We start from the raw sequence: 68,108 nt of genomic DNA, 5'->3' as shown, positions 1-68,108 counted from the left end.
TTGAGCCAGGGAAAAGGGAGTGACTTCTACCCAGGATGTAACTGGGGACTGGTCCCCCGAGTTACAGCGTGGGAGCTTGGAGAAGATTGGCTCTAGGACATGGGGCCACACCTGCCCAGACTCACTAGCAGCCCAGTAAAGCTGGCAGGATATGGGAGTCCTGGCAGGTGTAGCCGATTGTGGGAGGAGTTGGAAAAGGGGCCGAAAAGGAGGACTGGCATGAGGATTTAAAGGCAGACGCAGCAGCCATTGGAGGGAGAGCCACGTGGTTTTGGCAGAGTGAGGACCTCTGCAGCCATGTGAGGAGTACCACTTGGCTTTGCCAGAGTGGGGACACTACCCTCTTCGCAGCTCTAGTGGAGAGGAGTACCATGAAGTTTTGGCCAACGTGCAAACCCCTGCAGCTTTGGGGTGCTCCCTTTGGCCACGTGGCCTGGGAAGCAAGAGACTTTGCCTGGAAAAATGGGTACAAAAAACTCTTGCCAGTGGACCATGAGAAGGTGCCACATGGCTTTAGAGTAACTAGAGATTCTGCCTGGATGGCGACACAGCTGACAGTGCCAGGGGCCTGAAAGACAGACGTGTGTTGCTTTTCCTGAGATACGGTACCCCGAGTTAGGGCAGGGGGGAAGGAAGCACTGTGGGCGTCTGTGGTTATCCTAAAGGACTTTGACATATTAATGGGGACATTGGGTCACTACTTTAAGTCTGTATAGCTTTAAATAAAGCTACAGCTTTAAACCTTTCCTTTCCTTTTCACAAATCTCTGGCATTGAGGTGTCTTTCCTCTGGCGGTGGACAGACGAGCCCAGTGGGTATTAGTATACCGTCCTTGGTCGGGGGCCCTGTTGTTCTGTAGCAGTTTTTGGCATCCCCGGGTGGGCCAAATATCCACCCCCCACCTCTCTTCTGTAACACAAGCACAGCTGGGGTCTGGGTTCATATGTGGATTGAACAAGGTCCCACAGTGGTGGCAGCTGAGACAGGGAAGTGAGTAAGACCTGCCGGGAGCAGGGACAAGAAAGAAGGGCTACCAGCTGGTATCCACACCCTCCCCCGGAGCTCTTCAACTAGTGTGCAAGGTCCCAGTGGGCTCACTGTACGCATACGCCCCGTTGCATCCACACACTCGCCCATAACCAGTGGCCATGGGCCCACTAAGGACAGTAACAGTGTGGGGAGGGTGGGGAAGAGCAGCTGCCACAGCAAGTCAGACTGGCCCCTCATCCTCTAAATGTCCTCATAGAACATCAAAAACAAGAGCAACCAGAAGAAACAGAGTTTAGAAGAACTGATACAAATAAGCACAGGAAAAGTTCAGTGTCATTTCTCATGATGCAAACGCAAATCAAAAGCAGCAGGGACACCACTGGAAGGTTCCAGACTGGTTCAGGGACAGACCACTGACACCAGCTGAGTGGAACTGAAGGGCGTCATGGGCAGTGAGCACTTGCACATTCCTGAAACGCCACAATCAGAGATGGAGGAAGAAGAGGCAAAGGGCTGAGGGGCTAGGCGGATGGCAAGGGAAAGGGGGCCTGCAGAGGAAAGAAGGAAGCCTGGGCTGATGTTGGACCTCTGTCTTGAGGTCACATGGGTACACATTTGTGGTCAAATCACAGAGACCTGCACTTGCACATGCTCAAGCACGTGAAACCTCAGGAAACTGATCTTTCCACGGGTGGCCTGTGTCCATCCCCTGGAAACAGAAGGCAAGCAGAAGGCAAGATGCTGCCATTCGGCAAACTGGGTTCAGGGCCTTGGATTTCCCTGTATATCTTTTGTACCTTCTGTGCATCTATAGGCATGTCAAAATAAAAAGTTTTTAAAAGGAGCTGCCTCTGGAGATGGTAGATCCATGTGGGCAACAAGGGAGGCAGCTGTCAGTCACTTTCTACGATAAGCCTTTTTTTAAACCATGTGCAGGTATATTTTTATTTTTTAAATCTGGCATTGCAGTAGAGACAGCATGACTAGAAACAGGAGTGGAAGACCAACCGACCCCCGACAGTGGCCCAGGCAAAATAGCCCCAGAGGCTGCCATACAGACAGGAGGGCGTCACACCAAAGGCAGCGCAGCAGGGCTGGAACAGGACACCTCCTCAGCAGCCAGCACACGAGGAAGACCTCCACCAGGAGGATGCGGGCTGAGGAAACACACGTGTGGTAGGAATGAGAAAAGACAAAGACCTTCCAAAACTACAGCCTTGTCACAAGAGAGGAGACAGAACATGGACTAGGAGAAAAGATTTTTAAAGTCTCCTCTGACAAAGCACTGTCATCCAAAACACACAAAGGCCAGTTAAAATCCAACAATAAGGAATGATCTGCCCTGACTGGTGTGGCTCAGTTGGTTGCACATTGTCCCACAAACCTAAATGTCACCAGTTCAATTCCCAGTCAGAGTACATACCTGGGTTGCAGGCCAGGTCTCTAGTTGGGAGTGTGCAAAAAGCAACCAATCGATGTTTCTCCCACATATCAATGTTCCTCTCCCTCTCTCTCTCCCTTCCCTTCTCTAAAAAAAGTAATAAAATCTTTAAAAGAGAGGAAGGAAGAAAGGAAACAACCTGATGAGATAATGGGCCAAGCCCTGGCTGGTGTGGCTCAGCGGACTGAAAGCTGGCCTGAAAATCAAAAGGTCACTGGAGTCAGGGTATTCCTGGATTGCCAGGCAGGTCCCCAGTAGGGGGCGTGTGAGAGGCAACGACGCATTGATGTTTCCCTCTCTTCCTTCCCCTCTCTAAAAATAAATATTTTTAAAATGTTTTTAAATGAGCCAAAGACCTTAACAGACACCTCAGCAAAGAAGATGTACATGAACACAAATGAGCCATGAAAAGATGCTCCACATCACATGTCCTCTGGGAAATGCAAATCAAAGTGACAAGCTACCACTACACACGAGAATGGCCTACACCAGGGGACACCGACAATGTCAAATATGGGTGACAATGAGGGGGCAACAGGAGCTGGTGGGAATGCACAATGGTGCAGCCACTTTGGAAGACAGCTAGCACTTTCTTACAAAACCAAACATACTCTCACAAGCAACTGAGATCTTTGGTATTACTCAAAGGAGATGAGTTAAACTCAAAGGAGTTGAACACTTACGTCCGTAAGTAAACCTGCACGTGCATGTTTACAGCAGCTTTATTCACTATTGCCAAAACTTCAGTAGGTGAATGGATAAATAAACTGTGCTATGACCATATGACAAAATATTATCCAGCACTAAAAGCCAGCTATCAAGCCATGAAAAGACATGGAGGAACTAAAATGTATATTGCCAAGTGGAAGGAACCAACTGGAGGTGGTCACCTACTATACAATCCAATCATCTGACATTCTGGAAAAGGCAAAAACTAAGGAGGCAGTCAAAAGATCAGTGGTTGCCAGGGGTTGTGGGGAGGAGAAGGGAGGGATGAACTGGCAGAGCACAGACCATTTTCAGGGCAGTGAAGCTACTCTGTAGGACACTGCAATGGTGGCTATGTGTCATTATCTGTTTGTCCAAACCCACAGAGTGTACACCACCAAGAGTGAACCCAGTGTAAACTATGGACTTTAGATGATGATGTTGATACAGGGTGCAGCCAAGGGGGGGCCCAGAAAAGATTTAGAATGGTGTCCAGAACTCAAAGTGTACAGGAATATTGGAGGAAATATTAAGATGTCCTCCCCCCCCCAAGGTGTCAGTTGGGGGAAGGGACAAATGGAGCAGGGCCATTGAGAGCTGTTTTGCATAGCAACAGTTTTGCAGCTAACCTCTGGAATGGTCATTTAACATATCTATAGCCTTTAACTGGTTTCATAGATATGTTAAATAGCTGTGGCCAAGTTTTGGGCCAGGGAGAAGTGAGTGGCGGCTACCCAGGCTGAAATTGGGGGCTGCTTCTCTGAGAGAGTGCCTGCTTGAGAGCCATGTGGCTTTAGCAGAGTGAGGACCCCCTCTTGGCCAGGTGAGGGGGAGAGCCACGCTATTTAGGAAGATGTAGACCCCTGTGGCCATTAGGAGGGAGAGCCATGCAGTTTCAGCAGAGTGCAGACCCCCTCTTGGCCAGGTGAAAGGGAAGCCCACGCAGCTTTGCCAGAATGGGGATCCCTGCGGCTAGGTGAAGAAAAGCAGGAGAGACTTTGACTGGAACTTGGTACAAAGAACTCTTGCCAGTGAAAGGTGCCACATGACTTTGGATTAGTTGGAGATCCTGCCTGGACAGACAGACGACACAGCTCACGTGCCAGCAACGTGAAAAACGGACGTGTGCTCTTTTCCTGATTTACGGTACCCGGAGTTGGGACAGTGGGAGAAGGGAGCGCTGTGTGTGTGTGTGTGTAGGTGTATACCCTTAAAGACTTTAAAATTTTAAGGAAGGCATTAGGCCTGAATAGCATTAAATAAACATTTTGTTTCCTTTTCACAAATCTCTGGCATTGAGAGATGTCTTTCCAATTGGCTGCGGACAGAAGAGCCCAATAGATATTAGTGTATCGTCCTTGGGAAGGGCCTCTGTTTTCTGAAGCAGTTTTTGGCATCCCTGGGTGGGCCAAGTATTGCCCCCCCACCGACCCCTGTTCGGTAGCAATGTGTGGAGGTTCATCGGTTGTAACTAATGCACCACTGGTGGCAGATTTTGTTAGTGGGGAAGGCTATGGGTATGTATGGTACACCTCTGTACCTTTCCCTCCATTTTGCTGAAACTGCTCTAAAATTGTCAAAGTGAATAAAGAAAAGCCTCATTAAAATCGAGTTAGGAAGTCCTGAAGGTGGAGTGCTCACACACTCTGCTCACTGCCCTTTGCAAACTCCAGCAGCAAGAAGCTTACCTCTAAGAGAAAGATTTTCTCTGTCCAGCAACAACCCAGCAAACGGGAAGCTACCTACTACCAACCCTGAACTCCCATTCTCCTCCAATGAATCTCTGCTCAAAACAACCACTCCTGCCCTGGCTGGTGTAAGCTCTGTGGATTGAGTGCCAGCCTGTCAGCCAAGAAGTCACAGGTTCAATTCCAAGTCAGGGAATGTGCCTGGGTTGCAAGCCAGCTCCCCTGTTTGGGGCATGCAGAAGGCAACTGACTAATGTTTCTCTCCCTCTATTTCTCCCTCACTTTACCTTTCTCTAAAAAATAAAATAAAATCTTTAACATCCACAGTTGCAATTCCTCTGATATTCCCAGATAAACTCATTTGCTGGTAAAATGACTAGCTATTTTGTTTGTAAGGCTGACATAACTCTACTTTAAGAAAAAAAAAAAAGCTGCACCCAAGAGAAGGTGCTGCATCCAGGACAGGGTACTCTGAGAAATGACTTAAGGAGAGGAAATCAGAAGCATGAGAGTTGAAACGAAAAATTCCAGAGGGAGGATGCAGAGAAAACAGCACCCAGGGAGCTAACAGGGAGAAAGCAGGAAGGCACGCTGGCCTCCAGGGTGGCGATCAGACCCAGCACTGCCTTATTCCCAAAGAGCAAACCCCAGAGAAATCAGACATAGGTAAACTGCAGCAATGAGGTGGAGAAGGAACACGTGAATTAACTCCATGAACTAACCAGAAGAGTTATGTAGGAGACCGTTCTGCATGGCATGGGCCCAGCTCCCACTCAGAGATGCACAGGACCCACGCCCATGAATAGGTTCTCCCGTGGGGAATCAGGCCTGCAATGTGCCTAGGCGGCTTAGAGTCTTACTTTTTACTAAAAACTCCCTCACCCAGATTTGCGGCAAATATTTACTGCAAAGTAACTTCCTAAAATCCATGCTAAACCTGCCAAGATGAGTGTAACTGGTTCAACCACTTTTGCCCTTTTCATTTGCAAATATCCCTCTTCTGTGATGTGATTAATGGCATTGGCTCCTTTGTTTTTTTGTAAAAGGTAACCACCTAAAGCAGCCTGTGCATAGTAAATGTGCAGAGAAGCCCGATAAAGGCCACCGCAAGGGACATGGCTTTTGCTCCCCTTGAGAAAAGCCATGCTGTCCCTTTTCCTCCCCGGACTCAGCAGTCCGTGTGAATGTCTCATTTCATCCATAAGGACATGAACACTGCGGGCCGGTGTCTGCTTCGGAGCTAGGCTACGAAAGAAGTCGTAGGCAGGTCAGAAGGAGTGCAGACTCTGCCCCCAGTGCCTCACACAACAGAAGAGAACTGGGAGATGAATCTGGACATCACCCAGCAACCACCCAGGCCTGGGAGCAGTCATCCAAGGGGCCAAGTTGAGTCTTCACCCCTTTCCTCTCCTCACTGCTGAGAAGCAAAGCCACGACCTCTGCAGTGTCTCTGATGGAATAAAGGGTTATCCTACCTCTCCCTACACCGAACTTTTGTGTTGGAATCTCAGAAAGGAAACTAGGTAAGGGGCAACATACCAGTGGTCCCCAATTTCCTTAACACACCGAACAGCAAGTGGCATGATACTCCATTCTCAGGAATGAGCTGAGAGAAAAACCAATTTTTCTCCAGGTCAAATCAGGGCACAATCAATGCCTGGAAAGAGATGCCAAGTGCATGTTCTAGTACAGGACCTGCTGGCACAGCAACAAGGCAATGACATTCCAGAGGGAAAGTACGAAGAGAGGAAAAACTAAGAAACTACTTTACACTGTAGGGTGACTTAAGAATAAAAATTCATAACGAGAACACAAAGGCAAAAAGATGTAAAGGCAGACTGCAGACTTAGCAAGGAAATTCAGCTATCAAAACACCACCATTACAACACTGATAAATTAAAGGCAGTAAAGACCAAAACAGATGCTACTGAAAATTACTGACAGAGGGCTCAAGGTAATCAAAGAATGCAGGCTCTAAGATAAAGAAATTAACGCAATTAGAGGACTGTAATAAGATATGTGTGACAAAGGCCATGACATCTCTTTGTTTCTTTGGCTTTTTTTTTACTTAACTTTTATTGTTATTTTTTTCCATTACTATTTAGTCCCCTTTACACCTACCTCCCCCCTACCTTAGCATCTCTGAAACATAGCAGGGATTGCCAGATGGCAGACAATTTGGGCTTGGGCCACATGTATGTAATCACGGGCTGTGCTCGGACTGGATGCCACAGCAGCCCCAGGCAGTATGCAAACTAGGGGCAAGGCAGTGTCCATTAAAATAGGAAAACTGGCGGTGACTGCCTGAAGACCATACCTTAGTGTTTCACTGCCACAGCACCCACCAAGCGTCCGGGAACACCACAGGAAAGAAGACCGAACATATCATCACATGAAGCGCCCCTATGAGCTTTCATTGCTCCAAAAACAAAAAGGAACGGGGCTTCTCAATAGAAATACCAGAGAAGAGAGATAGGCCATGGCTTCACAATTCTCAGTGAAACTTTCTGCCTTAAGTTTTATTCCAACCAAGCTATCAGGTAATACCACTTGCAGACCTATAGTTGAATCCAAGTCACCTGAACCATCCCTCTCTGAACAAGCCACTAAAGAGCAAGCTCCTCTTCCTCTTTGAGAGTTCAAGGAGAAAGATATGGACGACTCCACAAGGGAGAAAGCGTGAGAGTTCTCAGGGCGTGGCCCAGAGGACAGACCCCCGCCTGACTTCCGACCCACGGCCCGGAGTTGCACTAGAGGCGGGCCCCAAGACCATCGTGTAGATCACGATAATGTCAACACAGACTGATGTACAACGCCAAACATGGATATCACTGGATATAGGAATATTTGGGAGGGAAATGCGGGGGAAACTCCAGAAACCGGGAAGTCGTGGCCCAAGCTGGTCACGTAGAAGCCGCTCCCTGCAGTCATTACTCCCCTCTCCGTGCAGTGAAAACAGGGCAACCAGGGCAAGACTGATTGGGAGCCAAGGCCAGGTGCAGCGACACCCAGCGGCTGCCCCTTCCACACCCCTGTCACCGCCGCCGCCACCACTGAAGAGCTTCTTCACTGGCCCGTATCGGAGTTCCTTCCCGCCCACCTATGGAAGCCCTGCACTAGTGCTGCAAGGTATCCCCATCCTCGGGTGCCCTCCCCCGGAAAGCCCTTTCTCTGGGTACCTCCTCCTTCCAGGACCCCACTCCTCCCTTGGTGCCCCGCTCCGACTGATTCCGCCCCCTTCCCCATAGGTGCCCCCTCTCCTGACTCCCTTTCTCCGATTGTCCGCTCTCACCCGTAGAGAATGACGTCATACAGCGTTCGTCCCTGGACGCTGAGGAAGTGGGCGTAGCCCGCACGCGCCGGGGATAAGGCCGCTGGGTCCTCAGAACCCGGAAACGGCAGGTCATTGGTCAGCAGCCCGAGAAGGAAGGGCGCCGAGTCCGGCCCGCGCACGCGTAACAGGGCGCGCTCGCCCAACGGAAAGCATGTCCAGGCCGCGCCGCTAGCAGGGTCGCTTACGTGACTGCCCGAGCTGTGGACCAGGCGGTGCATTGAGACTGTGCGCAGGTGCCGGGCAGGGCTGCTGCACCCCAGCGCTGCGCCTCGGAACAGCGCTGCAGCCGCCATCTTGGGCACAAGTGAAGCGACGGGCAAGAGCGGCCTGGGGAGTGGCGGACGCGCGCCATAGCGGCCCCTGGCGGCGGGAGTAACATGCTCTAGGACGTGGAAGACCCGGTGCCTCTGGCTCGGTCATTCCCCGCGCCCTGCCGGTTCCCTGGGCTGGCTAGGGTGCTAAGTTTTGGGCTCACCTGCCCTGGCCTGCCAGTGGGTTTTCACGGCAGAGTTTCTGCTTGCGTATGTGGTCTTAATCCTTGTCAAGTGCACAGTTCAGGGGCTTTATGGGTACTTTACTGTTGTGCAGCCATCCCCACCGTCCAGCACTTTTATCAACTTCCCAAATCGTATCTATCAACCTGGAACCCCATCCTTTCCTCGGCCCCTGGCACACACACCCTCACTCCACTCTGTGTCTGTGAACCTGACTCTTCTGGGGACTCATGTGAGAGGAATAAGGCAGTGTTATCCTTTTGTGATTTCTGGTGCCCTGCCAACGATGCCCTCCAGGCTCATCCATGGTGTGTCAGTATTTCCTTCCTTTTTTAGGCTGAATAACATCCCTTTACATTTTGTTTATCTGCTCACTCGTTGATGGACACTTGGGTTGCTTCCACCCCTTGGCTTTTGTGAATGTACTGTTATAGACACAGTGCGCAGATATCTCTTCAATGCCTGCTTTTGGCATTGTGTAAGGAAACCCACTCCTGTGTGTACTTTATTCATACTCTTTTCACTTGTTACACTTCTTTTATTTTATTTTATTTATTTTATTTATTATACCATTACAGTTGTTCTATTCCCCCTTCATTCCCCTCCACCCGGCACATCCCCTCCCCTACCATTCCCCACCCCCTTAGTTTATGACCACGTGTCTCAAGTTCTTTAGATTCTATATTTCCCCTACTATTCTTGCCCTCCCCCCTATCTATTTTCTACCTACTGTCTATGCTATTTTCTGTACCTTCTCCCCTCTTCTCCTCCTCCCACTCCCCTGTTGCTAACCCTCCTTGTGTTCTTCATTTCTATGGTTCCACTCCTGATCTAGCTGTCCTCTAGGTTTGCTTTTGTTTTAGGTGTGGTTGTTAAAACTGTGTGTTTGCTGTACTTTCACTGTTAATATTTTTCATCTTCTTCTTACATAAGTCCCTTTAACATTTCATATAATAAGGGCTTGGTGATGATGAACTCCTTGAACTTGACCTTATCTGAGAAGCACTTTATCTGCCCTTCCATTCTAAATGAAAACTTTGCTGGATAAAGCAATCTTGGCTGTAGGTCTTTGGATTTCATGACTTGGAATACTTCTTTCCAGCCCCTTCTTGCCTGTAAGGTCTCTTTGGAGAAATCCACTGACAGTCTGATGGGAAGTCCTTTGTAGGTGACTGTCCCCTTATCTCTTGCTGCTTCTAGGATTCTCTCCTTCATTTGAATCTTGGCTAATGTAATTATGATGTGCCTTGGTGTGTTCCTTCTTGAGTCCAACTTGTTTGGCACTCTCTGAGCTTCCTGGATTTCCTGGAAGTCTATTTCCTTTGTCAGACTGGGGAAGTTCTCCTTTATTGTTTGTTCAAGTAAGTTTTCCACTCGTGGCTGTTTCTTTCCCCTTTCTGGAACCCTATAATCCGGATGTTGCAACGTTTAAACATGTCCTGGAGGTTCCTAAGCCTCTCCTCATTTTTTTGAATTCTCATTTCTTCATTCTTTTCTGGTTGGATGTTTCGTTCTTCCTTCTGGTCCATTCCATTGATCTGAGTCCCAGTTTCCTTTCCATCACTCTTGGTTTCCTGTGCATTTCCCTTCATTTCAATTAGTTTGGCCTTCATATGTTCCTCTAATTTGTGACTATAATCAACCAGTTCTGTGAGCATCCTGATCACCAGTGTTTTGAACTGTGCATCTGAGAGCCTGGCTATTTCTTGGTCGCTTAGAATTATCGGCTCAGGCTTTGAGTTCTTCTTCAGCCATATTTTGGACCGTTCGTGCCTGTTATGTATCAGGAGCGGAGCCCTAGGTGTTCACCAGGGCCGGGCCACTCAGTTGCTGGGTTGTGATGCTGTACGTGGGGACGGTGTCAAAGAGGAGCAATGGTGGTCTTGTCTGCTGCCTCCCGCCGCTGCCGCCCCAGCTGCCACCATCACCGGGGCCTGCTGGTTTCATCCACTGCTCGCAAAAGTGCTAACGCGGTCAGCCCTCCGCCACTGGTTTCCCCCGCTGGGGCCTGTACGGTCCGTCTCACTGTGCGAGAATTTGCTACCGCAGTCGATCTGCCCTGCACCCTGACTGGGTCTGCGCTGCCTGCGTGCCTGGGTCGGGGGATCTTTCCTGCCTGACCCCGCTCCACTGCTGGCTCCGCCCCTCTTAGTGGTCCCAGTTGAACGGTTCGTTGTTGTCGGACTTCCATATAGTTCAGTGTTCTGTTCTTTGGCTGTGTCTTTGTTTACTAAACCTTTGTTGTATTCAAACTTGGTTGTGGGAGAAGGCACAGTGTTTCCACCTATGCCTCCATCTTGGCGGAAGTCCCACTTATTATACTTCTGATCACCCAGTGAGGGGGGTACACACATCAAGCAATTCTGTGACACAAGCCAGATATCCTACAATTTAAGTCAATTGTGACCCCATTTAGCCAGAGATAGCATAGATTCCACAGGTGAAGGACCTGTGCTTCTGACTGGACGTTCACACAACTCTGTCTTCGGGTTCCATAAATTTGCTAGAGTGGCTCACAGAGTGCAGAAAAACATTTAATGACTAGGTTACCAACTTATTATAAAGAATATAACTCAAGGGCTGGCGTAGCTCAGTGGATTGAGCGCAGGCCTGCGAACCAGACGATCGTGGTTCGATTCCCAGTCAGGGCACATGCCTGGGTTGCAGCCAGTTCCCAGCAGGGGACTCACGAGAGGCAACCGTACATTGATATTTCTCTCCCTCTCTCCTTCTCTTCCCTTCTAAAGATAAATAAATAAAATCTTTTAAAAAAAAGAATATAACTCAGGAACAGCCAGATGGAAGAGATACACAGGGCCAGGCATGGGAAAAGAACAAGGAGCTTCCAGGCTCTCCGAGCCTACCACTCTCCCTGCACTTCCACCCAGAAGCTCTCCAACCCCCCCTTTTGGGTGTTAGTGTTAGTGGCGGCTTCATCACACAAGCACAATTGATTAAATCATTGGCCATCAGTGACAGATTCCACCTCCAGCCCTTCTCTCCTCTGAGGTTGGGAGGTGGGACTGAAAGTTCCAACCCTCTTATGACTGGTTGGTTTTCCAGCCCCCAAAGTCACTCCATTAATATAACAAAAGACACCTTTATGATTCTCATTACAAGAAATTCCAAGGATTTTAGAAGCTCTGTACCTGGGACAGTACAAAACCATATACGTATTTTTATAAATCACAGTATCACAGGTATATACCCAAAGTGGAATTGCTGGGTCATACGGTAATTCCATGTTTCATATTTCCAGAAATCACCATAGTGTTTTCCTAAGTGTCTCAGTCAGGTCAGGCTGCACAACAATCACCATGGTCCAGGCAGCTTAAACAACAGATATTCATTCTCTCACAGTCCTGGAGGGAGGCTGGATGTCCAAGACCAGGATGCTGTCAGGGCAGGTTTCTGATGAGGCCTCTCTTCATAGTGTGCAGACAGCCCTCTCTCACTCCTGATGGTACTTCTTCTCATAAGGACACCAGTCCTATGGGGTCAGGGCCCCACCCATACCACCCCATTCAACCTAATCACTTCCTAAAAGCCCATCTCCAAATATAGTCACACTGGGGGGCTCGGGGATTCCACAAATGGTTGTGGGGGACACAATTCAGTCTCCGACACAGTGTTTGAACCTCTCATCCCCAGTTGCTTTCTCCCCTCTCAGGGAAGCTCTGCTGAGCCTGTGTGTTGTCCCTTAACCCACTGTCTCCCCAGGAAATTGTAACAAGGAAGCTGCAAATGGAAACCAGCCACAAATGCCTGCAACCCCTCCTGTGCTGTATCCATCTGCTTCCTACCCTCCCCCGCCATCTGGCTTGCCTGGGCTCCGTCACTCACTGTCACTTCCATCCAAGTCCAATGGTCAGAGCCCTTCAAGTGGCTCTGTATTCTCCTATAGTGTGAGGTGAGGGGCAGCCTTGGGACCCCCTCCGCCTCCATTCAACCTCACCACCTCATCCGGCTGCCTTGTTTCGTGATGTCCACAAGCCAATGGCACCAAGTAGTGCCTGCCGTGCAGGAGCTTCCTCCCAAATTCCAGACCCCATGGCCCTTTTTCGCACTTCCCTGGCATGTTTGATGTTCAAACCGTGTGTGTAGAAACCTGACCTCCACATCTCCCTAGACCCCCATCACTCCAGCACCCAGCAGCCCACCCTTGCGTCCATGAGGTCCCCACTTCCCTCTCTCCCCTATAGAGCTCATAGCCCCACACTCCCCTCCAGGCTCATCAGAGTCTCCTCTGTCCCCTCTCTGGCCTCCCACTCCTGTCTCCTCCCCCCGAAGGTCCCCCAAGAGCACACACCTTGCCCTCATCTCAAAATTAGGCCCAGATGCCAACTCCCAACAAAGCTGCTCTAACCGTGTATGGATGCATTTCTCTAACTTTCTATTTGAAATATTTAACCTACAGAAATTATGAAAGAATAGTAAAATAAACTGTACCACCTTTTACCCAGTGTGTTAGTGTTGGTCGCTAGATATTAATAAAGAGAGCAAAGGGAACCAGACATTTTTACACGTAATGAACTAGGGAGCTGAATTGGACAATAAGCCTGCTTCAGTAGGAAGCTACAGTTTCACACATTCCCCAGGGGACCACTGCATCCTCTGCCCTCAGGACCTAATCCCCCAAACAGGCAGGAAGGATTATTACAGGCCATCAGCCAGAATTACCAAGGGAAGGATAAAACAGTGGGAGAAATTCCTCTGCTGGGCGCATACCTAGTAGAAGTCAAGAGGGCACAGGGGGAGGTCCCCTCTCGGCTCCCCCGAGAAAGAAATGCCAGTCAGCCACAAAGTCAGGCAGTATAGACCTTTATTGGGGTTTGTGCACCCGGGCGAGGTTCTCCTGGAAGAGTTCACTCTGCAGAGTGGGGCTGAAGAAGTCATGCCCAAGCAGGGAATGTGGTGGGGGTTTATTTTGGTTGGCTCTCTTTGTGGGAGCTGGGGATTGGTCCCCTTTGAACAAAGCTGTGATATATCATTGGTGCTTCTCCTCAGGCTCAGGTTGCTATGCAGATATCCATTTTGGCAAAGCCCGCCGTTTTGGCTCCCCAATTTGACGTCAGCCGTCAGCCGTCTTTTCCGGGTTGTAGTTCAGCCACCAGTTTGCCCTACCCCACCCATCCTGACACCCTCCAGTCTGAGGCATGCACGGGAGGAACTAAAATGAAGACCACAAGAAGCAGAGGATAGCCTCGAAAAAGAATCGAATTGATGCCCTGGCTGGTGTGGCTCAGTGGATTCAGTGACGCCCTGCAAACCAAAGTGTTGCTGGTTCTATTCCCAGTCAGGGCACATGCTGGGGTTTCAGGCCAGGACCTCGTAGTGGGTGCATGAGAGGCAACCACACATTGTTATTTCTCTCCCTTCCTTTCTCTCTGCCTTCCCCTCTCTCTAAAAATAGATAAGTAAGATCTTTAAAAAAAAAATCAAATTGGATGAGTGATGCAGAACCCAGAAGATCTAGGAAATGAACTGGTTGGGGAAAGGACCCATCAGAAGTCCAGGAAGGATAGGAAGTTGACAGGTTATTTTGAAAGAGTGCCTGGTTCTTCCCAGCCTGAGATAATATGATTCAAGCTTAACAAAGCGTGTGCTTGCACGCACTCTCTATTTCTCTCTCTTGCTTGGTAACATGCACTCTCCCCATTCATTCTGTGTTCTCTCTCCGTAGCAGCCGTGTGGTCTAGCAGCTGCACAGAGTCCGAGTGCAGGCTGCAGACGTAAGCCTGGGTATGGCAGTGCCGTGGAGTGCAGCCGGGAACACAGATTGTGCTAACTAGACTAAGCTTTGGCATGGCACAGAACTTGGACACTGGCCTTTGTTCTGGACTTGATGTAGAAAGGCTGGACATTTTCCTCAGTGAGATGGAGCTGAACCCAGGAGAGTCTTTTGTGTTTACTTTGACCCTGATAAAATCGTCCCACCAAACCTCAACCTCCCATGTGTGGGTCCCCAGAAATGCTTTTATCTTGCAACTTCGTGAAAGGGCTATTTCCACCGGCAACAGATTTGTTAATTGTAAATATTTTGCCCTGTCTGTCTGTCTGTCTCCTTGCTGGTCCTCTGCTCATGTGGATCCCCCAAACCCCGAAAGTCCTGATTTCCCAGTTGAACCAACTGCATGGTGAGGGGCAGGAGCAGCCATCCAAAGTCCCTTGTTCCCCAAGGCCCACAGTTCTCCACCCAGCCAGCTTCCTGGCTGTGACCAGACAGGCCTGGTATGCGACCCCCCTGGCTGCGGGCCCTTGTGGAGGAGGTCTTCCTCTGCAGGCCGGGCATTCCAAAGGTGACCTAGCACCTCTGCCAGTCCCTGAGGACAACATGGTGGAGGGCACATTCCTTCAACCTCATGTCAGCCTGTACCCCAGCCAGCAGAGAAACCAGCTTCGCACTGGCCCTGCCACAGGAATGGACAGCAGGCAACCTGGAGCCACCTGGAACCTTCCTGGCTCCCAATCCAGCCAAGCCCAGCCTGCTTCACCTCCTAGGCTGTTTAAATGCAAATCAACTCAGAGGATGTCAAATGAACCTTCCTTTTCCTCCCCACATTACACTGTGGATGTGCCCTGAGACAACATAGGCCCAGAGACACATGGTTGCCTCAGTGGGTGGAACAGACAGAACCTCCAACCATCCAGGAGTCTGCCAGCCAGCACTGCTCCAGGACCCCCTCCTCCAGGAAGCCTTCCTGGGTGTCTGCAACAGCCTGGACAGCCTGGCACTAGGGACCCTGACGTGTAAGCACCACCCAACTGCTGCCCCTTCTCAGTCCTCACTGCTGCTCTTCATGCCACAGCTCTAGGGGAAGTTGGGGCCTGGCCTTGGAAGGTTCCCAGGGAATAGCTGGACACAAATTGCACTCTCCTCCCTGTGAGACCACAGACTGGAGTTGTCAGGAGGAGTGGGGAGCTGAGAGCTGGAAAATGGTGGGTGTAGGGGTCAGACCCTGCTTCCCAGATACTTCTGGGCCAGGGGTGGTTTCCTGTTATTCTCTCCTCATGGCCTCCTTCCTTCCCAAAGGCAGGATAAGGAAGCTGTCCTGTTCTGGGGGTGTCAGAGCACCCCCTCCCTGCAGCCCTCTGTGATCTCCCTGAGCCACCAGGGATCTGGCTCTGGCCATGGAAACGGATGAGAATGAGACAAGAACATGACTTGTGATCCTGCCCCAGCCACTCCCTGGGCTAGCCCTGCCCCAGGTTGGACCTTGGTGGGCCCCATGCAGCCTGGGACCCCACCAAGCACTGGGGCTTATCCCACTGGCCTGCTCCTCCTGTGCCAGGTCATAGGACAAGGATGGGCTGGGAGGACAGTTCTGTGTCCAGGTTCAGCCTTCATCCGGGTGGCCATCCCAGGTTAGCAGGAAAACTAAAAGGGCTTTTCTAAGTAGCCAAGAGCACAAAGCATCATGCTGAATAGCTGGCTGGGCCCCAATTTCAGAGTTGACAGACTGCGCATATTAGACACTGTGTCCAAGTGGGAGATGGCCACCTGTGTTAAAGTCAGCTCAGGCACAAGGTGGTTGTGTCACAGCATCAACCATCTCTTTTTTTTTTTACATTTATTTCATTAATATTTATCATTTTCAGTGCACAGCTTATGTTAAATTGCATCTTAATGCCCATCTCCCTACCAAATATAGTTAAACATGTCATTTCTACTTTGTCAGAGTATATAACTTAAATTCTATTCTCCTAATCCTCTCATTCTCGTTATAATTCTACAGTTAAGTATTTTTATTTTATTTTTTCTCCAATTTTTTTATTTAATTATTTTTCAAGTACAGTTTTCTGTCTATTACTCCCATCCCATCCCACCCCCCATGCTCCCCACTCCCTCCCATTTCCACCCTTCTCAGTTGTTGTCCATGTATCCTTTATATAGGTTCCTCTAAATCCCTCCCTTATTTCCCCTGAAATTCCCTCCCCTCTTCCCTCTGGTCACTGTCAGCCTGTTCTCTATTTCAGTGTCTTTGGTTGTATTTTGCTTGCTTGTTTGTTTTGTTGTTTAGCTTTCTGTTAAAGGTGAGATCATATGGTATTTGTCCTTCAGCACCTGGCTTATTTCACTCAGCATAATGCTTTCCAGTTCCATCCATGATGTTGCAAAAGGTAGGAGCTCCTTCTTTCTTTCTGCAGCATAAAATTCCATTGTGTATATGTACCATAGTTTTTTGATCCATTCATTTACTGACGGGCACCTAGGTTGCTTCCAACTCTTGGCTATTGTAAATTGTGCTGCTATGAACATTGGGGTGCATAGGTTCTTTGGGATTGGTGTTTTAGGGTTCTTAGGATACAATCCCAGCAGTGGAATTGCTGGGTCAAAAGGCAAGTCCAATTTTAGTTTTCTGAGAAAATTCCATACTGTTTTCCATAATGGTTGTACCAGTCTGCAATCCCACCAACAGTGGACCAGAGTCCCCTTTTCCCCACACCCTCTCCAACATTTGTTGTTTATTGCTTTGTTTATGATAGCCATTCTCACCGGTGTAAAGTGGTATCTCATTGTAGTTTTAATTTGCATCTCTCTGATAGCTAGTGATATTGAGCATCTTTTCATGTGTCTCTGGATCCTCTGTATGTCCTCCTTGCAGAAGTGTCTGTTCAAGTCCTTTCCCCATTTTTTAATTGGGTTAGTTGTCTTCTTAGAGTGAAGTCGTGTGAGTTCTTTGTATATTTTGGAGATTAAACCTTTGTCTGAGGTATCATTGGCAAATATGTTTTCCCATACAGTTGGTTGTCTTTTTATTTTAATGCTGTTTTCTTTAGCTGCGCAGAAGCTTTTTATTTTGATGAGATCCCATTTGTTTATTCTTTCCTTTATAGTCCTTGCTCTAGGGGACATATCAGTAAAAATGTTGCTGCGTGAAATATCTGAGATTTTCCTGCCAATGTTCTCCTCTAGGACTTTAATGGTGTCATGGCTTATATTTAAGTCTTTTATCCACCTTGAATTTATTTTGGTGTATGATGTAAGTTGGTGCTCGAGTTTCATTTTTTTGCATGTAGCTGTCCAGTTCTCCCAACACCATTTGTTGAAGAGGCTATCTTTACCCCATTTTATGATACTGCCCCCTTTGTCGAATATTAATTGACTGTAGAGATTTGGGTTTATTTCTGGGCTCTCTATTCTGTTCCATTGGTCTATGTGCCTGTTTTTATGCCAGTACCAGGCTGTTTTGATTACAGTGGCCTTGTAATACAGTTTGATATCAGGTATTGTGATCCCTCCTACTTTGTTCTTCTTTCTTAACATTGCAGCTGCTATTCGGGGTCTTTTATGGTTCCATATAAATTTTTGAAGTGTTTGTTCTATGTCTGTGAAATATGCCATTGGTACTTTAATAGGTATTGCATTGAATCTGTAAATTGCTTTGGGTAGTATGGACATTTTGATGATGTTAATTCTTCCAATCCATGAACACGGTATACGTCTCCATTTGTTTGTGTCTTCCTTGATTTCTGTCTTCAGTGTTGTGTAATTTTCTGCATACAGGTCTTTAACCTCCTTGGTTAGATTTATTCCCAGATATTTTATTTTTCTTTTTGCTATATCGAATGGGATTTTTTTCTTGATTTCTGCTTCTGCTGATTCATTGTTAGTATACAGAAATGCCTTTGATTTCTGGATATTGACTTTGTATCCCGCTGTTTTGCCAAATTCATTTATTAGTTCCAGCAGTTTTTTGGTAGAGTCTATAGGATTTTCCATGTACACTATCATGTCATCTGCAAACAGTGACAGTTTTGTTTCCTCCTTTCCGATTTGGATGCCTTTTATTTCCTTTTCTTGTCTGATTGCTGTGGCTAGAACTTCCAATACTATATTAAATAGAAGTGGTGAAAGTGGACAACCTTGTCTTGTTCCTGATCTTAGTGGAAAAGCTTTCAGTTTTTGCCCATTCAGTATGATGTTGGCTGTAGGTCTTTCATATATGGCCTTTATTATATTGAGGAATGCTCCCTCTATTCCCACTTTGCTGAGTACCTTTATCATAAATGGGTGTTGTACCTTATCAAAAGCTTTTTCCGCGTCTATTGATATGACCATGTGGTTTTTGTCCTTGCTTTTGTTTATGTGGTGTATTACATTTACTGATTTGCGGATATTGAACCATCCTTGCATCCCTGGGATGAATCCCACTTGGTCATGGTGTATGATCTTTTTGATGTATTGTTGGATGCGATTTGCCAATATTTTGTTGAGGATTTTAGCATCTATGTTCATCAGTGATATTGGCCTGTAATTTTCTTTCTTTGTTGTGTCTCTCTCTGGTTTTGGAATTAGGATAATGCTCGCTTCATAAAAAGAGTTTGGGAGTTTCCCATCATTTTGGATTTTTTGGAATAGTCTGTGAAGAATAGGGGTTAGCTCTTCCTTAAACGCTTTGTAGAATTCTCCTGTGAAACCATCTGGTCCGGGGCTTTTGTGTGATGGGAGTTTTTTGATTACTGCTTCAATTTCATTTGCTGTTATTGGTCTGTTCAGGCTTTCTACTTCTTCTTCATTGAGTTTTGGAAGATTATATTTTTCTAGAAATTTGTCCATTTCACCTAGGTTTTCAAATTTCTTGGCATACAGTTCTTCATAGTAATTCCTTACAATCCCTTCTATTTCTGTGGTATCAGTTGTAATCTCTCCTCTTTCATTTCTGATTGTGTTTATTTGTGTCCTCTCTCTTCTTTTCTTAATGAGCCTACTTAAAGGCTTGTCTATTTTGTTTATCTTTTCAAAAAACCAACTCTTGGATTCATTGATCCTTATAATTGTGCTTTTGGTCTCTATGTCATTTAATTCTGCTCTGATCTTGGTTATTTCCTTCCTTGTACTTGCTCTGGGCTGTCTTTGTTGTTGTTCTTCGAGTTCTTGCAGGCGTCGGGTTAGGTTGTTTGTTTGAAATGTTTCTATTTTCTTTAGGTAAGCCTGTATTGCTATGAACTTCCCTCTCAGGACTGCCTTGGCCGTGTCCCATAAGTTTTGGGTTGTTGTGAGTTCATTTTCATTTGTTTCCAGAAACTTTTTGATTTCTTCCCTAATTTCAATCTTGACCCATTCGTTGTTTAATAGCATACCATTCAGTCTCCATGATTTTGGGTGTTTTGGGTTTTTTCCTTTGGGGTTGGTTTCTAATTTCAGTCCCTTGTGGTCAGAGAAAATGCTTGGTATGATTTCAATTTTCTTGAATTTGTTGAGGCTCATTTTGTGTCCTATCATGTGGTCTATCTTTGAAAATGTTCCATGTGCATTTGAAAAGAATGTGTATTTAGCTTCTTTGGGATGAAGCGCTCTATATATATCAGTCAAGTCCATTTCATCTAGGGTGTTGTTTAGTGCAGCTATATCTTTGTTGATATTTTGTTTGGAAGATCTGTCCATTTTTGACAGTGGGGTGTTAAAATCCCCTACTATAATTGTGTTGCTGTCAATATCTTTCTTGAAGTCTTCTAGGATTTTTCTTATATATTTGGGTGCTCCTATGTTGGGTGCATATATATTTATGATGTTAATGTCTTCTTGGTGGATTCTTCCCTTGAGTATTATGAAGTGACCTTCTGGGTCTCTCTTTATGGCCCCTTTTTTGAAGTCTATTTTGTCTGATATAAAAATATGGAACGCTTCACGAATTTGCATGTTATCCTTGCACAGGGGCCATGCAAATCTTCTCTGTATCGTTCCAATTTTAGTATATGTGCTGTCGAAGCGAGCACCAGCATCAACCATCTTGATGGTTGATGGTCTTAGACATGAGACTGTGGATGACACAGAGGTTGGCTTCCCAGGGCTGGGGCAGCCAGTGACAACAGAATCTAAGACACCAGCATCCAAAGCTCACAGAACTGATAGGCCTCAGGTGGTGCAAGCAGGCACCTGAGTTCCCGAGACAGCAGGTCTGCACCTTCTCCCATGCTGACTGCAGGTGCAGTTGGGCAGGTTCCTCAGGGCAGGCCCTAATGCCCAGGACTCAGATGGGGCTACATTTAGAGAAGGAACATTTAAAGAGGTAGCTAAAGTGAAATGAGGCCACATGCTGGGCCCTCATCTTATATGACTAGTGTCCTTATAAGAGGACATCAGGACACAGACGCACGCAGAGAGACAACCATGTGAGGGCACAGGGAGGAGACAGCCATCCACACACCAAGGAGAGAGGCTGCAGGAGAACCAGCCCTGCCCCCACCTAGGTCCTAGACTTTCAGCCCCCAGCCTGTGGTATCTATTATGCAGCCTGAGCTGACAGAGACATCTTCCAGAACAGAGCCTCCATTTGTAGCTTCCCTCTCAGCTGGGATGCCATTTAACCAATTCTGGAGAAACAAAACCAACTTCTTATACATAGAGGAAGATTTATTACTAGGAATTGGCTTATGCAGTTGTGAGATCAATGTCTGTTTGACTGTTTGACTCCAGAATGTTTTTCCGCAAGCACAAATCTGCCCACACCTCTCTCATCTGCTGGACTTCATGGCTCACTTTCTGACCCATGCTGGGAGTCCCACGACCCACTTCCCACCCCTCCCACTCCTTGTGGAACCTTTCACCATCAGATGTGGGAAACCCACCTTCAGGGTACAAGCCAGTCTCCTGGCCCTGCTTGGGTGTGGACTCCTGCCTTTCTTGCTGGCCCTCTCCAGCTGCTATGGCTGTTATGTGCCCCAAGTCCCACTGTTCTCCACCCAGATGCCCACCCATCTCCCTAAGGTCCTGAGTCTCTCCAGGGCCCCTACCAAGAGGACAGCCAGATGCAGGAGCTGACCTTGGAGCATGGAGGGGCGCTGGACAAAGTGCATTCTTTGCAGGTGTCCATCACTACCAGCTCTGCCACTTGCTGTGCCCCTCCACACCCATGGGAGCCAGGTATGGCTAGACAGCACAGCCCACACTCCAGGGGCCCAGCCTCCGTGGTGACGACATGGCTGGCAGCACAGCCCCAAGTCCAGGACTGCTGGTTTCATGGACCTTCGTCTTTTGGAGAGGTGAGCTGTGTACTCCTGCTCTGGATCCAGACTGGCATCGCCATCCAGGACTTCCTGAGGCATGGCTATCCTGGGAGTGGGTCTCCTGTGGGGTAGGTCTCCCCAGAAAGTGCAGCTCTCCTATGGGTGGGGTTCCCCTGGGGTCAGGGCTTGCCTAGGGAGGGGCTCACCTAAGGGCTCAGCCAGTCTGATCCCAGGCAGGAGGAATTCAGCTTGCAGTTTACATCTGACCAGAGGCGGGCTGAGGCTAGGGCTGGGGTTCAGTCCTGACATGGGGCTTGGCCCTAGGACAGCAAAGAGGGGGTTGCAGCCAGGAGAGATTGTCAGGATCTTCCCTAGGTGTGAGGGAGGCTGCGAGGCACCTGAGGTCCCTGAAATCTAAGCCCCTCCCTCTTCTACCCCCTATTCTGTCCTCCCTGCTTCTCTTGCCCACATCTGCCCCTCACCAAGCCACCAATGATGGCTCTACCAATCTGGCTGCCATCCAGATCATGCTGGGGCCTGAGATAGCAGTGCCCCTCTGTCCCCTGGGCCTCAGGCTGACCTTGGCTCTAAATATTAGGGCCTGGCCTGCTCTTGTTCTTACTGTCTGCAAGCTCAGAGGCCTGGCACAGAGCTGCACACAAGCATCTCTGAGGAGCTGCTCTCTGGGCGAGCCTGGAGCTTAGCTATGTACCTGGAGACCAGTAATGCCACACTACACAAATACATGCACATGCTTGTACATAGCACATGTGCACATGTGTCACACGCACATACTTAAACATGCACATCACACACACACACATGGTTGTAAACAAAGTTAGTTCTTTATTTTATACTCTTTGTAGGGGAGGCTGTGTCTGAATTAGGAGCCCCAGAGCCCCTTCCCCAGCACCCCAAAACCACACCCCTGGCCACCACTCTATTGGTCCCAGCAGCAAGGTAGACTGACATCTTTGCAAAACTTCAAGTCTGTCCCAGAGGAAAAGCCACAGCCAGGCAGCTACAAAGCTCAAAGGTATGTGAGAGGCCACGTCCACCCCAGCCTTCCAGGACCTCAGCCTAAATATCTGGGCAGGGACCCCAGGCAGGATGCAGGCCTGACCCACATTCTCTCTAAAGAGGAGAACAAGCAACTCATTCACTGGGGCCCAGAGGACCCAGACAGAAGGAGGTACAGGCCAGGGCTGCCTCAGTTTCCCTTAGGTAGGAAGAAGACTGAGAATTGCTTCTGGCTCTGCAGGAAGCAGCACATAGGCTGGGGGCCAGGGTGCTGGTAAAGCAGCCCCATTGGCTGCTGCAGGGGGTAGGGACAGCAACTATACTTCCAGTACCCAACCAGGCACCCCTGCGCATCACACTTAGGCTGCTGCAGGGGAGCAAAGAGGCCTGGCAATCTGTCCAGAGCCCTTGTCCTGAGGCTCTGTCCCCATCCCAGGGAAGCTCCCAGGGAAGGACTGGGCACCCATTCCGGAGCAGTTCAAGGTGCCTTTGGATTTGGGTGGGGGGTGGGGCAGTACCCTAGCCACAGTCCAGCTCACCCGTGGTGGGGGTCGGGGATGGGGCGGTTAGGAGACCCTTTATGGTTGCCAGGCCCGTCCTCCCCTCTTATCCAGGACAGAGGGGCTTACGTGGGAAGGAGCAGTGATACCCAGCAGTGGTGCCCTTCCCCTTCCCGCCCCTCCCGAGGAGGACTGCCAACCCAGGAGGAGAAGTAAGAGAGGAGGAGGAGGAAGGGGAGAAAGAGGTGCCTCTGCTTCCAGTGCGTCCAGCCCCCAGCCTTATCCCCAAGTCCCCACTGGTGCCTGGCCGGAGGGAAAAGTGAAAGCATTGGGGGAGGGTCCTCAGATCCACACGGTGGTCTTCCCCTCCCTGCTGCTGGCACTGCCCTTCTCTGAGTTCGCCCTGGGTTTGGCCCCCAGCGGGCCCTGGCCCCCGCCCGTGCCCCCGGACGTAGCACTGCCTGACCCAGATGCGGATGCGCTGGCCCTCGGGGGCCCCGGGGCAGGCGCAGGGAGGCCGGAGGAGGGTGGGCGGTTACAGTCCCTGAGTGCCTGCCGGTCCCGCAGGGCTCGCAGCGCCAAGCTGGCCAGATCTGGGTCGCGGGCGTGTGCGCGCTCTGCGGAACGCACCACGAAGCTGTAGTCCGGTGGGCAGGCCAAACCAGCGGGCGCAGCAGGCAGTGGACAGGGCAGCGGGCGCTGTGCTGGGCTGGGAGCGGCGGCGACCGGGGGCCGACGGGCTCGCACAGCGTCCTGCGCGCTGCCTAGGCCCAGGTGCGCCATCTCGCAGAGGTTGAGCAGCAGGCAGAGGCAGCTGACCACGTACATGACCAGCAGGAAGACCGTCTTCTCCGTGGGCCGCGACACGAAGCAGTCGACCACGTGCGGGCAGGGTCGCCGGCTGCATGGGAAGAAGGGCGGCACCTCAAAGCCGTACAGAAGGTACTGGCCCACCAGAAAGGCCACCTCGAACGCGGCCCGCGCCACCAGCTGGGCCACGTACACGCGCATCAGGCCTTCGCGCTGGATGCGCCGCCGCCCATCGTGCGGCCCGTTGGGGCCCGAGGTCCCTGCCGCCTTGGCGTCCCCACTGGTACCCTTGGCAGCGCTCTCATTCTCCACCTCGTTCTCCTCTCCCAGGCCCTCTGCTGCCCCCCGCACCTCATCTTCCTCCCCCAGGCCCAGCATGGGTTCTTCTTCGCCCAGGTCCATGGGCTGGGACCAGCTCGGGTGGGAGGGCGCGGGTAGTGGCAGGTGCTCAGGGGGTGCACGGGGCCCCGGGCTGCAGCGGGGAGCACGGCGGCGCTCGAGTTGTGCGGCACGGGCTAGGCGGTGCACGGCGTATCCAAGGTACATGACGGAGGGCGTGGAGATGACCACGATCTGGAAGACCCAGAAACGTACGTGGGACAGGGGTGCGAAGGCGTCGTAGCAGACATTGTCGCAGCCTGGCTGCCTTGTGTTACAGGTGAACTTGGTCTGCTCATCCGAGTAGATGGACTCGCCTCCTACAGCAGTGAGCACAATACGGAAGATCACCAGCACCGTGAGCCACACCTTGCCCACGAATGTGGAGTGGTGGTGGATCTCCTCCAGCAACCGCGTCAGGAAGCTCCAGCTCATGTTGGTCATAGGGGTGGGGAGCAGGAACCTGTGGGCCACAGTAGAACTCAACCCGGGTGGGGAGGAGGAGGGTGAGGGGGGTGTAGGAGTGGGGGTTGGTTGGGCCTGAGGACAAAGAGCAAAGTTCAGCCCTGGGTCAGAGACACAGAGGAGCAGGAGGGTGGGGAGCGGGAATGTGGGACAATGCAGGAATACAGCTCCGCCCAGGGGCAGGTGGAACGCTGGGGCAGGAGTCCTAACCCTGCAGTGAGGTGCATACTTGGAGAGTGGGGCCTGGGTAGGCAAAGGACAGACCCCACACAGGCAACAGCTGCCCTGCTCCAGCTGACTACTCACCCCTGCAGCCCTCAGGCCCAACTCTAGGTCCTCAGAGCCTGCCCCTCCTATCCTCCCCTAACCCCCAAGCCTTAACCATCCTCCACCTCCGGAGACCCCACCCTAGGCCCTGAGAGGCACAGGGAACCAACTGGGTGAGCCAACTTTGTGGGATCAACAGGAAATTAGAGACCAGCCACATGTACCCTCAGTCCCAACCCCCCATAGCCCCCAGGCCTCATGGAGTCCTGTTTCCAGCATGGGGGAAGGGCTGCAGCTTGCCCAGCCCCCAGTGCTTAACCAAGCCCAGACCCCCCACTCCACAACCTGCACACCCCTTCATGCCCTCCCTTTCATGGGCTCCCTCCAGTCTTCTGCAGTCCCAGCTGGGGGTTGGGTGAGGCCAGGCATCTGTCCAGGATAGAACCATGTCCAGTGAGGCACACCTGTGACACTCAGAGACAGTCATGGGCTACTCACCACATCCAAGACCAGCTGACCTGAGTGGGCTTGTGCCCAAGAGAAGGGGCTCTTTGGGCAGAGCCAAACAGCCCCAGCCCCGGGTTTCCAGGGCTGTGCCTCCCAACACCCACCTTCCCTACTCCATAGCCAAGGCCAGTACCTCCTCTTAGATGGTTTGGGAAAAGAGATCCCTGGGTGCCCGATGAGTCTGGCTCCCTCCCTCCTGGAACAGGCCTGGGAGGCAGTGTGGGCAGGTGTGGGATGGAGAAGCAGAGACTGGTGGGGCTATGGGCCCTTTTTATGCAGCTGGGCCTCTCCCCTGGGCAGTAGGTGGGGAGGAAGAGGAGGTATTCAGGGTTCCTGGGGAAGTGACCCCACTTCCTCACATCTGAGTACACAGCCCATCTCAGAACTACACATGCAATGCAAACACAGATGCACACTCATGTTCACTCACATATTTACAGGTGTACACCCACTCAGACATGTGCACACTCATGTGCACACAAACACATGTTCACATGCAGTTCCCTCACGTACATGCAAACACTCAGATGTGTGCATATAGGTGTACAATGAACTTACAGATACATGTACGCAAGTGTGTGCACACTTCTAGATATGTGCATGCTCTGACAGACATGTACACTCACGTGCACATGCACTCGTGCACACATGCATAGGTACAGACTAGCTCAGGCCTGCCCTCCGGGATCACCTCCCTCCCAGGATCACCTCCCTCGCTCAGTCTCAGGCAAGGTTCATGGAGGACCCCTCAGGCCTGAGGCCCGCTGCTCTCCCTCAGTGCCAACACCCACTCTCCTCCAGGACTTGACACATGGCAGGAGGCTGAGGCCTCCACCACCCCCACAGGAACCCAGAAAGTGTCTGGTAGAGTAGCCCCTACTCCTCTCCTCCCAATACATTTCTCAGGGTGCAGGCAGACCTGACTTGTGTTTTGGGTGTCAGTATTAACTGGTTCTCCGGGGAAAGCTTTTGTGCCATGCTCAGCAATTCCTGTGGTGGCAGTGCTCGCCCCCCCGCCCCCCCCCCCATGAGATGTGGCAGGGGGCTCTTGAGACCAGATCTAGCTCAGCGTGGTCAGACCCTACCCTGGGGATGAGAGAGGGTGCTCTGCCTTGAGGGGCTTATGCAGGTCAACTCAGGGCCACAGAGACGACAAGAGGAGAAGCCCCAGACTGGTGGGCTAGAGTCAGCAGAGAAGCCATCCTGGGCAGCAGGAGAGGGGAAGGAGTGACCCTCCTGTCTCTGTCCCCTCCACACTATGGAGGAGCTCAGACAGCCTTCAGGCAGGGGCAGAAGCTCTGGCTCTTCAGACCAAGTGCACCTCCATGTGCTCATCCGTGTGTGTGCAGGGCCTGTGTCTCACATGCAAGTCAAGGTGCAGTCATCCCACAGTCAGGGGCTGGCACACTGCTCCACTTTGGCCTGGGAGACTCCTGCCCTGGTCCCAGTGACACGCACAGGGAACCTAACAACTTCACTGTCAGCTGGTGCTGCCACTGAGCTGGCACACTGATCCAGAGAACCAGTCCCAGCACCTCAGGAAATGCACCTGGAGCACCCAGTGGTGCCAGAGAAAGAAGTGCTAGCATGAGCCTCCTCCCCACACACTGTGGTGGGGGTGGGCAGGCAGGGCAAAGCAACGCAGGAACTCAAGGAAGGAGCTCCCACGTGAGTCTGAAGCTGGGTCAGTTTGGGGGATAGAGTGACTCAGGTAGCATATAGATGAGATTATAGTAGATTATTACCAAGAAATGAAATAAGCCCCACTGATACAAATGATTGACTAAATAACGAAATGAGGAGAAGGATATTCTAAATAGTTTTTGAAGCCCCTGTTCCAGGAGGAAAGACCAGCTCCCCATTCCTCAGAGGGGGCTGCCCAGAGTGTTCACCAGGAGGGGACAGTGGAACCCTCCGGTGTGCCAGGCTGAGAGCAGGGTCCTGCCCCTGCTGCCATGCACCACCCTCCACCCCCAGACCTCAGTCCAGGCCACCAGAAGACAAGTCCCAGGAGGGGCTCCGACAACACACCTGACCACCAGGACAGCCAAGGATGTCTCTCACAGGACTCCAAGGGTCCCAGTGACCCAAGATGTGCATGCTACTTGGGGCCTCAGGGGCGGGACCCTGGGGGGGAAGTGAGGACCACATGTCTCATGGGGAATCTGGGGCAGCAAAGGTCATAGGGAAACTCAGGCGTTGGAGGGAAGCGTGGGCTGTGGAGCTGGCAGCATTGACTGATGAGCCACGGGAAATGGGGGGGATGTGAGAACTCCCAGATTCTGCAACTTCTCTGTAAGCCAGTGTTGTAAAATAAGAACCTCAATTGCAATAGTCCCTGCCCCATCTCTCTCTACCCCATATGTGTGTCTCTGTGGAAGCTGCAAGGTTGGAGTAGGGACTGCCTGGTGGCCTGTGCTGGGCTGCAGGGGCTGTTGAGGCTGCTGGGTGGTACTACCACCAGGGCTTAGTAGGCCTGGAGGTGGCAATGGTTTATTGGCCTTTCGCGAATCCAGGCCCTGGGGGGTTTGCAGGAACCTTCATCCACAGGGAACCCCACCCACAGCAAAGTACCAGATCAAGTGTAGGTAAGGGCTGCCCAGGGATCCTGGATGAGGTCTGGGTGGGGGGGACCTGGGTGCCCCTGAGGCTCCCCGTGACAGCCAGTCACACCCACCAAGAGCCTGGAGGAAGATGCCCAATGGCCTCAGTGGGCATCAGGATGACCTGTCCTGGGAAGAGCCAGCTTGCCACTCCAGTGCAGACCCAGGGGAGTGGTCTCTCCGGGTTGGCAGCTGGGCTCTCCTGCCTCAAGTGCCCCCACACCCAGGTCTGAGCAAAGGTCCTGCAGGGTTGGGAGCCAGGGACAACCCAGCGCCATCCAGCAGTGCAGCAGGTCACAGCCTGGCTAGCAGTTTCCTTCCCATCTCTGGCCAAACTTCCTCCTAGCATGTGAGGGCCGGGGTGGGTGGGACTTCTGCAGTGGGGGGCACTGCAGGCAGAGCCCCAGTGTTCTCCATGCACCAGGGGCCCTGTGCTGGGAGCCTCTGGGGTCTGGAAAGAGCAGTCTCAGGCAGCTTTCCCCCTCCCTGAGGATTCAGAGACCCTGCGTGTACCTGGCACTGATAGCCTTCACCCACAGGTGAACACCCATGAGTACCTCAAAGTGGCTTTGTCCTGGGAGGCTGAAGCCTTAGCAGGAGCCCAGATCCTTCCCCCACCCATACATCTGCTTAGGGGCCCTGGGGGGCACAGGCCTCAGCAGGCTTGGTGCTGCCTGCCCACCTCCCAACCAGACCTTGGCATTTGTCCTGGGCCTCCCCTCACCTCTGTAGTAATTCCATGGGGTTCTGTCTTGCCAGGTCCCTCCCTGGGACACTTGACTCCTGTCCTGGAGGTCCTAGTTGTATTTTAACTAGGCTCCCTGGCCACTCAGGACCCAAACTCCAGGCCTGGGGACTGTCTGCCACAAAGGCATTGCAGCTCCTGTGTGTACAACAGCTGCCACCCCACCCCAAAGCAGCCCGGGCTCTCCATCAAAGCCCTCATCTGCGTAAGGCCCACAGGGCCAGCCTCTTTGGTGTCTGGACTCACATTCACATCCCCTTCTGGGAAGCTCCTTCCACACTAGGATGGGGAGGTGCCCCCACCATGTGCTCAGCAGATGCAGGGGGGTGAAGGGACATCTGAGCTGAGGGAAAGGTGAGTACAACTAAGGCCTCAAGACCCTGTTCCCTCCCAGGGATGTAAGGTGACAGTAGCTGGGCTGCGAGGGACCCCAAAGGGGCAGAGAACATATTGAGGACTCTGGGGCCCCTCTCCACTGCAGCTGGGACTGGGAAGTGCGGGGAGTTCCGCCTGAAGGGGTGAGGGTGGGCCCAGGGAGAGCCACGGGGGCACAGCCTGGACAGCTCCAGTTGCTGGGCCTATGGATTCTCGATCTTCTCAGGCACTGCTGGCTCAGGGTAGGGTACAGGGCCCACCACCTAGCCCTGCAGGGTGCCCATGCTCTCCACACCTACCCCTCTTCCCAAACTGCTCTGGGTGAAGCCAATGCAGCCAGCATGCTGCCACCTTTCTCAGCGAAATGGAGCATGCTCACCTCTCTGTACCCCACACCCCGCCACACCCACCTGCTCCATCCACCATGGCCCGGCACACCACAGGCCCCGGGCAGACAGGGGAGGTGCTCTGCCCTGTGCAGCAGCCCCGACCGCTCCTGGACCAGCCACTGCCCCTTGCCAAGCCCTCTGCCCACTCCCACTCACCTTCCTTCCCCTGGCAACCCAGTCGACTCACTCACCATGTCTGGGGCACACTAGGGGCCCCTCCTGGGTCTGTTCTGCTCTCTGCTGACCTGTGAGGCCCAGACCTAAAGACCTGTGACCCATTAAAACTAAAAGAAGGAAGTCCCAGGCCGAGCACTGGCTGGTTGAAGCTAGGTTAGGAGCAGTGTGAAGGGCAGAGAAGAGCACCTCTCCTGGCTTGACAGCCCTTGTATTGGGTGAGGCTCCCAGATTTCCCCCAGGTTTGAAGAGCCTAAGGCCCCACCCTCTGGACACATGGCAGCTGCCTGACTAATGTGGGCTGGCCAGTCCTGCACAGCCCAAGGGGCCCCAGCTCCCACAGCTCTGCTGCCCCCAACTCTTGGATCTTGTGATCCCAGAAGACCCTGCTGGTCAGGACCTATTGACAAGCAGTGGGTTTGAGACAGACCCCCTAGAATGAGATACCTGGCCAGGACGAAATGGCTGTCATCTTCCAGGGACAGCCATTTCCAGAGAGGCCAGACCAGCCTGAGACCAAGCCCAGAGGGGAGAGTGACACTGCTCAGCCCCATAGGGCACCCCACACCTGGTCCCCTTGACAGCATCCTACCTTTTTCAAGTCAGAAAATGTAAGTCTCTGTGAGCCCTTCCACCTGCTGGCTGGTCAGACACTGGCTTTCAAGGGTGTGCACCCGGCAGTTCCGTACCCGACCCAGGGCCACCTCTCACCACCAAGCACAATGCAGGGGGAGGGCCTTCAAGGGCCCCATTGTTCCCCTCAAGGCCCAGGGTCTGAATCCCCGATTGTCCCTGGAGTTGTACAGGGCCAAGAGAAGGAAGGGGCCTCCTCCAAGCTGCACAGTGGGTTTCGAGGTAGCTGGCTTTGCCTCACCTGCCCTGGGGCCTGCCCAGCAGTGCCCCTTTACTAGCTGTCCTGTGCCCAGACCTAACTCCCACCAAGCCTCCTTTGTTTATCTGGGTGTAAGGACAACGCCAGCCTCCCCAACTACTTCTGCCTGGGTTCCCTGCTTCCTCTTGAGCCTGTGTCCACTGTCTTGGTCTCACCCCAAGAGCATGGCGCACAGACCACCATACCCCAGGGCACCACAGCTGCTCTAGCCCGAGACTCGTGGCAAGGGAGGTGTCTTCTCAGCCTCCAGGGAGCCTGGAGCCCCAACAAAAGCCCTCAGGTCTCCAGAACTGACCTCACCCAGACCGCCTGGCCAGCTGGGCTCAGTGGGCTGTGATTAAGGCCAAGGGAGCATATGGCACATGCAGGCCTCCCAGGCACCAGGGCCCAGCTCCTGTAGTCTCAGCCCCCCCTTCCAAGTCAACAGCATCTGTCCCTCGCCACTCCTCACCTGGCTTGGGGCTGGTGGGGGCAGGATGAGCCCCCAAGGCCTTCTCCAGCCAGCCTCACGGAGCCTTGAGGAATTAGTGGGAGAGGTATATGCTCCTGGCAGCCCCACCCCCCTGCTCCCACCTGTGCCTCAGGGCAGGAAGCAGCCCAGCCTCCAGAGACCCCCCACTCTGAGAACAGCTCCTGTTTGTCTCCTAGACTCGGAGCTGGGAGGGCTTCCCTTTTGGTCTCTGAGCTGTGGAACCTGGGCACACAGGGAGCCTGGGGAGTCGTGTGCTGTTGGGGAGCAGCCCCTCTGGCCAACATCCCAGAGTAGCAGACATGGGGGACCTGGAGCAAGCAGCCCTTCTGGGACTGGTGATGTAGGAGGTGGCCATCAGGAGTGGCAGCACAGCATGAAAAACACAGGGCAAGGGCGGCAATCCATGGGCTCAAGGCCACTTTCACTAGCAGCTCTTTATTAGGACACCAGCCCAACTCCCACAGGAGAGTGGGACTCATCAGGGGCACTCAGAAATAGGCATGGGGAGCAAGGCGAGAGAGGCAGGCTGAGTCATCTTGCCAGGGACCCCCCTGGCCACCAGAGTGTGTGCAGGGTCCTGTCCAGGGAGGACATAGCTGTTGTCATCCTCAAGAGCAGCCAGTCCCTTGGGCCTTCTTGATTTCCTGCAGGAGAGAGGAAGAGGGGTTTGCCCTGAACCCCATCCCCTGTCCCATGCCCTTTTCTGCACAGAGATGCAGCCCCGCCCCCTGTCGGAGCCCACCTCTGAGAGTGCTTCCTTCAGGGTCCAGTAGGCCTTGTCCAGGCTGTCGTTGACAATGATCAGGTCAAACAGGCCGGGCTCCTTGCCTGGGGTGAGGACAGGGGATCCCCGTAAGGCCAGTGGAAGCTCAGTGAGGGTTGGGGAGCTGTAGGTGACAGCTCCTGCCTCTGCCTTCCCACCTCTGGAAGGTGACTCAGCTGCTATGGGGGAGGGTTGGGCACCAGCCAAACCGACACTCACTGCTTTCCATGTCTGCCCGGGCAGCGGCCAGCCGCTTGGCCAGGCTCTCTTCTGTCTCCGTGTTCCGTTGCCGCAACCTCTGCTCCTGAGGTGCCCAAAGAGGATCAGAGCCTGCAGGGCAGCCCTGGAGCCTCCTCCACCCCTCCCCTGCTTGGATCCCCACCCCCACCAGGACTTCCAGTGAGGGTGGCTGCACGAAGATGTAGATGGGCTTCAGGTCAGTCTTCTTTATGTTCCGAACACCCTGGAGGTCCACATCCAGCACACAGATTCGGTTCATGGCCTGTACCACTCGCACAGCCGCTTTGCTAGGGAAGCGGGGAGGGAGGGCAGCACTCAGCTAGGGCTCCTGGGCCCTAGCACCCCCACCACCTCCACTGCCACCTGCTGGGGTCCTGCCTCCCCAGGTCCCCAACTCTGGGCCTGGGTGGGAGCCTGCAGGGGCCCACTCTGACTTCTGCTACCCCTTCTGGAAGCACTCCCTCAGTAACCCTTGCATGCTGGGCCCTCTGCTAGGCTGGGGGCAGCAGTGGGGAGGGGCAGGAGACGGTCCTGGCTGTCACCAGTGGGCTCAGGGCTCCTGGGTACCCACCATCTAAGGGTAAGAGCAGCCCCAGCAACCCCCTCCAGGGCTCACTGTCCTTGCTAGCTGCACCTGGGGTAGAGCATGAGGTACAGGCTGCACAGAGCAAGCCTGGGTCCACCTGTGTAATGACACTGCTCTGGGTGTGTAAGGGGTGGGGGTGGGCAGCTTTTACTGGCCTGGGACCTTTCTAGGCTGCTCTACTACTTGAAGGGAAGGGGTAGAAAAGTACAGCCTGCAGACCACTGAGACCCAGGCCCTCTGAGTCTTCACTGCACACTGGCCCAGCACGTGGCCCCCAATGCCCATAGCAACCTGGCCAGGTGAGCTCAGATGGGGCCACGAGGAAGCAGCCTGGAAAACCCAGACTCTTGGCCCCTGGAAGGGCTGGGCCCCTCACCCTGACAGCCGGTAGAGAGAAGCCCTTGCGTGGGCTGCCCAGTCTAGGTCCCTGGGGGTTTAGAGGAAGGGAGTGTGGCACACCTAGTCCCATAAAGGTTCCCCGAAAACTCAGCGTGCTCAATGAAGTCCCCGGCGGCAATGTCCCGCTGCATCACCTCCCTGGACACAAAGTAGTAATCTGTAAAGGGCAGGAGCTGTTGAAGCTGTCCGCAGGCAGGCCATGAGGGCCCAGACAATCCCACATGGGCACAACCAGCTTCTGTCCTGGGCCTGTCTGCCCGTCTGTTAATCCACAGAATTGTTCAGCTCTGGGCAGGGAGATGTCTGAGGAGTGGACAGATACCACTTCTCACACTGTCCTCAATGAAGGGGGCCTGGAGACTGCTGGCTTCAGTGTGGTGGTTGGGGGGACCTCAATGCTCTGCCTCAAGATACTACAAACACCCTAAGGTTACAAAAGATGCTTGTGATATCAGAGAGCCCTAAGTCGTGTGCATGGCTCTGCCCCTAGCCACATGGCCAGACAGTGCAGTGCACACGCTAGGAGCAGGGCCCCACAGCTACCTGGCCCCCCGCCAGCCTCTCACGTGGGTATGTGGTGTCTGCATGAGATCTGACGCCCATTACCTAAGGAGGCCTGCTTACCCACCCACCCTGGAGGACAGTCCCAATCGGATGGGGAGATTGAGACCTCATGCATCACCCTGACAGTTGGGGGGTGTGGGATGGCTCCAGACTTGCGCTGGAGGGCAAGTGCAGGGCCAGCTCACCTTTGCCATTCTCTTCTCCAGGCCTCGGGTTCCTCGTGGTGTCTACGAACAAGCACCTGTGATCCATCTAGAGCTCACTGGGACCCATCTGGGCCATCCAGAGCCCACACATCCCATCCCCAGGGCCTTCCCGAAGAACCCAGCTCAGACTGTGGTGGGGTAGGGGGGTCAGCAGTATGGGCATGTCTCATGTGTGAGGGAGGGTTCCTGGGGGGTTTAGCAGCATGGGAATGTCCCTATGTATGTAGGGGTGTTGGGCTCCAGTGGGGGTCACCAGGGCCCCCCAGATCCCTAGGACCTCACGGGACACGCTGAACCCGAAGATGCTGCCATGCTCTTGAAGAAGTCTCTTGAGCAGGGTGCTCTTCCCAGCCCCAGAAGGTCCACTCAGGACAACAGGCCTTGGTCCTGACATCCCTATGGGCGAGTGGGAGCAGAGATCAGCAGGCCTGTGGGACCCGTGTAGGTGGGGTGGCTGCAGTTGCATACCCCCCAAACTCTCACCAGGAATCGAACAGAGCTGAGGGCCATACCAAAGCCCAGCTGCACCTCCCCAAGGGGTGGACTCCCTGGCACCACAGACACATGGCCTCCCAGCTGTGCACTCCAACCCCACCCATGGTGTCTGGGCCTCTGCTCCTGGGAGGGGCACATGTGGTTCCCCAACCCTGCATCTTCTGGCACCATACCCCAGAGGTGGGCGAAATCAAGGTCAGTGGAACCCAATCCCTGCTCTGAGAACTTCTATTAGGAAGTGAGGGACTGAGGGAGGGACCACAGCTTCCTGACCATACCCCTGTAGGTGCTGGGAAGCCAATGGGAGGGCAGCCTTCCAGTCCAAGGTACAGGGCTCAGACACCTGTCATAGGTGAGAACAGGTGAGGGAGGGGGGTTTGGGGTGTCATATAGATGACATGCCAGCCAGCTCTGTGCCTGTCTGACACCCCCAGCCCCCTCCCCAGGACAGGACCTACCTCCTGGGTGGGGTTCAGCCCCCTCAGTCAGCCGGGGCTATTCAGGATGAGCTGGGAGGCAGGTGTAATCCCAGCCTGCTCAGGCCTCTAAGCACTAAACTCCTCCCAGGGCAGTCAGTCCTGCCCACTTGGGGCCTTGGGGAAGAGAGGGCTGTCCCTGGCCCCTCAAAAGCAGCCTGCGTGCCCAGCCACTTTCCTGATGGCAGGAAGGCTGGGTCCAGGTGCAGGCCTCCGAGGGAAATCTCCAATGGGCATGGGGGAGTTCAAGCAGCTCCCTATGCAAGCCTGGCTCTGTAGGCCATCTGGGGACCCCCTGGTAAGGTGTGGAGGCCCCCAAGGTGCAATTCAGTGGCCAGCACACTGACAGTGAGAACCAGGAGGGACAGGCTGCTTGGTTTAGGGACGCCCTGCTGCCTATCTCTAACAGGGCCCCTAGCGGACACTGCTTCCTAATCCCCAAAGTAGGCTAACTAGGTAATCTCACAAAAGCACTGCTATTCTGGGCCTATCACACCACCCACGTGCTCCCTGTAGAAGAAGCTGGGAAACACAAAGGAGGAGGGATGCACAGGAACCCATCGACACTCAAGTGTCATCTCTGAGTGACCAACTCTTAGCTCCTGGGACTCCTGTGAGTTTCCATTACAAAAATGCCTTGCTTCTATGTAGAGATCATCCCAGTGGACTCTCAACTACTCTCTGGCATCCCAGCTTTCCCACCCAAATGCATGTGCCACATATACACCCACATTCCATATACACATGCATGCACATGGCTCTAAGCCCAAGGTAACTGCCCACTAGCAGAGTGCAACTCCATCCCTCCCCAGAGGCCTGGACACAAGAGGTCCTGCCTCTCCCTCACTGGCACCCTTCACAAAGCTCCATCCTCTGCAGAAAGAATGTCGCAGGGGCAGTCCAGCCTACTCCTCCGGGTGTGTCCTCATTTCCTAGGCAATAAGTGACCAGGAAAGGCAGTGGAGGGAGGGACCCATCAGGGCAGAGGAGAGGCTGGGGGCCACCAGGTCCCAAGAGAGGCTGAGGAGGCTAGGGTCCAGCCCCATCACTGCCTAGCCTCTGGTCAGTACTGAGTCTCTGCCTCTCAGGCCGGGCAGCTGTAGCCATGCACTGGCCTCTTTCTCCTGGACCTGATGGTGTGTTAGGCACCACAGGCACATGAGTTCTTCCACAGCAGGAGCAGCCCCAAGAAGACACAAAGTATCATGGCCATACTGATGGCCCAGAAGGCCTGCCCAAGCCTTGATCATGGTGGCAAACCCTCAACCCAGTGGGTACTCAGACCCAGCACCCATCTTGGGGTATCCACCTCCAGGGACGGGAGGGCCCAAAGGCTCTGCTACCGGCTTCCCAGAGATATTAGAAGGTGCCCTCCAGGGTGCTAGAGGCGCTGAGAAGGGAGAGCGGCTCACCTGCCTTCTTGCACAGAAGTCCCTCAGGGATGCTCTGCTGTCTGTCATGCACCTGCCACAGGTAGGCACCCCCAGCCTCCAACTGTAACCTGCCCAACAGGACCCAGTGCTCCCTCTCCAACATGCCTTCCAATCAGGCCACACTTCTTTTCAGGCCACACCTCCGGGCTCTGAGCTCTGACACCTGAAGTGGGCCACTCTGCAGGGATCAGTCTTCTGTCAGGACCAAACACCACACACCAAGTTCAAGAGCTGACACCCTCACAGGGCATGTGGCACAGGTCCTGCTTGTCACCTTACATCCAAACGCTGGTTTCTATCCTGGGCCCTCCATACTGTGCTGGGATTGGGGCAGGGGACCCTGTCCCACCAAGTCACACCCCAGCCCAGGAGGAGCTCCCCACGAGGCCCACTACTTACCTGCACCGGGCCTGGTGAACAGGGAGTGCATCTGCACAGGATTAGCTAGCAGCTGTAAAGCTCACTCCCTGCCAGGCTATGAATCATCACCCCCCCAGCCCCTCTACACAGGGTGTCCTCCTGATGAGCCTCCCCCGATATCAAACTCAAGCTCCAGGCCCCCCAGGGCAGCCATCACCTGCCCCACTCTGGACACTCATGACAGAGAGGTCCAGCCTGCTCAGCCTGGCTAAGGGCACGTGTGCCAAGTCTCACCCTGTGCTGTCCACAGAACTGAGTCCCGCCTGGAGGATGGTTCCCAGAGCACAAGGGCCACATAGGAATGGCCTGGCCCTGCAGAAGTGCCTAGGGAGTTGTGGGAGACAGGGCTCTGTCCAGTCACCACACAACAGAGCACTCACTGAGGCCACCTTCCACAGCACACCTGGAGTGGGATGGCACTTAGGCCTTGAGGCCTCAACAATCAGGTACTCAGAGACTGACTTTGGCCCTAGTGCCTGCAGGACCAACTGAGGGCATTCTGTGTTCTCCACTCCTTCACTATCCCACAGTCCTGAACCTTAGCAGCACGGCGAGAAATAGGAAAGCTCACAGTACTGCAACGAAAACTTGGGATGCAAGCTCATACATTCCAGAATGCTCTCCGCTGGAACCCTGCCCAAAGAGCACCCAAAGCAGCCAGGCAGCCTTTTTGCAGAGCATTAGAAGGAACCTCCTCTTTCCACTTTCATCCTGCACCACCCCATCTCCCTCCTATTCCTCCACAACACACCCAAGATAAGGTGTGACTTCTGAGATCTGAGAACATGGAGAGGAAAAGTCAAGTCCTGCCAGCCATCTTGTAAGCCACAAGATGGGAAATTTAGCTCAGGACAGCAGGTGATGCCCCATCCCTCCCAAACAGACCCTGTGGGGCAGAACTTAGTGACACATCCTGGCCAGGTAGTCTTGAAAAACCCACTTAGGCTAGCCCCTCAAAAGCATGAGCAAGAGCCACACTGCGCAGGACCCCAGGCCTGTCTTGGTGCTGCATGACATGTCTGGATCTCTTTCTATACAGGGGAAGGCCTGGATTCAGGCTTGTACCAAATCCTAATTCTGCACCATGGGCAGAGGGCAGAAGAAGCAGAAGAGGAGAAAGGTCCCTGGCAAGCGAGCTATGAAGCAGGAGGGGCACAGGCCCTACAGAGAATTAGCCTCACCCTTACAGAGAAGAAATCAGGACCCACAAATGCAAAGTCAACAGGAACCAGGGGAGACAAAACCAGGAAGACTAAGGCCCAGCACATGCAGAGTCAGCAGGGAGCTGGGAGACTGAGGCTCAGCCCACAAAGCAGGGACTTGGAGCCAACTACAGAAGTGCCTGCCTCCATTCCAGTGCTCCCAGTGCCTCACTTGCATTACTCACCCACCTTCCAGGTACATTGGAGGCACCTCTTTCCGTCCCCACCCACATCACCACATACCCCCTTCATTTCTGCTCCTCCTCAGATCAGCTGAATGTGTTTTTCCAGCTATGCAGAATATGCCACAAAAGACAGAACTTTACAGTTTAGGAGAAAAAAAAAACCACCCAATTTTGGTGTGGCAGAATAGAAAAGTAGCGAGCATACCATTATAACTCCCAGAATCTTCTACTCAAGGAAATTGCTGATATCACCCATCCCAGGCAAAGATCAAGGTCCAGGTCTAAACCCAGTATCCAAACAAAGCCCAGGCACACTGTACCTGTCACAGGTGTGGCCCCAACTGGGATATAAGTGAACTGGGTGTTGCAGGCAGTCCTGTGGCATTCTCTGAGCAGGAATAGAGTGGGGACTCATCTGGCAGGAAATTAAGCTCCTCAGGGGCAACACAGGAAACCCCACCTGTCCCTGATCCCTCCTGGGGGGAAGAGGAAGGTTTTCCTGCATCGGTCACAGAAAGTCAGGGTTTAAGGAAGGTCTAAGAGTCTGGAAGGTCACGTGCTGGAAGGTCTAAGAGTGATAGGAAACTCCAGAGAAGCCCACATTTGGACAGTCATGCTGCCTAGGAAACTCACAAGAGGCTGGTCAGAAAAGGCAAGTCTTGGTTCCCCTCTTCCTGTCCCCGTGGGCCTCATCCCACACTGGCTGGCTGCAACAGCTGCTTACAGTGCCTCTCTTCTCCAGTAAAAGACAACAGTGCCAGGTGAGGTGCCACGCCTCGCTGCTCCTACCCAAACCAGCCCCTGGATGGACTAGGCTCGTTCCTTCTCTGTTCCCCAAAGAATAGGAGAGGGGTGGACCCATTAACCTAGACTTGAGGGCTCTGGGCCCGAGGGAAGCTGAACAGCAAATCATCACACCCCCAAGTCAGGCGAGCTTGTCCCAAACATCTGCTTCAGGGCCCGGCAGCGGCAGTCCGGTCGTCCTGGGCCCACAAGCGGGCACGGGCTGTGGGAAATCCCGGTTGAAAGACCATCGCGGCCTTCGGCACGCAGGGTTTTCACCTCTGCGGCGGCCCACCTCGGGGAGGGGGTCAGGCTGCTTCCCCTCCGTCTCCAGAGCGAGTCCGCAGGCTGCAGGGGTTTTACAAGCTGGCACTTTCCGCGCCAGAATTCCCACCTACGTTTTGAGAACCAGCACAGAGAAACCGACTTTTAATGTGCCCGAGTAAGAAAAACGGCCACCGAAAGCCACTTCAACATCCACAGACACAGAGAAGACACAACCTAAGAACGAGGGCGACCCTGTAAGTGGAGTCAATGCACCTCCGCGAAGAGCCGCACTAACCAGTCTTCGCGCCCCCCGCTCTGCCCGCTCTTCCCTCTGCGGCCGGGTGGCCTCTGAGACAAGTCAGCCCTGGAAACCCCTAAGGGCTGCGGGGTCGGCCCCACGAGGACTCCGCGAGAGTGGCACCCCGGGCGCACGGGAATCGCTGAACGCGAACACCTCGGATACGCAGGGCCGCGGCGGCGCCCAGGAATGACACTCACCGTCCGACGGGGCGCGGCACAGGGCGGCCGCCGCCAGCCCCGCCAGTGGGCGCCGCAACATAAGAGGCCACAGCCACCGCTCTCCGAGAGTTAAGCCGCAGCACCGTCCCAGCTCACTTCCGTCCGGAGGGCTGACGTAAGCACCGTCCCGGTCCGGCACCGCCCCTCACGGCTTTGCGTAAGCGCCGCGCGACAGAACGCGCTTAAAGGGCCTGCGGCCTCGCCGCTAGGGTTCGGCCTCACGAGGACGGGGTGCTGCACCGCCATTCCCAGGGAGCCTGGCCCGTGGCTGTCCCGACCTCAGTGAGTGTGGCAAGTTGGAGCCGCGTTGTGTGGGCCGGGCGTGCTTCCCCAAGGGAGGGAGGGTTCTGCCTCCGCGGGCATCCGTTCGGAACCTCACAGCGTTTCCCTTTGCGGCCGGGTGGCCTCCTAAGGCGGAGGGAGTCCTGCAGATGCCCTGCCCTGACAGGCAGGGGACACCGAGGCGAACCTGCCTCTACCCGGAGGGCTAGTTTCTGTTCCGGGGGGTTGGAATACCGACACCTCAGGCATTTGGCTTTGAAGTTTCCGGTTTGTCGCAGCACGGTTGCAGACGCTTCCCTGCGAGTCCTGGCATACTAAGACTGACCCTGGGCTTCAGCTGCCTCCACGTGCCACAGGGATCCTTACCTCGCTGGACTCTGTGAGAACTAAATGATCGTGGCCAGCATGGTGTGAAGCAGCCTCCGTTCATGTTGCCCTCCGCGCTCAGAGTAGCTTCTTGTAACTCACCCAAAGGGGCCTAGATCCTGCCCATACTGACAGTCGGGATATTTGGGAGTAGGACCTGGGCATCTGCTGTTCACAGACCTTCGGCAGGTGGTTCTGATGCCAGGTCTGAGCCGAGAGCTTGATAACTTACTGAGACTGCCATTAACCTGGGAATAACATGCCTGCTTGGAGACGTGACTGGTTCTGTGGCTTTCTTCCTGGCTAGGCCTGGCAAGGACCAGTTATGTGGAAAAGCCTGCCTGTTAAGACGACTTTTCTTGCTCAGCAGGTGACACACAGGGCCAGTAACTGACCCTCAGCCTGCACATGCCACAGTGTCGCTCGGGAGGAATGGCAGTTGCAGGCAGCATGCTTGGGTAAGCACAAGCTTCCAGGCCCCTTGGGGTCACAGGGCCACCCAAAGGAAGGTCAACTCTGGAGCCTCAGGCTGTGCTCTTAGGGATGCCTCCCCAGCCAGTGGGTTTATCTGGATAATACATAAAAGTACAGAGGCTTTGACAGGGTATTGAGGGGGAACAGGGGGAACGGGGACTTATTAGCACCAAACAAGCAGTGATGGGAGTCGCTCCCGTATCAGAGCCTGCAGCCTAGCCCTGGAGAGTGCCATAGCATTCCTGCTGTTCCCACTGGAACTGCCTATTTGTTCCCTTTGCCCCACTGCCTCCCCCAAATGGGAAGCACAGAATGGTTAGTGTTGCCAGAGGAAGAAACAAGGGCAGGTGTCTTGTTCCTGTGGAATGTGGGGAAACAGAGGTGGCACTTGAAGTCTGAGTTGGTGTGAACACGGGAAAGGGACTCTGACTACACCGTTCCCTGGAGGGCCCATATACTGGGAGAGGTTCATATGGGAACTGATGCTGTTCCCAGTGGGAGAGTACCCATGTTCTCTTCAAGGGTTGACTCCATCACCACCTAGAAGCTTCCTCAACCCACTGATGTCAGGTTCTCACAAGTGGCTGTGCCCCGGGCTCCTGTTGCTGACTGCAGGCTTCTCTGGTGCTGGAGCTGCCCACCATCTCCTTTCTTCTGTCCTTCACTTCCGAAGGCAGGGACTGGCTCAGCTGGGGGGTCTGGGACCTAACAGTAAATAACCTGTGGTTCCTGTGACCAGGCCATCAGAGCCTAGCAGAGGAGATGGGCCCACAGCCCTGGGTGTCAGCTGCAAAGTGCATGGGGTGGGTCTGAATCCAAAGTTGCATGAGAGCCAGGATGGAGGGAATTTGGAGGTTACAAGGCAAGGCCCCAATTGGGTGAGACAGGGGTGAGGCAGAGTGGGAACTTGCAGTACCCTGTCACCTTGGAGCACATGCTCTGCCCTGTATAGGAGGTCTCGAGTGTCTGCCATGTCCGGAACCGAGTGGGCTCCACAGGTCAAGCGTGCTCAGATTGTCCCAACAGAATGCCAGACTGGGTACTTTGTTCCCCGCAATCCTGGAGTTGTTCCTCTTCCTGGTTCATAGATGGCCACCTTCTCCACGTCCTCACAGGGCAGAGAGAGAGAGCAAGTGTCTGTCTCTTATAAGGGACCATTCCCAATGCAGGGGCCCCACCTTCCTGATCTCATGTAACCCTGATCACCTCCCAAAGGCCCTGCTCATAATGCCTTTTTATTGGGGGTTAGTGCTTCAACGTGTGGATTTGGGGACATAAACATTCAGTGCACAACATCAGGTCTATGTTCCTGTTAAGAGGCCACTTCCAGCTCTAGAGCTTATGTTCAGGACTCCAGACTCCTAGAGAGTGCTATCCTAAGCCATCTGTCCTTAGCAGTCTGAAAGCCTCGTATTCTCACCCCCCTCGGCCTCTTCCCATACGTGGTGTACGAGCTGCTCTGACCACATCCCAGGCCTAGGGGGTTGCTGTGGGCACCCACTGGAGCTGGTTGACCTGGTCTTGGCAGGCACTCTGGTCTCAGCACCTGCCGCTGACTAGCATGTGTATTTGCAGATTGCTGCGGCAGCAGGTGGTGATGGGGACTGCCCCTGTGGGCCGCTGCCTGCACATGTCCTCCCATCAGGCTGACAGCAGCAGAGCTTCGCTCACTCGTGTGCACAGACAGGCCTATGCACGCCTCTACCCCGTGCTCTTGGTCAAGCAGGATGGCTCCACCATCCACATCCGCTACCGGGAGCCCAGAAGAATGCTGGTGGTAAGCTGCCCTCCCTGGAGTGTGGGTCTGGGCTAGGCAAGGAGGGGAGGGTGGGCAAGGCATGGAACTCTACCTACCCAGATCAGACAGCAGCAGTGGGTTGTGTGAAAACAAACAAACAAAACATCCCGGGTAAACAAGAAGAAATTTCTATGAAGAGGGAGAGAGGTGGAGGTCGGGAGGACATCCTTGTCCCTTTTGCTGACCAAGTGCATACCCTCCCTCCACAGATGCCCATGGACCTGGATGCTCTGTCCCCAGAGGAGAGGCGGGCACGGTTCCACAAACGTGAGGCCCAGCTCCGAGGGAAGGAGAAGGAGCCAGAGCTCCTTGATGACTTTGACTTGGAGCGGTACAAGCAGTTTTGGACCAAAAAGTGACCATGCCCACAAGCTGTCCTGGCCCAGGAGGCTGTAGAGAGGGAGGGGCATTCATCTTTAAATTGAGCATCAGGACTAAATCTGCCTTGTCTTTCTTTATCAAACATGTGCTGGAGGGGTCTCTCTGAGACTGAGCCCACTGGAGGGCTTATAGTTGGGTCAAGCTGTGGTTTTAGGAGGAGGCTCAGGGGGCACATGAACTGTCACTGCAGGAGGCACCTGCTGCTGCACAGCCAATCTGGGTTGAAGTCCCCCCCAGCCAGCATAAGGCATGGGGTGTAGGTGGGATCCAAGGATGCTGGCACCTAGCCTGAAGCTGGCCTGCTCTGCCCCTCTCCGGGGGTCCCCCAGCTCTGCCCTTAGGCAGTGAGAAGGTGCTTCCTGACATGGAACAAGGGGAGCAGCCCCATTGCTAACTCCTCAGATCTTAGCTATATGCTATAATGGGCTGCCACCTTCTGGCCAAGGGGTAGGTTTCACCTGGACAAGATGGACATTCTGCAAGACCTGAGGGAGTAATCACCAACCTTCACACAAGCAGCTGACCTAGCCCAACCTGGGGCTGCATCTTGTCCTGAGCTGTGGATTGATCCCGGGACCCTAACTGTCAGGCTCTTCCTCATAACCTGAGGGCCTATGTTAGAACATTGCCATACACACAGGTTGTGTGAAGGATGTTCCAGGCACCACTAGGGAGGCAGAAGCCTGTGGGACATGACGCTACCTCTGATGGCAGCTCACAGGGAGGGATGCCGGGCTGAACACCCACCTTGGACTCCTAGCTTGCAGTCCTCTTTGGTCTGCTGAGCATGCAACTGGCCATGTGAAGCTACTTTGACAACTGCCTTCCAGAGCCTGCTGGCCTTCTGGCCTATTCAGGGACATTCCCACCTGGGCAGTTGGATCCTTGGATCCCTCATCCCTCCAGCTGCTGTCCCAGTTCACTGCTTACCACTCATCTCCGGGGACACTGCACAACAGTGTCTGCACTCACTGTTCAGGGCCAAGTTACTCATGACACCTGTTGAAGACAGCAAGGCAGACCTTACTCAAGGTAGGGTTGTGGAGGTGGGTGCACTAAGTGGAAGAGATTGAGTACTGCATGGAAAAGGGGGTTTGTACCAGGAGCAGGGTGGCGTCAGAGATGGGAAATAGTAAGAGTACTGGATAGAGGAGGTGTCTGGCCAAATCCACCTAATGTGATTGCTTCTGAAGGCAGGCAGGCTATCAAACTTTGGGGTATGAGGAGTCCATCTAGATATGGAGGGTGGAACTTTTTCCTAGAACTGATGGCATACAGATAGACATAGAGGCCCAAGATCTAGTTGGAGAGATCTGGGCAGCCTGAGAGTGGCCAAGCAGAGTCCTGTCTGCATTTTATAAAGGTGGGGGCCCTTCTTATTGCCCCCTCCCATGCTTCTGTACCCTTCTCCTGTCACCTCACCCTAAAATGCCATTAACACTGATTACCCGCCAGTGTCCAGACTATAGTTGGGCCTTCCCAGGTAGTGATAGGAGTATGGGGTAGTAGGCTGAGCTGTCTCTGCTGTTCCCCAGTGCTTCCTTCATGCCCCCCTGGACCCATGCATCCTACCATGAGAAGCTTTCCACTACCAAAACTGTGATCCTCCAGAGAGGCGCACCTGTGGCTTTGGACTTGTACACATGCTGAAGGCCCCTGAGTGGGTGTAGCAGACCTAAAGCTCCCATGTGTGGGAACCGAGGCTCAAACTTGACAGTGAGTGGTTGGGGCTCAAACCCTGCTGACTCCCACTGTGGAAGCCTCCAAAAGGGCTAGTGAGGGAATCAGTGGAGGCGAGTCAGGAGAGCAGGTAGAGGCCTCTTCATTGCCCTCCCCACTGAGTACCTACAGGCCACTTAACTGGGATACGTGCTAGGGCAGCATTCTGTAAAAGAATCCACATCAATGACAACACAGGGTGGGCACCCTGTTGCAAGTCCTAGGTCTGCAGTCGCATGGAGTGGGTCCTGCATTCATTGGACCACGTTACCGAGTCGGGTCTCAGACAGGGAGCACTTCTCTGACAACGAGTACGCGGAGCCATCAGCAGTGAATGCCGAGTGCCTGTGCGGGGCCTCAGCCAGTACGTGGGCAGACGTTCTTACCTGCGTTGCCGCGACCACTGGACTACGCACGGTGGCGTGGGCGTCCATGCCCCTCACATCCCATCACCAAGAAGGTCCCAGCACTATTGCTGCCCCCAGCTACAGATGTGACAGCAAGAACCTCAGTGCCGCAGGAGACTCCACCAGTTCCTCAGAAGTGTCTGTCTGCGGGCTCTCGCAGAGTACATGGGGAACGGTGACTTTCGGGCACCGCTGGATCCCCGTGTCACCACACAATGTGATTTCTAATAATGGTTGTCATGCTAGCTGGGCCCTCGGGTCCAGCTTCTGCCCTTTCTGGAGTGGCTTAGGGAGGGGAAGTGCTCCAGCGTGGGTCTAAAACCAGAGCCAAGAGGGACCGGGACGCGGAAGGAGTGGTGCATGCACAGGCGCGCAAAGCAACACAGGGTTGACACAGGCAAGACGTAGCAGCGCACGACACGGAAGCGTCAGGACCAGGGGATACGGAGGTGGCAGGCATTCCCACTCGACGGTCGGCTCCAGCCCAGGTGGCATGCAGTAGCGGGCAAGACCAGCTCAGCTGGGGACATGCACTATGGAGCAAAGGGAGAACGTCCCGGGGCCTCATGGGGGGAGGGGGGCGGCCTGGGTTTCTCTGTGTTAAGGACACTGAACAAGCCATCTCCCCTTGGAGGCTCTCCCAGCTTCCTGGCCCAAGAACCCGGAGCTGGTTCTCCACAGTCGGGGGTACCGTGCACGTGTGTCCCAAGTGGCTCCCTTGACAGCACTGAGCGAAGAGCAATTGGCCAGGTGCCTTTGCGCCTGGAAGCAGCAAACAAGACCAGGGGCAAGGGGTGGGGTGGGGGTGGGGCGGTGCGGGGTGGGTAAGAGCTGGTTGACCTTTTTCTTCTTGGGAGCCTCCCTAGGTTGCCAGGCGGCCCCATGATGTAAGTTGCCAGGTGCATGGGGCCACATGTGTGAGGTGCCCTCCCCTCTACTGCTCTAGGGGCCCCTGGAAGAGGCCTTGAGAAAGTCCCATGAATTTTTCTGCCTACGTGGGAAGGCCCCTATCTGAGCCACCTACCATGCCAGTTGCAGGCCATGTGTGGTACCAAGGAACTTCACTTGGTGAAACAGCCATGTCCGGCCAGTGGCTATTGTGGTTAAACCCTGGCACTGTGTATCCCCAACTCTCAGCCTCGAGAGTCACAAGAGCAGGAAAAATAAGCACAAGAGGAGAAAAGGACACAGGACCTGGGCAGCCTCCTTGCTGTCCCTGGCTCCTGCCATTAAAATGCGGCAACTTGCCTTTGGGGCTATGTCAAGTGGTTAAGTGGCCCCTCACACTAGGCATCCTTGGGTCTCCCCCAAGGGCCTGACAGGCTCAGCCCACATGACCCTGCCCACCTCAGGCAGGACCTGTTTTCAGTGAAGCTTTAGGGCTTCTACCCTTCCAGGGAACTGGAGGGCAGGTTTAAGGGGCCCTACCAGGCCCCTGTGTAAGCAGGCAAAGTGTTGCCTCAGCCCCAGATGACCCCAGGCCCACGGGGGAGACAGCTGCCCAGGAGGTCCACTGGCCTTATGCTCCAAATACTGATACTGCAGCTTTTCTTTGTGTTGACTTACCTTTGTACTTAAAAACCTTTAAAAAATTATGTTATTTTAAAGGGGAAGGGAGAGAGAGAAAACATGGATGTGTAGTTGCCTTTTGCACACCCCCAACTGGGGACTGGGCCCACAACCCAGGCATGTGCCCTGAGAATTGAACAGGCCACCCCTTCGTTCTCAAGCTGGCACTCAATCCACTGAGCCACAACTTATTTTAAACTGAAAGTCACAGTGTTCCAGTGCAAACTGATGTGTGAAAATGAGGTGAATACCTTGGGTTCCAGCAGGACCAGGACCCCACTGGGAGGGGGACTCCAATGGCCAACAGAGAGGGTAAAGGAACCAGAAATGGCTCAGCTGCAGGGCTTTGCTGAGGTATATGAGTTGCAGGGGGGAAAGATGGCCAGGAGGGATGCTTCTAACTGGTGGGTGTGTGGTGGTGGCCTTGTACCTAGAGAAACCCTTCACCCTTCTTCCTCAGCCACATAGGTACCTCCTACCCCCCCCCCCCCCCCCCCNCTGCTCCTTCCAGGCAGGAAAGAACTTGTACACCACTCCGTGCCCCCCCCCCACCTGCCCGCTCCTCTGCTGGTAAGTATGCCTGCAGCTATTCACTACCTTGTCCCCAAAAGAAATGAAAGCTTATAATTTCATTGGAGTAAAGACAAAACCCAAGCTGGATTCATTATTATGGAATATATTCAATTTGCCTCTAACTTTTAAAGACAAAAAGTAAAGATTATTCTGTCTTTACTTTACAGAGCCCTTTGAGAAACCTAACAGGTTTCTTAACCTGTTACGCTATTATCTCAGGCTGGACATGGCAGAGGGTTGGCCACACAAGGGCTGGATGGCTACCTGGACCTTGGCTTGGCCAAGTAGTAGGTGTGCCCAAAAGGGCTCTAAGGTCAAAGGGATAGCCCCCAAGGAACTGGTAAGGGGCCCACAGCACCCAAATGGGCACAGGTGTGCACCGTGGCAAATCCTCCAGAGGCAAAGGTATAAAACTAGACTAAGGATTCCTGTCTCTCCTAGGGATGCCTCCACAGGGGATCTCAGGCCCCGGCCCATCAGGCACACCCCATATGGGGACCTTGCTGGTCCTATCTCAGCCTGTCATCACCAAGACTGGACCTGGACCAGGACCAGGACTGGACTGCTGGTGGAGAGAGACCAACGAGGAAGTCCCCCAACAGTGCCCTCCCTCAGCCACACCTGCCCACGCCCCGGCAGGCAGCCTTGGCCAGGGGTACCCACGCACTGAAAAGCCATGAAATAGTTAAGAGATTTTTTATTCTAATAGCTAATAATTACAGTGCTTGTTTTGTCGAAATGAAAACTGAAAACAAGTATACAAAAACAGTTGATTACTAATTGTGTATTGAAAGCAGTAAGAGGTTCCATGACACCAGATAAACCAGTTCTGAGGTTTTCCCCGAAGATAAAGTTTAACAGCTCCAGCTTCTTCAGTGTTTATCAAAATACAAAAGAAAAAAGTAGAGGTTGTTGATTTTGATGTCAAACTTGACCCTTGCAGGCTGAAGGACTGAAAGCACATGTGGACAGGGGCTCCAAGGAGCTAGGCTCTAAGATGACCAGTCACATGTCCGTGCTCCTACTGGTGAGACCCAGACAACCTGGAGCGAGCGAGCGTGCATAGGGACCATATAGAGGGGCTCCTGCTCTGCCAGAGTGATCTTGCCAAAGCACCTATACCAACCCAAGGGAAGGCTGAGGTCCCTCCAAGGGGTCCGTCAGTGGTGGCCACAGCCCCAGCCCTTCCCTGAGGCAGTGATGTAAGCACAGGTACAAGCAAACGCTATGGAATGCAGAGGACCCAGCGAGACAGCCATTCAGGGACCGTAAGTGACCATGCAGAATGTTTTGTGGCTGGTTCTGCCCACCGTATATGCTCCAGACATAAGAGAGACCATGGGTAGACTGGACTCAAGCCATTGCTGCAGAACCTACAGTAGGCACATTTCCCCCTTCTCTGTGTTCAAGTGTCTCTTTATCTTGTATTTGTAACTATTTTAAAAAATGCACTGAGCTTGGGTTAAAAATGAACCACCAAAATGGATCTCAATACAGATCTAAAGCCCAGAGGAGTGTTAGATCTGACAGCTACTCCTGGAGGCCACGGTGCCTAAAATCCCTTCTCAGTACTAGACAGTGGGTTGATTCTCATTTTACAATAAAAAAAGCTGAGTCATATTGCATAGGAGTACCAGAAACTGCCTCATTGGAAACAAGAACTATTTACATTAAATAAAAACCCGGTTGCAGGCTGCGTCTGCACATGTACAGCATGGTGAAGCACACTGGGACCGACCATGGAGACAGCTTCTGGCACTCACACCACAGGAGCATGGCTGCCACATGAGAGGAAAAGCGAGGGTGAAGGAGGGAGTGAGGGGGGAGAGAAGAGTGCAGCTCACTTCTGGTTCCGGAGCTGATTGGACAGCCAGTCCAGTCCCTCATAGAGCCCGTCCCCACTGGTGGCACAGGTCGCCTGAATGTACCAGTTCCTGTGGCGCAGAGAGTGCAGGCCCAGCTTGTCCGTGATCTCAGCTGCATTCATGGCATTGGGGAGGTCCTGGTGGGAGGGGCAGGGTGGCATGGCCACCATGAATCATCAGGAAGACCGGGGACCCCCACACACCTGACCTGTGATCCCTTCAGACTTCCAGCCCTTTGGGGTGGCTTGGTCACACACAAGTGCATACCTGCTTGTTTGCGAACACGAGCAGAACAGCATCCCTGAGCTCATCCTCTGCCAGCATCCGCATGAGCTCCTCCCGGGCCTCGTTGACACGCTCTCGGTCGTTGCTGTCAACCACAAAGATGAGACCTGCCAAGGAGCAGGCATCAGTGAAGGTGCCAAGAACTCTCAACCTCTCCCACAAGCCACAGCCCCTCTCCCTCACCTTGTGTGTTCTGGAAATAGTGGCGCCACAGAGGCCGGATCTTGTCCTGACCGCCCACGTCCCATACGGTGAAGCTGATGTTCTTGTACTCCACAGTTTCCACGTTGAAACCTGAAGGAGCATGGCCCAGTGTCAACCAAGCCCCACAGCAGCCACTGCATCCTCCCACAGCCCTCAGTGGCCTGGCCTTCTCACCTATGGTGGGGATGGTGGTCACAATCTCACCCAACTTCAGTTTGTACAGGATGGTGGTCTTCCCTGCAGCATCCAGGCCCACCATCAGAATGCGCATTTCTTTTTTGCCAAAAAGGCCCTTAAAGAGGTTTGCAAAGATATTCCCCATGCTGTAGACCGGAGGGAGACACACTGGCCAGAGAAACCTGCAGAGACAAGGAAGGGTTCCCCAGGTGTCTTTCTGTGCTACCCAGGGTTAGCAGTCTGGGTGTAGCTCAGAGAATACCCACCCTCCTACCATGGACAAAGAGACAAACACCCTGCTTTTCTCTTGAAAACTCACAGGACAGAAGCTAAAGAAATTCCAGTTCCCAAGCTACAGAAGTAGTCCTGCCTGCTGGGTCTCTCAATCCACCTCCCTGCTGTACTCCTTAGAAGGGAGAGCCTGGGAATCTTAAGAACAGGGCTGACATTTACCATCCGACATCCATGACTTTTAAGGAATGCCAGATCCTCTCCAATCTAAGAGAACTTTTTAAGGGTGCCGAAAACAACCAAGCTAAGGACCCCAGTGTCTTTCAATTGCCCCACCAAGCCCCAGTGAAATGGCCCATGCTCAAGATGACAACAAATGCATGGGGAGCTAGTCTCCCAGACCCCAACAAACAAGAAGCCAACATTTTTCAACAAACCCCACAGGTAGGACATCACCTGGGCACCGAGTTCAAGGCACAGCAAGGGCCCCAAGGTAGCATTGTCAGGGGGGCTCCTTCCCAACAGCAGAGGAGGAAGGGGCTCATGCGGTATGTCAACATGCCCGTATGAGAACATCTGTGCCATGTCCAGGCCACAGCCTCACTCCAGGCTCCCCTCACTCAGCAGAGTAAAATCACTGGGACATCATCCAGCCAACGGCTTCCCAAGGTCAGAGAGCAGGCAGGCAGGGACAGGAGTCCGTTGGCTGGCAAGAGCACAGTCCAGAAGGTCCCCAGGGCATGAGACCTGCTCAGGCTTGGCCTCTCCAAGCTGCAGCACTTTTGCTCTTCAACTTTTATTCCAAAGAAGAAAAAACGGTCATTTTCTCAAATGCTGATGAACCCGCCCCCAGAAGTAACCAAGAGCTTCATGAAGTCTTTAGACTATAAACAGATACTGCTGAGTCAGAGGCTGGTGAAGGATATCCTATGGGCCTAGTGTAGGCACGCCCCACTGCACCCACCTAGGGGGTGTATCTAGATCCCCACTGCCCCTGACACCCTGATGACCCCTCACACCCTGATGACAAGCTCAGGTGGAGTCAGTAGGTCTCTCCACTTCAGTTCTCTCCACCTGAGCACTGAATGACCATGTGCACATCCAGCTCATTAAACACACACCCTCTTTGGTCACAGTGCCCTGACATTGTCTATCAAATGGTGCTTTTCTACCTAGCCATTCCTTTCTGTTGTTAGCACTCTGCTGTAAGAAACCACCTTTCCAGCTCTAGGTATCCACATGGGTGTGAACTCACACATTCTTTTTTTTTTCTTTAGAGGGGAAGGGAAGGAGAGAGGGAGAGAAATATCAATGTATGGTTGCCTCTCATGCATCCCCTGCTGGGAACTGGCCTGTTGCAACCCAGGCATGTGCCCTGACTGGGAATCAAACCATGATCCTTTGGTTCCCAGCCTGCGCTCAATCCACTGAGCTACACCAGCCAGGTCTGAACTCACACATTCTTCTTTCACTAAATGGATCAGAACTAGATGCCGCACTGTGAATATGATGCTTTGAATAGTACCTGACATGCCCAGTAGGACCCCTTCCAAACTAGATTCAGTGCACTTGACACTTCTTGTTTTTTGTTTTGGACAACATTACCTATTCAAAAAATTGAAATTTAAACTTTAAGAAGAGCTTTACTGTAACATTTCCTTTTCTGCAAACAGCAAGTTTTCCTAACTACAGAGGGTGAAAAATTATGGAACGGACTAAACACACATTTCATTCCTGAAATCACCACTGATACACAAAGCAATGCCTGACCCACATGGGACAAAAAGAAAAGGGACATAGGTAGTGCAGTGTGGCTGGGTCTGACTTCATGTTCACCCTTGTTTTCAGCCCTGCAGCAGAGCAAAGGGATCTGACTTGGCCTTCCAGGCAGAGAACGCAAAGCATGGACCTACAGAGGACCCCAAAAAGCCATGCCCTATCCCCTTTAAGAAGCTGCTGTGGGAGAGACTGAAACAAGCAAGGAATTTTCATGGAGCAAGACAGAAGACCAAGACTATTTAAAAAGAAAACAAACAGCCCTGGCTGGTGTAGCTCAGTGGATTGAGCGTGGGCTTGCGAACCGAAGAATTGCAGTTTGATTCCCAGTCAGGGCACATGCTTGGGTTGCAGGCCAGTTCCCAGCAGGGGATGCACAAGAGGCAACCATACATTAATATTTCTCTCCCTCTCTCCTTCCCTTCCCCTCTAAAGATAAATAAATAAAATCTTTAAAAAAATAAAAAGAAAACAAACAAAAACCTTCCCTCACACACAGCCCCACACACAGCCCCAGTGTCAACAAGGTGGAGATGTGGGGCCTGAAAAGTAACAAAAGCACAGATAATTAACAGAAAACAAGAAGAATTCCAAAAATCAACATCTACCTTGGGCATGAAGATGACTTCTTTGATACAAAACCAAAGATACAATCCAGGAAAGCAGGGAGCATGGCGCAGGGGGCGGGCAGGGTTGGGAATATAAGACAGAAAGCTGTACTTGAACAAGAATTAAAAAAAAAAAAATTATTAAAACAAACAATCCAGGAAAGAAAGAAGTGATAAGCTGGACTTTGTTAAAATTGCAAGCTTCTGCCTTGGCTGGTATGACTCATTGGATTGAGCTCTGGCCTATGAACAAACCAAAGGGTTGCGGGTTTGATTCCCAGCCAGGTGGGCAAATGCCTGGGTTGTGGGCCAGGTCCCCAGTTGGGGGCACACGAGAGGCAACCAGTTGATATATCTACCACACATCAATGTTTCTCTCCCTCTCCCCCCGTCTCTCTAAAAATGAATGGAATAAAATAAAAATAAATAAAACAAAACAAAACTGCAAGCTTCTACTTTAGGAAAAGACACTGTCATGGAGAAAATATTCACCAAAGACACATCTAATAAAGGACTGTCATCCAAAACCACACAAAGATCAGTTAAAACCCAACCATCAGGAAACAAAAACCTGATTAAAATAATGGGCCAAAGACCTTAACAGACACCCTAGCAAATAAGATGTACACAAACAGAAATAAGCCACGAAAAGATGCTCCACATCACATGACCTCTGGGAAATGCAAATCAAAGTGACAAGCTATCACTACACACGAGAATGGCCTACACCAGGGGACACAGACAACGTCAAATATGGGTGACAATGAGGGGGCAACAGGAGCTGGTGGGAATGCACAATGGTGCAGCCACTTTGGAAGACAGCTGGCACTTTCTTACAAAACCAAACATACTCTCACAAGCAACTGAGATCTTAGGTATTACTCAAAGGAGATGAGTTAAACTCAAAGGAGTTGAACACTTACGTCCGTAAGTAAACCTGCACGTGCATGTTTACAGCAGCTTTATTCACTATTGCCAAAACTTCAGTAGGTGAATGGATAAATAAACTGTGCTATGACCATATGACAAAATATTATCCAGCACTAAAAGCCAGCTATCAAGCCATGAAAAGACATGGAGGAACTAAAATGTATATTGCCAAGTGGAAGGAACCAACTGGAGGTGGTCACCTACTGTACAATCCAATCATCTGACATTCTGGAAAAGGCAAAAACTAAGGAGGCAGTCAAAAGATCAGTGGTTGCCAGGGGTCGTGGGGAGGAGAAGGGAGGGATGAATTGCGGAGCACAGACCATTTTCAGGGCAGTGAAGCTACTCTGTAGGACACTGCAATGGTGGCTATGTGTCATTATCTGCTTGTCCAAAACCACAGTGTACACCACCAAGAGTGAACCCAGTGTAAACTATGGACTTTGGATGATGATGTGTGGAGGTTCGTCAGTTGTAACTAATGCACCACTCTGGTGGCCGGTGCTGATAGTAGGGATTTTTTAAAAAATACATTTTATTGATTATACCATTACAGTTGTTGTTCTATCCCCCCTTCATTCTCCTCCACCCTGCACACCCCTCCCCCACTATTCCCCCCTTTAGTTTATGACATGTCTCAAGTTCATTAGATTCTTATTTCCCCTACTATTCTTGCCCTCCCCCTATCTATTTTCTACCTACTGTCTATGCTATTTTCTGTACCTTCTCCCCCCTCTCCTCCTCCCACTCCCCTGTTGCTAACCCTCCATGTGATCTTCATTTCTATGGTTCCACTCCTGATCTAGCTGTCCTCTTGGTTTGCTTTTGTTTTAGGTGTGATTGTTAATAACTGTGAGTTTGCTATCCTTTCACTGTTAATATTTTTCATCTTCTTTTTCTTATATAAGTCCCTTTAACATTTCATATAATATGGGCTTGGTGATGATGAACTCCTTGAATCTGATCTTATTATCTGAGAAGCACTTTATCTGTCCTTCCATTCTAATGAAAACTTTCCTGGATAAAGCAATCTTGGCTGTAGGTCTTTGGATTTCATGATTTGGAATACTTCTTTCCAGCCCCTTCTTGCCTGTAAGGTCTCTTTTGAGAAATCCGCTGACAGTCTGATGGGAACTCCTTTGTAGGTGACTGTCTCCTTATCTGTTGCTACTTCTAGGATCCTCTCCTTCATTTGAATCTTTCTTGGCTAATGTAATTATGATGTGCCTTGGTGTGTTCCTTCTTGGGTCCAACTTCTTTGGGACAATGTATGTATGGGAAATCTCTGTACCTTCCCCTCAATTTTGCTGTGAACCTAAAACTGCTCCCCCCAAAAAACTTTACAAAAAATCAACATCTAAGACCGAAACAAATCCACTCAAGGCAGACTAAATCCCAGCACACCAAGGGTGAAAGAACTTTAAACTTAGCATTCAAAAAAGATCAGACAGAAGCAGTACTATCAACCTGTAAACCCTACACCAGCTGAAGTATGGATTAAGTATAAGGGCAGAGTTAGTATCAGGTGAAAAATGCCAGGCAGCCCCAGGCAAGGGGAGCTCCCAGGGGACTGGGGAGACACACAGGCAGGCCTGGGCAACAGCCAGCCCATATATTACTACTTATGTGGTTTAAATATGCGGCTTGGCAATTCCAGGGGAACTGGGAAAAGCTAATGACAGGTAAATGGGGAAAAAAATCCAAGGATAAAAGGAAGCCATTTTAGGATTTCCTGTGGGAAAACATAAGACAGTCACTGCTTAGGTCTACGGTGAACAATGTTTACTCCTGAACAATGTTTGCTCCATCATGAAACTGTTACCATCCAGAACAGATGCACTAACTCAGAAGTACACAGGTACAGCCAAATGATGAAAGGGGCTGTCCCCGGGAAGCAGGACAAAGGGCTGCTCTTTATGTCTGTTTTACTGTTTAAGCATTCCTCTCACAAAGACCAAGGCACCAAAGGGTTAAAAGGTTATCTGCACTGCTTTGATCAGCTGTTTGATTCCTGGTCAGGGCACATGCCTAGGTTTCCAGGGCCCCCGACAAAGGCAAGTGATCCATGTTTCTCTGTCACATCCGTCTCTCTCTCTCAAAAAAAAAGTTATCTGTGCTGAGGGAACACCTCCAGGTAGAACTCCATGCCTGAGTGTGGCCTCTGCATGCAAAGTCTCTGCCTCTCTCCACTGGCCTGTGTCAGTGAGCCCTGATTACCAACACAGTCCCTGCCCTCCCCATTTGGTTTTTAAATAGATCAATGTCATGGAGCCCCATAAGGGGAAGGAGTCACACTTGGTGGCAGAATCAGAATGGGGGTTAGAACTAAGTCTCAGATTTAAGAAACTATGAATATCCTGCTCCAACTGGTGTTGCTCAGTGGATTGAGCACCAGCCTGTGAACCAAAGGGTCACCAGTTCGATTCCCAATCAGGGCACATGACTGGGTTGCAGCTAGGTCCCCAGTAGGGGGGGCGTGCAAGAGGCAACCATACATTGACATTTCTCTCCCTTTCTCCCTCTTTCCCCTTTGTCTAAAAACAAACAAACAATCAATCCCCCCCAAACTATGAATATCCAGCACTTGGTATCTCCCCACTACAAGCACCTGTACCTACCCTGCACCTGGTGGCTTCCTGGCCTATCCCCTCAGCACTGTTTATTGCTTTGAGAGAGGCCCAGACCTAACACAATGTGTCATAACATAAAAGTTCAACACTGGCCACCAGAGTTCTGCCATGGTCTCTTGGCACAGGTTCCAGCTTGTAGGACACCCAGCCCAGGTGCTCTTTCACCTTTTCCTTCACCAGAATCCGCACATTCAAGTCAAAACCTGTTTTTCAGGTTTACTGGATTAGTGAGCAGAGAAGACACCAGCTTGTTCAGCAGAACCCCTCCTTTCCCACCTCTGAGTCTACACTTAAGCGAGAGTAACAAGGGTGCTTCTGAGACCAGACAGAGCCTCTAGGGTGGTATACCCACATTAAAGTCAAGAAGAGAACACAACTCCCACAAACGGAGATCTACACAGGCCAAGAAGGCCAACAACGGAGCATCCCTGAGGAAAACACCCATCCCACTTCAATAAATGACTGCTTTAACTGCTAAAGAGAAAAAAGGGCATCTGTGACCTCTACCTGTGCCCTTTGCACCTTCACCAAGCCAAAGTGGTTTCCAGAGAAGCAGGGACAGAGTTGTGCAACTTGTCTCTGCAGAAGGAAAGTCTGTCAAGTATTCTACAACCATTAGAGCTGGTCTATGTAACAGAATCTCTGTAACAGGGACCACCTAGATGACCTGAACATCTGAGATCACTAGGAAGAAGACATTACCAATGTGGAGTGTAGCTTGGGGAACGAAAGTGTAACCCAGGGAGGCAGGATGGGCTGCACTGATCTCCTGTGTAAACGGGTGTTCAGAGAGATAAATTCTCTACTCAAATGAAAAGCTGGGTGACAGATTTTTTTCTTTTTGCTTTGTTAAAAGTCAAAAACTCGTATTTTCTCTAAGAGTTTCATGAACTGGCAACTACCTTTGCCAGTCACATATGTTCTTAGATTATCCCTCATTTGAAAGCTCAATTCATCCCTGACACACAGGATTTAAATTTAGAGGTGGATCCTCTATGTTCATAGGCAGTATGGTCACTTGTTATTTTTTACTGCTGCAAACTACTTTTTGTGTATCACCTTGGGACTCTAGCATGGGAGCAAAATAAAGCCTCAAGTCATTAAACTACGTCAGCCCAACACTCAATTCCTATAGCTCTGATGTTTCACTGCCATTAAGTAGCGTATTACATTTTGTCACTGTTTTATAAAAGTTAGTGTAGGAGGAAAATTGAATGTGCCAATGCTAGTAGTGATGAGCAGGTATACCTCACAGGCCTAATACAACTGTGACAAAGATACACATCAGCAACAGGCTCAGAACATTCAGCCAGAGACATTCAATGGATCTAATTAAGCTGACAGAATTTTCTCTTCTTCTCCTTCAGATATAATTGATACATACACTGTCTTGGTTTCAGGTCTACATCATTTGATATATGTATACATTGTGAAATGACCACCACAAAAAATCTAGTTAACATCTAGCACTTCACACAGTTAAAATATTTTTCTTGTGATGGGAATTTTTAAGATTTACTCTCTGAACTTCTTTCAAATGTACGACACAGTACTGTTAACTACAGCCACTGACCCACACATTATTTAAGACTGGAAGTCTGTACCTTTTGACCCCTCCCCCATCCACTTTCCCACAATGAACTTTCAATAAACCAAAGAACATGCAATAATACTTTAGAACCATAGCACTCTGGTCTGCATCTAAAGGTCAGTTTCAATGAGACATTGGTTTCCCAAAGGAGACCTTCAGGATGCTTTGCAGGAACCAATTAGGCACAAGAGTTGGCCTTTATGTAGGATTCTGAACACCAACCCCCACACCTGAGGAAGGCTAGCATCCTTACAGTGGAGTTGACTGGAGGACCCTGGAGGGTAACACATCCATTGCACAGAGCCCCCTCAACTGAAAGAGGGCATTACCTGTTAGCTCCCATTTTTAGGAGATGCAACCAGTGAAATTCAATTTAGATCCCTCTTTGCCAGCTTAGGATGCAAGGCTGAATATTTAAAATGACAGCCAGAAATAAAGTTTCATTCATGTAAGTGACTCTTGGTCCACAGTAACATGAATACCCACTGTCTAACTGAACAGGCACCCAGCAACCACAAGGCACATATAAGAACAGCTTACCTGCAATTAATCCTATTCACCACTAAGAATAAAAACCAAAAGTTTAAACCAAACCATTTATCTTTAATTTTTCCCCTTTATTTAACTCTTAAAGTTTTACTTATTATTTAACAAAAACATAACGTAAGGCAATTTACCTAATACATTTAATGTCCTTCTGAAATCTATGGGAGGGGCAGGCAAAATAATCTGAGTGGGCCAGATGGGCTGGCCCAAATGACAACAATATCCACCTGGAAAGCTGACTCCAAATGCCGCAGGACCCCCACCGCAGCGAAACCAGGATGGAGGAGGCCTACATGTGATGCCTTGCTTGGAGCTGTGATGGAAATGGTTCTATGCACTTGTCCTGGTGGCAGATGCCTGCTTCTCTGTATTTCCTCTTCCTGATTTGTCCCTGGGCAGATCTTCCAGAATAGCCCACAGTCCTGGCCCCCTGCACCCATTCAGGCCTGTCTGAGTATTCTGGCCTGTGGAATGGAGCAGCTTCCAGGTCCCACAGGCTTGGGGGTGGGCACCTGGCCCCCTACTGAGAAGCCACCAGCATCCTGGACCATAACAAGCACTTCTACTCTGGCGGGAAGGGTGCAGATACCCTCTGTCCATCCCCAGTTACAGTTAAGTCTGAAGGACTTGTTACTAGAAGAAAAAGAAATCGAAGACTAAGAATACAATTTTGTATTAACCCACAACAAATTAAACTGAAAATGGAGGAAACCAAAGTAACTTATGACCAAAATGCAAAGCAGAGCCCTGGCCAGCTGGCTCAGTTGGTTAGAGCATCATGCCATGGACCAAAAAGGTCATGGGTTTAATTCCTGGTTAGGACAGATACATAGTTATGTTATGGGTTCAATCCCTGGTCAGGGCCCATACAAGAAGGCAAGCAACTGATGCACCTCTCTCTGAGCAATGAAAAATGAGGATTAAATAAACAAATAAATCACCTCAATTAATTAAAGTGCAAAGCATGATTTAAGAAACCATGAGCAACTTTATAGCACCCAGACACCCTGAAGACTGCCCTATCATCAATCCCTTACTAATTTTGCAAGTTATTGGTGGCCCTTTGGAAGTCAATTAAATTCTTTAAATCCAACCCAGTGGGGACCAGAGGACCAGCAGTTTGGGATTGGTTTGAAGTGCCTCAGTAAGTTGCTCGGGTGTGTTCCGTGCCAAGGCATGGTCCCAGTGTCCTTGTCATACCCATTTCTCCATGCTGTGCCCACCAAGCCCTTTGCTCAACCTCTGCAGAGAAGTTCAGATGCCACCGCCTTCCACAGGAAGGTCTTTCCCTCTCTGTTCTTCGCAGGGTACCCCTGACACACCACTGGGGTAACAGTCACCAACAGTATTGAGTGAATCCAACTGACAGGTGGCAAAGGAGGGTGCGGCAATGACAGGTAACCCAGTTTTTAGCACCTCTGCGTCAAGCAATGTCAAAAGCTGCTTGTGAGGGACACTGGTGTCCTTTCAATGCAGCTAGCAGCTTCAGCCCCAAACATGCACACCCCCCACCCTTGGGGCAAGAGAGAAAGGTGGGCGCACCAGGTTTCAGTTCTAGTAGGGAGACCATGAAAAGAGAAAACAATTCAGAATTCTGATTTCTCCTGTGAAATAAACCACATTTCTTTGTTTCTGTCATTCCACACCTCTAATCATGGGGTCACTACAAACACACAGAGGCCTCTACAGTTTCTGTTTTGGTGCCTTCTCAAAGTGGACACCCAGGCCCAGTGTGTGGACACAGGCCCTCTATCAGCACTAAGACCCTCTCAACCTCAAAATATCAAGTGGTCCCTGAGGCTTTCTCAGCACAGTGGCTTTGGTGATGGGTTCAGCCAGTCCCCAAAACTTGATTTTGGCCTTCAGGGAACTTTTGTTTTGAAAACAGAACTGAAAAAAATTGCAGCCTCCTCTCTTTTTCTGAAGTACGAGCTTCCAGAAGATACAGAAGAAAGTGTAGCAGGAGTTGAGAACCTCTGCTGGACAACCCCACCTTTGGGACAAGTCCCCTACCAGACCTCCCACTCCCTGTGACTCTTGTCAGGGTGATAGCCAGAGCTGCCTCAGCTCACTCAGAGGCACTTAGCATACTTATGGGCTCAGGATGGGGCTTAGGGCCCCATCCTCCAAGAAGATGCTCATGCCCAAGTGGCCACAGCAAGTTCTCAACAGACTTCTTCCAATCCCCAGTCACACTTCACATGGAAGCCCTGGTCATCAGGGAAACCTTATTCACACACCTGCTCATGCCATCCTCTCCTTAACACTTCCCAGACCCCTGCTGCCACCCACCACACTTTGCATCTGGTATGACTACACCTCAACACTGCCCCACTGGGCCATTTATACCCAGGGCAGTATGGCCCCTAAACTTTGCCCAGCTAGACCACTTTACTCACCTCCAGACTCCATTCCTCACATCCTCTCAACACACAGATCTCCCAGTGAAATCTAATTCTCCAATATAAAGGGCCAGCCCTTCCCCACTTCAACACCGAGAAACTTTCTCTCAGTTCCTTAGACCCAAACCCAGGAGATACCCACAATCCGTTCCTTTCTTTGTTCCTTTCATGCCCATATCTCTCTGCTCTACCAGCAAGTTCTTCCTCTCCCTTTGAAAGGTGCAACCCACCACCACCTGCATGTGTCCTGGTGTGGCCACCTCATCTCCCCTCTGACACCCCAACAGCATGTAGCTTCCACTCCTCGAGGTGTTTTCAACACCAGCTAGAAGGACCTGTAAGATAAGTCAGATGACTGAACCCCACACGCTAATTCAGGGCCCTTACACAGGTCAGAATGGGCACTTCACAGTGTCCCCTTACCATCCCCAATGAAAGCTAACAGATAACACAACAAACACCCATGACTGTAAAACACCCATTACATAGCCCGACTGTAATGCAAGGAGGAAATGAAGGACAGTGACTCAGAATAAAACACACACTTCAATACTGGGCATGACCACACTGCCAGCTCAGATAGGCCCCCTCAGGAGCCTGCTGCAAGGCACACTGACAGAACTTGCACAGGCAGCTCAGGCGCTAGGGAGACTGTTGTGCCCACGAAGCAGAAAAAGAGCAACTCGTGCTAAGGTTCTGCAAAGAAATGTAGTCCCCACTCCCAAATTTACAAAATAGTTGCTTTCCTAAAAAATTCATAACATCTATTAAAAATTCAATGAATAAGACCCCCCCCCAAAAAAAGAAACAAGGTGTTGTTGCCTCTGTACATAAAACAGAATTAGGGCTAAGAAATGAAAGTTACAGAAGATACATTCTTACTGCTTTCACAAATTCTCCAAAACCCCTTTCTGGGAAGCTAGCCTCTCCAAGGCCCACTGGCACACACCAGCATACTTCCCTCTACTGCTTACCCACTCTGCTCCTGGCAGGTCTCCAACACCACCCTAGGGCCTCTGTACTCCCCATTCCCATGCCCAGGAGAAGCTTCCTGTTTCTCCCTCAGACCCACAGGACCCTGCTCACTCACATGTCTTGTCACCCACCCCCCAAGCTCATTCCCTATTCTCTTCATAGGCCAAACTCAGCGCCCACCCTTTCCTGCGCCATGCTGGCTGCCTTCCCCTTCTGTTCAAGGCCAGGGCCCTGCATCTCTACCTGACCTCACTCTGCCAGTTGGGGGCCTCCTCTGCCCAGAGCTCACCATCCTCCCCACACCTCTACTACCTTCCCCCACTGGATACTTCCCTGGGCACCCAAAAGACTCACAATCATAAAGAGGAAAGAAGAACTGTGAAAGAGCACTTCCCAGGGCCCTTAGAGGTTAAAAAGCAGAAATATTAATCACACATGCCTACAAATACACTTTCCCTAAAAATTAGTTTGTCAGGAAAAACCTATCAAGTCAACATTGAATTTCATGCTGGTTTAAAATCATACATGACTGGTGCAGCCTGAACATTCCTTTGATGTTCCAGTGAGGCGACCGGGGCTGTGGAGACCTTTTGACTACTTAAGGCAAAGGTAAGCATCTCAGCAACGTCTAGTACACAGGAGGGATGTGTACACAATCTGCTTCCTACACCTGCCCTTGGATCCCTGCAACTGGTGACTCAGAATACATCTTCACCGATCTCCCCAGGAATCAGCAAGATCCTTTAACACTTTGACAGGAGAGAAATGCTAAAAGCTGTAATTATTTTAAGCAAAGTTTCACGACCCAAACTGACAAAAGACGTAGTATTTTAAACATAGATTAATTGATCCAATCTGTTCATTAGTAACTGCCTGCTCCTCTACAGAGGAAAGGAAACTTCACAGGAAAAAACATACCATTAACAACAAAAGAAATCCTTTGTTCTGAAACCTTAATCAAAAACGCTGGCACATCAAACTTTGCCTTCATTCCTAGTCTTTGTGAATGGGTCTAGAAAGTCTTTAAAATTGTTTTCTTGGCCATTTGTACCTAAGTCAAACTGACAGGGTAAAATACAAACTGAAAGATGCTATTTTACATTATGACTTGCTGGCATCTCTTTTTTTAAAAGATTTTTTTATTTACTTATCTTTAGAGGGGAAGGGAAGGAGAGAGGGAGAGAAATATCAATGTATGGTTGCCTCTTGTGGGTCCCCTGCTGGGAACTGGCCTGCAACCCAGGCGTGTGCCCTGACTGGGAATCGAACTGCGATTGTCTGGTTCGAAGGCCTGCACTCAAAGCACTGAGCTACACCAGCCAGGGCCAACTTGCTGGCATCTCTTTAAGGAGGATTACTTATTAAACTCTGAACAGACATTAATTAATGTTTCCAAAACACACTGTACAACTTAACTTCTGAAAATGTGCATGGATCATACCTGGCCTGCCATTAATTTATGCCCTATAATAACAGTCACTCGTGGCATCAGAGTGTGTGGAAACGCTTGCCTCCTAAACAGAATCACTCCCAATTGCTATGTGTAAAATCTGCTTTTCCCCTGGTCTCTTCTTTCTCGATCTGCCAATGATAGGTTGCCAAGCTCTTACTGCTGTGTGCAACCCCCGCCACCCCAGGAAACAAGGGTATGTTAGGGATAAGGAGGTTAGGTTTCTGCATCAGACTGACCACTCATTCCAACTCATATAAGGAAGCTGGGGTGATAGTACTCTGGGTGAGTGCCTAAGAGACTTACCTAGAAATAAGCAGTTTTGATGTTTTGTGTTAAATTTTGCCACATTTCCCCCCAGCTAATTAGGTCATCTGATCCATCTAAGAATTTTGAATTAACTTCCAGAACAGTGATACAGCTAAGGCCATAACCAGTGCAGTGCAACGACATTTTAAATGTTTTCCAACAAGCACAGAGGATAGAACCTAAAGATTACGGAAATGAGCTGAGATGTTACCTGAAATCAAGCCTCCACTGCCCCCCTCAACACACTCACACATTCTAAAGTTGTCCTTCACTTGCCCGTAGGAAGGGTTACCCAACCCACTAATACAGGGGTGTCAAACTCATTTTCACCGGGCGGGAGTGGTGGGAGCACATCAGCCTTGTGGCTGCCTTCAAAGGGCCAAATGTAATTTTAAGACTGTATAGATGTAACTACTCCTTAACAGTTAAGTGAGAGTTCGGTGCTGCTGCCAGGTACAAACAAGGTGCCAGGCCAGGTAAAACAAGATAGAGGGCCAGATTCAGCCCAAAGGCCTTATGTTTACCACCTGTGCACTAACAGGTCAAAATCTTTCCCAAAAAGACCACTTCAAATGGTGCTGGAAGGACATCTCTAACAGCATCCACCCAAGTGAGGTACAGATAGAGTGCAAAAGATTAAGTTCTTACTAATTTTAAGATCCTAAATAAAGGAAATTTTCATTCATGTTTCTTTCCTACCCACCTCTGAGAGATGTGCATTTTATTTCCTTTCGTTCTCCTAACTCTACAAAAATTGGAAGGTCAATGGGATAAATTTCAATGGGACAATGTGCAGAGACAGTCATGGACAGGTAAGCTCAGGACATGTGAAGTCTGAACACCTGCTCAGTAAAGGATCACCACCCCCAGGAAGGCCAACCTTACATGATCAAGGTAGCATTTAAATGCAGATGTCAAAGAACATTCAATTTGGTAAATCTGAAGAAAACTGATTCGGCTCTCCCAAACCAAGTTACCATACTAACGATAAACTTGCACAGGGTTTTCCCCTTGGTTAGGTTTATTCCTGTGCCCATTTGACTCTGTGTATCACCCCTGTGGCTGATGGTCCACACCAAATTTCAGGGCCATCTACAGATAAATCAAAATGTACCTTCCTATAGTTTCAGGCCCATCTGGTCTTTGGTAGAGTCCGCTTAACAGCTCTGAATGTCCTCTTCATATTGTGCAAGGGGCAAAGCAAATAGCTAGATCACGCAATTTAAAAACCAGAACTGTGAGAAGCACAGAACCAATTTTTGCCTTCTACTAACTTTATCTCAGTGGTGAACAGAGAGCATGTGAGTCAACTATTAGCCAAACGAACTATTTTAGGTCTTTTTAAAGTAGCAATTCTGAATACCCGTATCTGAAGAAAGTCCTCACATGAAACAGCATATTTCTAATGTTACAGATTTACTTTCAACAGGACATTTCTGAAGACAATGACACCTGTGAGGAGGCACAGCTTCATTCTGCCCATTACAGAGAGAAAACTTTTAGAAGAAACAGTACACTCTAACAAAGTGGCCAAATTTGTGATTAACAGACACACAGTCAACCGCTCCTAATTTTGGACCCTGCTAGCTAGTAACATCATGCATCATGCATTCAAGTTCTTAGTTTTGGCTACACACTGAGATTGCTCAAAACTCTGAGGACAACACACTTGCAGCCCCTTTGTGTTAGATACTAAGAACTGGCCCAGCATAGGGCCACATCGCACCCCAGCATCTCACACTACTTCAGACACACGGCAACAGTGAACGCAAGCCCCAACCTGTGAACAACTGGCAGAATAAAGTGCTGACCACTAGTTTGAAAAGAGAACTATGGCTGACCACTGGAACACCAACCACACAGCTCTGAGCAGTTACTTCTCAAACCAAGACAAAGCGTCTGAATTCCCTCCTCTTCCTTTCCAGGAACTTCTTATACAATTCTGCTCCATTCATTTAAAACAGAAACTTCGTGCTTTTAGGGAACAGGGGTACCGCCTAGCTCAAAAGTGTCGTCTGAGTTAATTAGCTAATATTTTTAGTAATTAATTAGCAAGCCTTATTAACAATCCTACAGTTTTACTCGCCATGGCTAACTGGATTGTGCAAGAAAAAAGTGTTAGGGTATTCTGCTAGGGAGGCCGCCTTGACCTAGACCTAAGCAGGTTAAAGATTTACCAGCTCGGAAGAGTGTTCTCATCTGTGCCAACTGGACCCATGAAGCAACCCCGGCGTTGCGGCCCATTTTGATAGAAAGACCCTACACCGACGTTCCCATTCAGACCCTAGGACCTCACCCCAAAGCACGGCCACACCCGCCCCGCCCATCCCGTTCCCGGAGACAGGAACTAGGCTCAAACCCTGGTCGTCGCGTGACCTTGGCTACGTCCCGGGCCAAGGGCCTCAGTTTCTTAGTCCCCGAAACCACCGGGCGGGGGACGAAGCAGGAAACGGGGCTTCCTGGGGAGCCCGTGGCCTTGCTGGACTTCCGGGCGCCCGCCCCTACCACTGTGGGAAGCTCGGGGCCGTGGCGGAGGTCGAAGTTGGAAGCTCACCCCGAACCCCAGACCGATCTCAACTCCGTTCCACCTTCGACCTCGACTTTACCCCCGGCGGGCGACTGACCCCGGCCCCAGCCCCCGCTCAGCCTCAACTAGACCTGCAGTCCAGCCCTACGCGTCCGCCCCACCGCTCCTAGGTCCCAAAGCTGGCCTCGACCCCCGCCCCAGCCTGGCCTCAACTCTCACTAGTCCGGCTTCACCTCAGTTCTCACTCCGGCCTCACTTCGCTTTAGAATTAGCCCTCACCTTGGCCCCAGGTCCGGCCTCGCCTCGCGTCAGCCTCGGCCCTGACCCCGGCCCAGCCTCGCCTCTCACCGCGGCCCAGGCCTGGCATCGACCCTCCCCGCCCCGCTGTTCCAAACGCAGTAGACAGGGTATCACGCGGCCCAGACTGGCCCCCGTCCCCAATCCCGCAGGCCCCAGCGTCTGCCTCACCCTCGGCGTCCGCGGCACTGCTGCTGCTCCGAGCCAGGCGTTGGTTTCGCTCCCACAAGATGGCGGCTCTGACGGCAGCCACGTCAGTGCCTGTTGCCGCGGGGAACGCTGGGTAATGGGGCGGGTCACCGCCCCCCCCCCCCGCCACCATCGCTGCACGCACGCGCAGATTCGGAACGCGGAAGCGCAGTGTGTGGGCACTGTCCCGCTCACTGCTGCGCCTGCGCACCACATGGGTTCGAAGTCCGTCTGCGCTTGCGTTGCGAGTCTCGCTGGAAAGCAGGTTGTGGAACCTACAAACCTACCAATAATTTTGCGGATTCTAGGACTGAGGCTCGAGAAGATCCTGGGGTTCCGGAGCTGCAGCGCCAGGGTGCCGGGCCCCCGCCCCGGCCACGGGGTCCCCGCAGACAGGCTAGCTCTCCTGTATTGCGGAAACCGTTGCCGCCTGCAGGCCGCCACCGAGGGAAGGGAGTTTCTGGGGCGCTAGCTCCCTGGAGACACTTGCTGCGACCCACGCAGCCCCGTGCGCGCTGGAGGAGCTGTTGCGGGGGAGCTGGCCACAGATCAAATAAAAAGCTGCCAGTAGTAGAAGCCTAGCGGGGAACAGCACTGCCCCCGAGGAATCTGCTGAGCTACGGTGCAGGTGACAAGAAGAGGGAGGCCCCCCCCCCTACTCCGGGAGTCCTCTTTAGGATGGTCAGAAGAGAGGCGAGGACCATCGCGGCCCTCTGTGCGTTCTCTAGGCTCTAGGATTTTACTCTGGCATCCCGCCGACCTTAGTATCCCCCTTCTGCTCCCTGGGCTCCTCCTTCTCCCTACCCTCGTGCTGCTGCGAGGGTCCCCCAAACAAGAGGGTTTGGGGAGATTGCTGGGGAACTTTTCAGCCTCCGTACCCTGCATGTTGTGGAGGGTGCAAAGTGGAACCGTCATTTGGGCCCTGGCCCAGTGGCTTGCCTGGCAGAAGAAGGCCTGAGGTGTGTTCCTGGCCTGGTGGGTATGGGGACAGTGGAGGTGTCTTTCCTGCCCCCTCTCTGCCCATCTTGCTCACCTGCCTCCCTTGGGCGGGGCCCACTCACTGGGCTGGGGCTCCAGGACTTAGCAGCTTCTAGGGGCTGCCCATTCCCCCAGGCAGCCCTCCTGCTGCAAATACTGACCTCCTCTTCTGCGAGGCTGAGGATCCTCCGCCCTGGGAGGCAGACCCGTTGGCTCTGGTCACCAGCCCCAGACTCTCCCATACTTAGCCAACTATGTTGTCTGGATCTCAGCTCTGACCCCCAGTACCAACGCTGTAAACCCTCCAAGGTTGCTCATGCAGAGAGCCTCAGGGTCTGTTCCTCCAGGGATGGGCACAGGAGCTTCGGGTGGTGCTGGCTCCCAGTCCTGGAGAAGCATCCTTTACATTTTTTTAAGTTGTGAATTTTTTAATAGACAGGAAGGAGCATGTGAAAGATACACAGTTTAAAAAAGAACAAGATGACATTCTGCGTACCTTCTGGCAGGTTAAGGAATTTACCTTCCTCCTTCAGGCCATGCAGGTGTGGGGACCTTGGCTGTGATTTTAGCAGATCTGTCAGGAAGCCAAGAAGTGCTAAGGAGTTAGCTGGGGAAACTGAGGCCCTGGTTATCTTGGGAGCCAGGACCTACCAGCCCCTCTTCCCTGGGGTCCTGGGGATAGACACCCTGGGGATTTACTGAGTGGGGTACTTGCCCAGCTTTGGTCAGGAAGGGGCAAGGTGGGCTGGCTAAAGGGCCACCAACATCGGTTCCTCCACAGTCAGGCTGAAGCCTCTAGCACCCGGATCCTCACTCTAGCCTGACCAC

The 68,108-nt window shown here is 51.9% G+C and overlaps 5 protein-coding genes, 1 long non-coding RNA gene and 1 other non-coding gene across 19 annotated transcripts in view; 2 read left to right on the top strand and 5 right to left on the bottom strand.

The window, feature by feature from the left end:
* IBA57 (iron-sulfur cluster assembly factor IBA57) overlaps positions 1 to 8,488 on the bottom strand; it is a 13,220-nt gene extending 4,732 nt beyond the window's left edge. Inside the window, exon 1 of the mRNA XM_037040080.1 lies at positions 8,120 to 8,488. Within this exon, the coding sequence (XP_036895975.1) occupies positions 8,120 to 8,454 (335 nt within the window). The 5' untranslated portion in view covers positions 8,455 to 8,488. The remainder of the gene's footprint in view (positions 1 to 8,119) is intronic.
* Positions 8,489 to 20,269: 11,781 nt separating this feature from the next.
* On the bottom strand, positions 20,270 to 20,376 carry LOC118982927 (U6 spliceosomal RNA). Its single transcript, XR_005065618.1, has one exon. It is a non-coding gene; the product is annotated as a U6 spliceosomal RNA (small nuclear RNA).
* Positions 20,377 to 22,478: 2,102 nt separating this feature from the next.
* GJC2 (gap junction protein gamma 2) lies at positions 22,479 to 31,507 on the bottom strand. Of its 2 annotated transcripts, none has more exons than XM_037040067.1 (2): positions 30,432 to 31,507; positions 22,479 to 24,777 (listed from the first exon to the last, which is right to left on the bottom strand). In XM_037040067.1, exon 2 carries the CDS (start codon positions 24,756 to 24,758, stop codon positions 23,469 to 23,471), a length of 1,290 nt encoding a protein of 429 aa, XP_036895962.1. In that variant the 5' UTR covers positions 24,759 to 24,777; positions 30,432 to 31,507; the 3' UTR covers positions 22,479 to 23,468. The 2 variants fall into 2 exon arrangements, with proteins under 2 accessions (XP_036895962.1, XP_036895961.1); XM_037040066.1 differs by lacking the exon at positions 30,432 to 31,507 and adding an exon at positions 25,687 to 25,765.
* LOC118982925 (uncharacterized) lies at positions 23,984 to 27,370 on the top strand. Its single transcript, XR_005065616.1, has 2 exons — positions 23,984 to 24,068; positions 24,595 to 27,370. It is a non-coding gene; the product is annotated as an uncharacterized LOC118982925 (long non-coding RNA).
* Positions 31,508 to 31,612: 105 nt separating the features above from the next.
* On the bottom strand, positions 31,613 to 39,839 carry GUK1 (guanylate kinase 1). Of its 10 annotated transcripts, none has more exons than XM_037040071.1 (8): positions 39,721 to 39,839; positions 34,244 to 34,357; positions 33,941 to 33,982; positions 33,252 to 33,348; positions 32,355 to 32,493; positions 32,186 to 32,270; positions 31,946 to 32,031; positions 31,613 to 31,847 (listed from the first exon to the last, which is right to left on the bottom strand). In XM_037040071.1, the coding sequence occupies exons 1-8, from the start codon at positions 39,779 to 39,781 to the stop codon at positions 31,812 to 31,814; spliced, it is 660 nt and encodes a 219-aa protein (XP_036895966.1). In that variant the 5' UTR covers positions 39,782 to 39,839; the 3' UTR covers positions 31,613 to 31,811. The 10 variants fall into 10 exon arrangements, with proteins under 10 accessions (XP_036895966.1, XP_036895971.1, XP_036895968.1 ...); XM_037040076.1 differs by lacking the exon at positions 39,721 to 39,839 and adding an exon at positions 39,518 to 39,537; XM_037040073.1 differs by lacking the exon at positions 39,721 to 39,839 and adding an exon at positions 39,039 to 39,450 and having other exon boundaries at positions 33,252 to 33,329.
* Positions 39,840 to 39,922: 83 nt separating this feature from the next.
* MRPL55 (mitochondrial ribosomal protein L55) lies at positions 39,923 to 43,102 on the top strand. Of its 2 annotated transcripts, none has more exons than XM_037040078.1 (4): positions 39,923 to 40,023; positions 40,760 to 40,847; positions 42,439 to 42,640; positions 42,871 to 43,102. In XM_037040078.1, exons 2-4 carry the CDS (start codon positions 40,798 to 40,800, stop codon positions 43,018 to 43,020), a joined length of 402 nt encoding a protein of 133 aa, XP_036895973.1. In that variant the 5' UTR covers positions 39,923 to 40,023; positions 40,760 to 40,797; the 3' UTR covers positions 43,021 to 43,102. The 2 variants fall into 2 exon arrangements, with proteins under 2 accessions (XP_036895973.1, XP_036895974.1); XM_037040079.1 differs by having other exon boundaries at positions 40,757 to 40,847.
* A 4,887-nt stretch (positions 43,103 to 47,989) lies between these two features.
* On the bottom strand, positions 47,990 to 66,389 carry ARF1 (ARF GTPase 1). 2 transcript variants are annotated; one of them, XM_037040064.1, is made up of 5 exons: positions 66,285 to 66,389; positions 49,839 to 50,023; positions 49,644 to 49,754; positions 49,443 to 49,567; positions 47,990 to 49,312 (listed from the first exon to the last, which is right to left on the bottom strand). In XM_037040064.1, exons 2-5 carry the CDS (start codon positions 49,984 to 49,986, stop codon positions 49,151 to 49,153), a joined length of 546 nt encoding a protein of 181 aa, XP_036895959.1. In that variant the 5' UTR covers positions 49,987 to 50,023; positions 66,285 to 66,389; the 3' UTR covers positions 47,990 to 49,150. The 2 variants fall into 2 exon arrangements, with proteins under 2 accessions (XP_036895959.1, XP_036895960.1); XM_037040065.1 differs by having other exon boundaries at positions 66,280 to 66,359.
* Between the last annotated feature and the right edge of the window lie 1,719 nt (positions 66,390 to 68,108).

The sequence above is a fragment of the Sturnira hondurensis genome, unplaced genomic scaffold (assembly GCF_014824575.4).
Source record: "Sturnira hondurensis isolate 20B ecotype Veracruz unplaced genomic scaffold, ASM1482457v3 Scaffold0002582, whole genome shotgun sequence".
NCBI lineage: Eukaryota > Metazoa > Chordata > Mammalia > Chiroptera > Phyllostomidae > Sturnira > Sturnira hondurensis.
This window is presented reverse-complemented; position numbering and strand designations above follow the sequence as displayed.

Bases quoted from the DNA above. Each gene is read 5' to 3' on its own strand.
- GJC2 (XM_037040067.1), bottom strand. From the start codon at position 24,758: ATGACCAACATGAGCTGGAGCTTCCTGACGCGGTTGCTGGAGGAGATC.
- GUK1 (XM_037040068.1), bottom strand. From the start codon at position 34,614: ATGCAGGGTTGGGGAACCACATGTGCCCCTCCCAGGAGCAGAGGCCCA. The intron at 33,983-34,243 runs GTGAGGTCCTAG...GCTTGTTCGTAG, and splicing joins CTTCGGGTTCAGCGTGTCCC to ACACCACGAGGAACCCGAGG. The intron at 31,848-31,945 runs GTGGGCTCCGAC...TCTCTCCTGCAG, and splicing joins TGAAGGAAGCACTCTCAGAG to GAAATCAAGAAGGCCCAAGG.
- MRPL55 (XM_037040078.1), top strand. From the start codon at position 40,798: ATGCCACAGTGTCGCTCGGGAGGAATGGCAGTTGCAGGCAGCATGCTT. The intron at 40,848-42,438 runs GTAAGCACAAGC...GTGTATTTGCAG, and splicing joins GTTGCAGGCAGCATGCTTGG to ATTGCTGCGGCAGCAGGTGG. The intron at 42,641-42,870 runs GTAAGCTGCCCT...CTCCCTCCACAG, and splicing joins AGCCCAGAAGAATGCTGGTG to ATGCCCATGGACCTGGATGC.
- ARF1 (XM_037040064.1), bottom strand. From the start codon at position 49,986: ATGGGGAATATCTTTGCAAACCTCTTTAAGGGCCTTTTTGGCAAAAAA. The intron at 49,755-49,838 runs GTGAGAAGGCCA...ATGCTCCTTCAG, and splicing joins GACCACCATCCCCACCATAG to GTTTCAACGTGGAAACTGTG. The intron at 49,568-49,643 runs GTGAGGGAGAGG...GCTCCTTGGCAG, and splicing joins CTATTTCCAGAACACACAAG to GTCTCATCTTTGTGGTTGAC.